We start from the raw sequence: 69916 nt of genomic DNA on the forward strand, positions 1-69916 counted from the left end.
GCTACCTTTTAAAGTCACCAATGTGTGAAGGTGCCTGGTGCAGTGGCATTAATATTGGTCTTTGTATTGAGTGTTTTGGTCAAAATAACAGAAAATTCATGCTTAAAAATTAATTAGTTCATTTCGGGTGATTGAACCTGTGCTGTTTCTGCCTGGACAATTTGACATGTTGCCCTCTTGGCGTGGTGCAACACCTTCTTTGTAAGGTGTTTTCTCTCTCTCTCCCTCGTGAACACAACAACAATTACTTTTGGTGGTTGGCCTTTTCACACCTCCCATTCACATTTTTTAGCCTGTCCATTCAGCTCTTTGGAGGAAGGGGGGTATTTTATTGTTTAACTACAGCAATTTCCCAGTGAGAGCTCTCGAGTCATTCATCTTGTATTGTACAGGTGAACTCACCCCATGAGGGAAAAAAATATGAACACTGACCCAAGCAAACTGATATTTTTCTTCCCAGCAATGACCGTGCTGGGAGGTGGGGATCTAAGTTGAGAATAAGAGAGAGCGAGACTCAGGGAGACAGAAAAAAAAAAGATGCGTGACAAAGTGCAGGGTTGCAGTATATGAAATGGACTAAGGTCACTGGGACCAAGGTAGGAAATGGAAAACCCTGGCATATGAGTGTTAGATTATCGTGATATGGTTGAGGATTCAGTGCAATCAAATCAAGAGGGTGACACTGCAAAATATTCTTTCCATTCCAAACCAGGAGAAAATACAAGCCAGTGAAACATAAAAGACAGAGAAAAATAAATAAAGAGAGCAGCACAGAAAGAGAGGCTGAAGGGTAGATTACCTCTGGGCTCACCTCAGGTGTGCCTCTTGATCATGCTGTTGGTCTGGCTTAGAGATTTTGATATGGGTAGTGACTGTTTATTGAAGCTGGCAGAGGTTGCACTCTTGGAGGTGGCAGCCTCACATGAGCCTCAGAAACATGCAGCATGGAAAACATCCAGGGAACAGAGAGGGCGTAAACTATTATCCTGGCACATATAAAGGCTGATATAAACATGCATCTCACTCGTATTTCACCTCTTTATTGGACTAAGCTTCACAGCACATCCAAGATATACAAGTGTCTACAAGAAGATAGTCTAAATTATCTGTGTGTCACTGTACCTGCTGTGGGTTACTGAGCAATTTGATGCCTAAAAACCCCAAATGTAAACAAATCCTCCGATTATAGAACTGGCAGCAAGGCATGAAAATTCTGAGTAGGATAATGGCTCAAAGAATTCTGACTCATATCTTATGAATTTTTCCGGGGACATACCTTTCATTGTCATTTTTGTAAATTTAAAGACAATAGAAAGATCCAGAGAAACTCTCTCCATATATAATGTTTTAATGAATGTGGAAATGTAACTTATTTCTCTGTTTACTTTGCTGTTAACGTCAACCTAACTTGCACCTTACTTATTCAGTATATTTCAATAGGCTCATATGCTAATTAATATTGGTGGCTACAATCAACATTTTATATTAACAATGGATCACATGTCCATATGTGAGAGGGTCGCTCTTAGTGATGAACCCACACCTAATTAACAGTTCCCCTCAGCTTTACGGAGCATAATAACATCTTTCACGCTTTCTTTGTTTTGGTTTTCTAGTCCACAGCTTTACTGTTTAGGTTAACTCTCTACACTCTCATTGTGTAATTTTTGGCCACAGCCAGCAGCAAAAGAGCTCTGATAAACCCACTGTACACTACCTGCCCAGCATCAAACAGCAGATAGACAGAGTTAGTGACTAGCTGGTGAGATAGTGGAGCATGTAGAAGCCAAAGAGCCACATAATTACCACAGGATATGGTGGAGACCAAAAGAAGAGCTAAAAAGAAAGTGAATAATGGACTGTTGGCATTTATCAGGTGGCCAGAAAATCAATTCCAAATAAATGCTCAAGTTGCTCCATATCTACTGAATGTTTAACTGTTTGCTAACTCATTCAACATAATAACTAAGTACTTTAAAGGAGCAATAACTGAGGGTTGTTTTTTTTTTTTTTTTTTGCTACTTGGGGGCCACACAACAAGATGTAAACACAATACTGACAAATTATCACTTTATAAAGTTGCTGTCTTGAACATTGTAGCAAACACTTACCTATGTACACATTAATGGAATATCAATAGCATTCATTTAGAGTCGTGTTCTGGCCACCAGGCCTCCTGGGGCAAATAATGTATCTGGTTGTTTAACTGATAGATACTCTAGCTAGTTGCTTATTTTGTCTCTGTATTATTTACTTAATGAACAAATTACTTATTTATTTGTTTGTTTGTTTGTTTTGATATTTTTCTGAAAACTGTTTACGGCCTAAGCTGGCCAAGGCTAATGTGAGTGGTGAAACTAAACTTAATCAGTGAAGATGCAGGCTGTAAAACAAAAACAATGAGCTGAGAGACTTTAAAATGCACCTCAGCGCTGAGGTTGACCGAACATGGTGGTACTAATTAAATAACGCTTAATCATTGGTTAATTAAGCATTAATAAATGGAACTATAGTTTAAAATGTTACCTTGTGTCATTTGATATCCGTGAAGTAAGAGATCGTCAGCACAGCTTTATTCTTCAGCTCTTCACTCTGTGTTATGTGAGTGTGTTGTATGTCTCACATGTCCTCTTCTCTTCATTAATAAATACAGTTACAGAATCGTGTCTCTGCTGATGGTGCTACAGTGTAATAGACAAGGTTACCCACAGAGGAGTACAGCTGAGCTTGGGGCAAGGCAAAAAATTACAGCCTTTACTTTAATGAACTGCCTTAAACAGTGAAAACTTGGCATATGAAAAACTGCTTTTAGAGACAGACTTTCATGAAAGTGTGTATAAAGTTTAAGTGACAGGAACTTCTGCAAGTTAACTTGAACATGCATTGGTCATCTGTAGACTATTTGGTGATATACATCATTGATTCTGAGCGTTCACCCTGAGATACTGCAATTACTGCAATTATCAATTGAAGGAGGAACTCCACATGTAGCTAAGTACATTTAGTCAAATACTGTTCTTAAAGCTGCAGTAATTAAAATTTTTGTATTAACAAATGACCAAATGACAATACGCCAGATGATTCTTTGTAATGTTAAAGTGTCCATTGTAGTGATAAACATGCAGAGAATTATTACCAGAATTTGCAGTTCCCCTCAGCTCTCCAGAGCATTTCACCATCTTTCAGTTTTGGTTTTATGGCGAGCAACTTTACTGTTTTGGTTCTGTCTCGCTACTCCCATAGCATCGTTTCTAGCCTCAGCAGGCAGCATATTTCAACGTAAAAACTCCGATAAGCCCAATGTACGCTATTTGCCCAAGACCAAATGGCAGACAGATAAAGTTAGTGACTAGGTGGTGAATATAATGGAACATTTAGCAGCTAAAGAGCCACATATTTCCCTCAGGAGACAAAGATCAGACCTAAAAGGAGACCGAAAATTGGACTTATATTCATCCAATAGACAAAAAACATGACTCCGAGTGATAATGTTGCTCTGTGTGAATGGATGTCTAATTAGGCAAATGTTCTCCATTTAAATTTTATAGTATAATAGTATGCCAATGTTGTGTTCGCAGCATGTTCTGCTGCTCCCAAGTGGCCAAAGAAATAAATCAATGCTAAAGTACAAGTATAATTTTGAAGTACTTTACTTGAGTATTTCCATTTTTTGCTACTTTATACTTCTAGTCCACTAAGGAAACATTGTACTATTTAAAATTAGTATACAGTATTTATATGATAGATATATCTACTAACTCTGCAGATTTTGAATCTACGTATAAATGGTAATTCCATTTACAAAATATGATGCATCGTTATAGCTTAGCAGTTTAGATTAGTGCCTCCACCAGCTACGGCATGAAAATGCTGTTTACATGTAAATTCATCATAAAAATTCATCATCATAATTGCAAAAAGTCACACTTTTACTTATGAGATTCTAAGGGAATGTTGCAGGTAATTCTTCTGTACTTTTACCTAAATAAGATTATGAATGCAGGAATTTTACTTGTAGCAGAGTATTTCCAAATTGTAATATTGCTACTTAAGTAAATGATCTGCATACTTCTTCCACCACTGCCCTTCTTCTTCCCACCCCATGTTTCCTGCCTGTATCAACACTGTCACTATCCAATAAAGGCAAAATGAGTAAAAGAATAAAATAAAAGCAGCTACAGATAATGAATAAGTCCAAAGAAAACATGGTATTGTTTGCTGATTCCCCTGAACATGGTTGCCTTGAGAAAACACAAAACCCTTTGCATGCGAAAAATGTTACTAAACTGCACCTATTCTGTGTGGAATTTTAAAAAAAACCAATTCGGTTTACCCACAGCGTTTCTAAATTGCCTTCCACACAACAGTCAGCAAACAGAAAGAAGCAGAGAGAGCAAGGTGAAGGCACAAAAGCAGCACAGTACAAAGCAAAAAGGCAGAGAGAGACAGAGCTTGATAAGTGCTCTTAAGGCAGACACCCACAATGATAGTAAATTAATCATTGTTCAGGGAAATGGGAGACCTGGTCCAATTTACAGGAGATTTATAGGTAGGAAATCAAATGTCACAGCATATCAATTAGCCAAAGTTACACCTCTGCAATCCAATGTGCAGAAACAATGACTCCTGAGAAGGTAATGTATAGGGTGGGGGGGTTCTAAAACAATTTACTATAATTTGGAATTGCATTATTCAATTAGCTATGAATCACTTTAGCTCACATGTGATTCTAATAATGGCAATTGAAAGTTTGTTTTGATTTGTGCTCTCTTATCAATGACTACGGCAGAAAGGAGAAATTTACAAATAGCACCTCTTTAGCTGAGACCAAGCAGCCATCATCTTCCAACAGCTTGTTGAAGCCACAAGCCTCAGCCCACCACTCAGCTCTCCATGGTAAAATATAAGTGTGCCTATTCCTCCTGCAAAACTCTATCATCTGGCAGGAAAAGCCTCTAAATCTTGTTATAAGCTGGGAGAGGATAGAGTGGCACACCATTTATGAACGCTGCACTGAAGCCTAGGGGATGTTATAAGAATTATTCCCTCACTTTTCAATGCCAAAAAAAACCAATCATGACAAAACTGGTTTTAATTTTCACAGGCTTTAATGTTATGTTGTCTGCAACAAGGCAGCAGATACAGAGGTAACTCTTATGTCAAGTTTGACCTTTACCTCAGGGCTGCCCGACCTCTTCTTCCCACAAAAACAAACAACGACAAATGAAATTTGATAGAGGACATAGCCTAAAGCAACTCATCATATATACACTAACTATGCTTAAAAATGGGTCGAAATTATGGGAGATGCATGTGCCTAACTATTCCAGTCCTGAATTATCTGCTTCTCAAAGTCATTGTGTCTGCTGCTTGGATGAAAAGCGTGGCAAACATGCTTAGGCTGAGCCCTCCGTCGCAGGCCTTATGAGGGTTACTTTGAATGTCTCTCTCTCTCTCCGATTTCACTATCTTATATTCTAACAATGGAAAAATGACTTCCCGGGAGAGAGCGAAGGAGGATGCTTAATTTGAGATCAATAGTCGACAGAGAAACTATATAAAGCTATACATACAAAACACAAAATACAATTATTCAACCAATATGAAGCTATTTTATGTTTCAAGTTCAAGTTCATCAGGACACTGGTATTTAGTGTTATTGATTTATGGCTTGGCAATGCTGCCCTTCAGTGGCAGCTGACTAGAATCACTTTTTCCTACACACGAGTGTAGGAATGAAACTGATCGTGCTGAGGAGACAGAGACTGTGATGCAGTGACAGTAAGGACAGAATCAGCTTAGAGAAATATAACAATAGATCGTCACCTTCTCATAGTAATCACCGTCATGCTGAAAACATTTCACAGTGATGAAATACCCTTTTCTGATATCCATAAGTCATTCCTCTCTATTATTTCCTTCCACAATACCAAGTGAAAACCAACAATTACTCAGCGTCTGTCGGCGTAGGCTCATATTATGAAACACCGTACCTCTCTGTAGGTCAAGTGCATGCAAATGTCAGGTTTCATCCAAAAGAAATAAAGACAGATGTTTTGTGGCACTTGCCCGAAAACTAATCTAAGTTGGCGATCCATCAAGCCCCTAAGTTTCAGCCCTGCTCACTGCACCAGTTTCATCATCTCAAGCTTCAAGGACGAACTGATCCGAAGGCTACCTCTGGTTCATTGCTTCAGAGATCAAAGTGTCTACATATGAAAAGACGGAAACTAAGGTTGGCTTTGAATGTTGAAAATGTAGAAACCACAGTGCCACATTCAATCTTGTTAAAGCATTGTCCTCAGCTGGCTTGTTGGCAACATAAATGTCAAACTATTCCCTGAGTCCAGCTGAGTGACACGTGTTTAGAGTTTTTGATGGTGTTGTACACAGAGCGGTGCTGGCCTCACCGTGACATTGACTCTCTTCCAGGCCTGCTACCCTACTGTTGAGCCTGACAGGGTCCAGATGCAATTAAATATAATTATATAATATGGAGTCTGCAGTGTTTCTCACAGGATTTTGTGAGACTGTGGTGGGTGGACCTCAGACCCTCTAGCAGGGTCCGGGGGCATCATACTGGACGTACATTTGAAAGTTAAATGCATCGATCTGGTGCACTTTGAGAGCAAAATTAAGAGGCTAGCTCTATGAGGAACTTTGTGCTCTTGTGACCCATTTTTTGCTCGAGTAGTAATTCAATCATAAACATATTACAAGGGCACCAACTGACTCGCAGACTCCATGCGGACTAGAAAAGTAGTATAATAACAACAAGGATGCAACTATGTGTCCTTAGCTGTCCGTGTGACTACCCGCAAGAGAGTATACTTGAGGCCTAACGTTAGGTAACTTAGCTAACGTTAGATTAACATTAACTGTTGATGATAACTTCCGTTATGCCGAGGCGACGGCGAAAACACTACGTTAGAGATTTTTTTGTTATTATGAGAAGTGTAAAAATGCTTTTGGTTTAATACGAAACTGTGGCGGGTCAAATTAGACGCTACAGTCTAGGCGATAAATGGGAAACACTGCAGTCTGTTTAAGAACATAATATGCAATACTTTTCCACTCTTTGATGATATGATGAAATCATCAACCACTTGCCCTTTTTCAACAACAACACTGGGCAATATTTACCAGGGTTTTGAATCAATTCTTCACACAGGACCACCACTCCATGTGCCACCCACACAACAAAACAAAGTGCCAAACAAAGTACACCCATGAAAAATAGCGTGTCCAAAACCTAAAACACATAAAACACATGCAGAAACAATTTAAATTACATAAGTGACCACCTCTTCCCATTCACACTCACATAACAGAGAATCAATCACTGGAGAAGGTCACGAAATGTGTTCCTGCCTCAAAAGTGGTGAATAATAATCACGCAGCGTTGTGAACAACAAACAGATATCAAGAATTCTGGGAATATTCTCCTTCTCACAGCATCCTCTCATTATCAGCATTTCAAAGGGGGCGCAGCACCTCGCTTTGTCCATTGGGTGTCGCTCAGCTACTGCACCTGGTGCAGGCACACCGCCTCAACCTCCTGCTCCGATCGTCGTGGGCTCGTAATTGTCCCGGGCCAATCACAGCGGAGGGGGGCGGGTCTCCATTGTTACTACAGATACTCGAAGAAGTTTGTACCGACCTGCCGCTGCTGCACCTATGAGTCTCCACGTTAATGAATAGCCGCGGCCCGCGCGAGACGACCGAGCCGATTATGCCGAGATAAAGAGCGTCTGACTCGCGCCCCGTCTGATAATGGCATGCGATGGTTCACCCGCGGAGGATTTCCCGGACAAAGTGATGCCCAGAGCGGCTCCCTGCACGTGCACCAAGAAGTGCCGGAGTCGGAGCAGCGGTGTCGTCTTCCTGGGATTATTCCTGCTGTCGCTGTCTCTGCACGCTGTCACCCTCGTCTGCTATTTGGATCTGCGGTCCGAGGTCAAAAGGGAAATTATCCACCAGAAGCGGGACTCCATGTTGACACTTGCCGCGAGTGACCTGGCTGACCCGGCGGCGGTGCTCGCGCCCAGCCAGCCGCGACCGGACTCCGGCGGCAGCCGCGGCGGAGAGGGTCATGAGGTAAAAAAAAAAAGATCCAAGAAAAGAAAAAATGTACAAAAAAAAAAAAAAAGAAAGAAAAGAAAATGCATTGTTGTCATTCCTCGCACGGAGGCAGTTCGTGTTCATTCACCTCCGTTCAGTCCGCCCGTTCCCGTATCACGGTGTCAGGTTTTATGTCTGTGCTCTGTTATGGCATGTTTCTGGGCAACTTAGTTTACAGTAGCCTGCCACGACGTTTTGCCATCTCCGTTTCTACACAGGCGTGTTTTGAAATAGCGCTCCCGTGTGCGAGATTCCGCCTCGCGGACACGAGAGATGCACAAAGGTAGAAAACTTTAAGTATGTCACCTGGCCAGTGCCGAACACATCCGGGGTGGGGTGGTGGTGGTGGGTGGGGGGGGTTATATCAGGGAAGTTTTGGAGGTATGGTCCAAATTTTACCTTCATAAAACAAGAATCTGCTCTTCGAAAAAAAAAAAAAACAACAACAACCCACAGTTAAAGCCATTTTAGCTGTAAGCGAGTTATTTTTTCTTTAATCAAACCACACTGAACCCAATTTGTCTCCCCCTGAGGAGACAGGGGTACATGCTCCAAACTTAGGCGGGCTGCCCAGCTGCATTGACAGAGACAGGTCAGTCTGTGTGCCTGAGCAGGTGGACGGAAAACTGAACTGGATCACCAGCAGGTGCAAAGCCCGGGGGCTGATGTAAATTCATCAGGACTTAGATGGGGGCAGTTGGTACTTGGAGCAGAGCCAGCCTCATCGCACATGTGTTTTCTTTTCTGGCAGCGGACTGATTGAATGTTCACTGTGTTGTCTGTGGCTTTGGCAACAGCCCACCCACCACCACCACCACCACCACACACTCCCTAATTTCATCAGTACAAAGGGACCAAGTGTAGGTCAGTGCTCTGCATTGCTTGCTCAATTAGCTCATATGTCACCGGTTGTGTAACCTTTTCTTCGCATAGAAAAAGATCCTATGTGCAGGGGCACTGGCCGGACGTTCAGTTGTGCGGAACTGTCAACTGACTTGCCTCAGAGGAATTGAGGCGATTTAGGATGGAGGCATTTATTTTTCTGTAGGAATGAATTTCAGGATCCAGTGCTAGTATTGGGGCTTGCTCTGTATCATTTTCCTTTCACAAGTGGGAAGCGCAGCCTATTCATTTAGTCCTCAGTGTGTCCTCTGCTAAGCTTATTTTAGATAGCCGTGGTTTCCCTGGTTAGAGCCGAGTGAGATGGGCCTGGTATTCAACCCAGATGGTGACGCTTCATGAGGTGAAAGACTGTAGCCCAGCTGTAAATATTTAACAGCGCTGTGATGCTGTCCTTGCCAGATGTCTGCATTAAACAACTCTGATTACACATCCCACAGTTTACATAGTTGGAGAAACAGGAGCATGTGGCATTTGGACGCTGCGGCCGCACTTGTTAGCTTTTCAGGCATTTCCTTTGAAGAATCCCTTTTGTAGAGCTAAAAATTGTTTATTGGATTTTTCACACAAGTCCTCTTCAAAGGCACTTCAGCAGCATCAGTGAAATTTGATGTGATGTGCAGGTATACAGACAAGTGTAACAGAACATGAAAAAGTCTTCCTCGAAAACAAAGAACAGCAAAAAGTAATCAGCTATAGGAACAAATATACAAACAATGTAGACACACATCTGACATAGAGTGCACAGGCTTTGTCATCATATAATACCACTGTGTAACCACTGTTCAGATAGACTTATTCCGCTTTGTGGTTGAGTTTCATTTTTGAAAAATACAAGTGCTGGTGTTCCTCATCATGTAAAAATAGCTTTGCACACCAAATTTAGTTCATGTCAGATAGTTTTCAACTGGGCTGGTCAGTGTCGAACATGAGTCATCCTTGGTAAACGGTTCAACCAATGGAAATCCAGACCTTTTTTTTTTTTTTTTCATAACTGTCTGAATGGAAAGGGAACTTTTGCTCAGTTGAGATCATGGTATCAAGGAGGATGAAGGTTCTTTTTAATTGGAAAAAAAATTGAAAAGGAAATGAGGATTAAGCTGTAAATTTGAAAACCTTCTCGTCAATAGCAGCAAAGGTTTTATCTTTGTACTGGGCCAAGGTGCAAATGTTTTAATGAATAGGTTTGTTATGAAAAAAAAAACAAATAGTTCTGTATTTATTCTGGAGGCAAATTTAGTTTTAGTCTGGTGATATTGAATTTCAATTTTTGGTTCAGTATTATTTTTGATCAGATTGTAATCCATGTTATCCCATTTCTGTCTTGTACTCTAGCCTCCTCCCGTCACTTGTTTTACAGTCTATCACTTAAGTGGAGCAGTTAAGGCCAGTCATTTTGCACTGAGATTTAGAATTTGTAGATACATACCTGATCTGAAGGAAAGTGATTCTGGTTAAAACCCCCAAATAAGGATCCTTGCTCTACGAGCTATAATACTGCAAGTCCCTAATCAGTTTTCAGAATCTCTCTGTGAACAGAAGAGGGACTGCCTGTAACTTGGTTTGTGGGATGAAGTGAGGGAAATGAAATAAGGCAAAACAGCAAATGCTATCAGACCAAATTTGTGATAATATAACAGAATTTGAGCCCGTCTATACCAGACAGGGTGTCTAAGGAGCTTTTATTTTATCTGTTTTCTCAGATGTTGGCCCAGAAATAGAAACAATATTGTCCTGTTATCTAAACTGGCAATTGAAAGGTTTATAGATCTTCAGAGGTTTACCTAGCAATAATACTCACTGTAACATTTAATTGAGGTCTTTGTTGGAGAAATTCACTCATTTCTGACATGCCATTAAACATTATGTACCACTTAACATCTCACACTCTTTCAGATCCTTGTAGTTGCTTCTTAATGAGAGCAGATGATGTGGTCATTTATGATCTGGGTTTGGGAAGTGAACAAACAGTCGTCCCCTCATCAGCCTCAGTTGGTATGCCCTTGAGCAAGGCAGTAAATCCCAGCTGTCCAGCAGATCTGCGCAGTTCCCAACAGTAAAAAGCCCCTCCCAAGCGTGTGTTGCTCTAAAGTGCAAGGTACGCGTGTGATGCAGGGCATGACTGAATAAGAGTGCCACTCACAGTCGGCCGACCTCAGTAAGGAAAGCATAATAAAATTCAATCCACAGAATTGTGTTAGCTCAGATAGCGTTTTATTCTTGAGCCTAATATTTTCCTTATAACCATTATATGAAATAATTTTCTCTGATGTATGCCTTCAAAGTCTCACAAAGAACAGATGCTGAAACATCTGGAGTCTAGTTAACGGCTATTAAAAAAGTCAGTTTGATGGGACACAAAGTCCTCAGCAGCGTACATGCTCTGGGGTGCCGGAGTGGGCTGTCACCCTCATCTACTTTAATTGTGACCAATGCACGAGTGGTTAAAACAGCAGTATCGTGTAGAGATAGAGCGAGCCCACATATCAGGGCTTAATCGGTATGGCCACAAGTGTCATAAAAAGCACAAGGCACAGGAGGTAGAAACTTCAGAGATATGAGGCAGCAAACTTTTCCATGCAGTATAAGACTGAACTGTCTCGACAGACAGACAAAGTAGACGCCCAGTAAAGATTAAGTCCAGAGTCGCAAACATGTACCAAAATGATAAATTCTCAAGGCATTCAGCTCGGCATCACCTTGCCAGCAAGTGTTGCAATAATCGGAATTGTGACTGGCTGCTGACAGGCAACATTTCCCTTAGGCTGAGATCCACAGCTTTTTTAGATGACAATCTATGGTTGCTGGTATTAAATTACCCAAGTTATGGTTTAAAACACATGGCCTTCCAGGGAGAAGCGTCTGATACTGGCTGATGTAGGGACACTCCTTTTTGGTGATATTCAAGAAGAAAACACGCCGTCCTTGTTTTGTCCAGGAGTGTGAATCACAGGAGTATCATGAGCCTTCAGCTCTCACACAGTATGCGTGCCATTAAAGTTAGTAATGCCTGTACAGCAGTGATGGGCACCCAGTCTGCACCCGGCACCCTCAGCCACCGGCCCCTCAGTTTCACCTCCTCAACTTTTGTACCCTCACATTCTCGGCCGCAATTTAGTGACTAAATCTTGGAACAGCAGTGAAAGTTAGAGGCGCTATTGCAGCCAGGAGTATCTGTATCTGCGGAGAAAGTGTGAGCCAGAAGCAGGACTGAAGGCATGACGGTTTAAAAATATACTAGGTGTAGCTTTTATTACCATAATCAGCTTGAAATGTTACGAATGTCAGGGAATTTCAGTAGTATAAGCGCAGAAATGGGTAGAAATACAAGCCATTGTATTAGTAAGTGCTAATAGGGCCAAAAAAGGAGTCTTGTGATAGAAAATTACACATCCCTGGGGTGACTGAATTTTAGTCATATCCTCACAGAGCAACAGGGAATCGTGTCCTCTGAGCACAACAGCACTCCCAACGCTTTGAAGATTTGAAAGCCCTCTAATTAATAGCATTTTTCCCCCTTGTGCTGAAAAAGAATGGTTTACTCAATAGTTGGCACTTGGCATACATACCAACACGTTGTCATCCCGATTTACTGTAACTCTGCGTGCCTTTGAAGGGTACGAAGGCTGTAAATGTTGTAATGAAGTGAAATAAAGCAACCACGGGCGCAAAACCATTTCTCATAGTTGTATAGCGGGATACGTTTTTGTTTTTGTTTTTTTTTTGTGTGTGTGTTTTGTTGTTTTTTTTTTTTTTTTTTTTAAATCACTCTCTTGGCTTCATCTAAACCGCCAGCCGCACCAGTTTGGTAGTAGCCTAGCAGATTGCTTGTTTGTTTTTTGTCGCTGTGCTGGAGCTTAATCGTGGGCCAGAAATTGGCTGTTGAATCATGTTTGGCTGTCAGAACAGACGAAAGTGTAATGCCATATGCCTGAACATACACCCAGAATCCTTTGAGAGGTAAAAGCCCCCTATATGCCAACAGCTGGAGAGGAGATGTGGAGACACCTGCGCACCAAATGAACAGCAAACGTCGCTGCTCGCGGGAACATCTGGAGGTCTGTGTGTCGATAAACCATTCACACACATACTCCTCCGTCAGGCTGGAATTTCTGTGCTTATAAGGTCAGACATGGTTGGCAGCTGGTCAGGGATGTAGACTTTAACTACTTTGAGCTTGCCCAGCACGGCTGGCAGGGGGTGTTTGACATCATACAGGTCATCCTTCACCCCAAGGGGGAGTTCCCACATCTGAGACGAGGTATAGAAGAAACTCGAAACATAACTTTTCTTGTCTGTCTTTCAGTGGCTCTGCCTAGAAACCACACAAAGAGGCACTGGGAGTTCACACTGCTTTCGGGAGAAGGAGATTTCTCGCTGTCGGGTTGGGGGGGGGTTAATACTATTTTTACTTGAGCATCACAGATGGAAACATGGAATATGGAATCTCGTATCCCCAACTGGGGTAAACCCACCATGAAAAAAAGAGAGGTCAAAGTGTTTGTCACCAAGCGTGTCTGTCTCTTTCCTAGCAGAAAGACTGAATGATACATTGTTATTTATTATCTTTTGATCCATGCTAAGGTGCTGCACGTGTCACTGCTTTGGACATTTCAGTTAAACAAACTCCAAGCAGATGTCCAGCAGAATACAAGCTGTCTGGTCGTCTGTCCTCAGCCATTGGGGGCCTTCATACCTCGCACTCTTACCATTATTTACGCTGACACTCCAAAGTGTGACCGAAAGCGATCTTTTGTACTGCGAGGCATGACAAAAAAAGAAGGCTTTGGGTGGTCTCGTTGTGTTTCCAGTGCCGGGTTTCTCTGTCAACAGGGTTCGTGGAATCCTCCAAAGATGTGATCAGAAAACTGTCTGTTCAGAACAGACAGAAAGCGACTTTGAAAAATCTACGTTTTTAAATCCTGAAGCCTTAGTACAAAACATTTTGTTGTCAGAGCCAGTCACGTCTTGAGCGTGCTAGAGTCAGGTCAGCATGTCCTAAAGAGTTCATGTGAATGTAGGTCAACCAGAACCAGTCACATAAGAACACAGGCATTTGGTTTGTCCCGCCACTTACTCGCCCATGGGAACACACCAACACTGTAGCATAGCTTTTCTCCTGTTTTTAGGCATGAGCTCAGACCAGCTCCATCAGATCCTTTTCTTCGACTCCGTTGTTTTGGCTTATTCAAGCTACCTCAGAAATGGGTTGGGACCAGGTGCCATGTGAATGGGTATTCCTCTCAGATTAACCACAATTCATGCCCTCCTTTTGTATAAAAAGGTGAATTTTGGAGCAGTCGTGACCAGGTGACTTTCCCAAACAGCAGAAACGCAGACAAAAGTGACTTGGGTTACAGGATGGTTTACAGCCCCAATGGGACAGACAATGACTTGGTCGCTAATGAATGTGCTGGCTAACAGTGTCTCACATCTTTTCAAATGCCCAAAGTTGTCTCGGTGCAAACATTATACCCCAAGGGTAGAAAGGCCACTCGTAATATGGGTTTTGCTCTCAAAAACTTGCATCACTCATTGCTTTTGTTTGCCTCATGGAATCAATGTAAGGGTGGTCTTTGACTGGTATTAACATTCTGAGGAGAGTCTCTGTGTTCAAAGTGAATAATCAGTCTTGAATTTTCTGATATCGGAATTTTTCCGTACTCATTAATATTTTCTTGTTTTTCACCAGGAGAGGTTACTGCACAGAAATAGCGACTCCCATGCCACAGAGGATAGCAGGGGCATAACTCAGCGAGCGAAAAGGAGTCCCGGCAAGCAGCCAGAGACAGGTACAGGCAGTGCTTTTGGGTTTATCGTCATGTAGGGTCTATTATCTTAACACCTTGACATAGATGTTTGCTGATATTTAAACGTTGTTATTTTTCAGGCTTTAACTTCAAATTCAGTACATTTAATGAAAAAAAAAAAAAACACAAACTATGCTCTGGTGCACCTGCATCAGTCTATTTTCTGGATATTTACTTGGCAACAGCCTGGTCAAGTACTGGGTACTGGTTTTTGTAACTCTTGTTTGTTTGGAAGAGATTCAGTACAGTGTAAATTACAGGCTTATGGTGAGCTTAAGGCTGTTAAATTTTGAAAACAGTTTGTTAATGGTTTCTCACTTTTCTGTGGAATAGATTTTTTTACTGCTCTGTGCTTACTTAACAAAGCAGTTCCACCACATAATGTTGCCGAGTTTATAGAGCAAGAGATTAAATGGAATGGGACTGATTATTACTTGGATAGGAAACAAGGCCAACAAGGGTTTTAGGAGGGTTTCACCAATTTGAAACAGATAGCGAAGCCCACGTTGATTTCCCCCTGTCTCAAAATATCAGGTCCACGAAATATCTTTTGTATCTGTCAACTAAGCAGATTAAGGCTTTGGAATCCAGCTGTGTTATTGGTCAGGCCTGAACTGTCAGAAAATAAGACCAAAAAAAAAATCGCTTTTGAGAATTATGCAGTCCATTTAGAGAACCAGGTGGACATCTTTCATTAATTCCTCCGAAATTGATTTATCGTAATCAATAGCTCCACAGAAAACCATATGGCCAATATATCTGAATTTGCTTTTGTAGTTTTTGTTTAGAATGTGAGCTATGCAAATAAAAAAGCAAAGCCTTTGAAGTTTCATGTCTGAGTGCAACAAGTGCAGCATGATCACAAGGCATTCCAATGTCTGTGGCGTGACACTGAATACTTGGGGGGAAGTTTAGTGATTGTGTTTAAATTAGAAGAAAAAACTCACCTTTGAGACTTTCTACATAAATCAGTAAAGTCCCGAGCCTCTAAACACTAATCATTCCCAGGTCTCTCCTCTGCTCTCAGCGCACAGACAAAGGCTTTTGTAATCTCAGCCTTAGATGTGTGTTTTTGTGTGCATGTGTCGTGTGTATGTACGTGAGTGTGTGTGTGTGTGTGTGTGTGTGTGTGTGCTCCTAACGGGCACCAGATTCCAGATAGGGCTGCTCGTTAAGAGAAATCTATGCGGATGCATCCAGTCATTTAGCCAGAGGAGAAACACTGGCCATATGTTTCAGGGAGACTCAAACTGTGAGGTTTTAAGGTTAAATGGCCTTTGTAGTTGTAATGACATGGTAAACACAAAAACAGCGAGACGGCTTTTTGAAAAGGGTTCTTCAGCTGCACACAGAGCGCACACACACAGACACACACGCAGCAGCACACTAAGTGCATTTTGTCTTTCAAGCACTGACATAGATGCCCCACCAACATCCATTCGCGCACACACACACACACACTTTCATCTGCATTCTCCATCTGGGCTTAATTCAAAGAAAAGGATTTTGGCAGGATAAAGTATCTCTCTAATGATCTTCTCCAGTTCCACTGCCTGTGAATGCTTAAGGCACTTGTTCATACAGAGGAGGTGAAACCACACTTACAAATTACTACACTACAAGATACCACAGACTGACATACCTCCACTCCAGTGTACAGCGCACAACATCTGAATCTGTTATTTTAGGCTATTTAGGATACCTACATGGAATGAGCTGGATACTCGAGATGTTATCTGAGATCATAATTCTTCAGGAGACCATTTCATGCTTAATCACACTGTTTTTGTTTCTTACAGAATCGACTGGAAAGGAAAAAAGGAAAGAGAAGAAAAAAGGTAATTCAAAATTCAGCCTAAACTGTATTCGTCACTGGTTATAATGCTACCTGCTGTCTACTTTCTGGCAGTGTTCTTGAGATGTCATCCAACACTCAATAACAGTGTTTGCTTAAAGTGAATGACAAGCTTTCGATACCTCAATATGACTCTGTCCGTCATGAAAGAATTCTGACATCATTCCTGTCTGTTGCCGTTCTTCATGTCAGAATTTACAGTCTGTACAGATGTTGTAGAGACTGTAAAGCCCTTGGAGGGAAATTTGAAATTTCAGGCCTTATAAATAAAACTGATTTGACTGTCAAAATATTAACCTGCTCAGTTTTTTTTAGTTTGCCACCCATTTTGCTTTCTGTCTTTACAGGGAAGAAAAGGTCTGTGCCGGGCCCCCCTGGTCCCCCTGGTCCCCCGGGCCCACAGGGGCCACCGGGCATCCCTGGAATCCCCGGTATTCCAGGAAGCATCGGTGTGGGGCCAGCGGGACCCCCCGGACCTCCTGGGCCACAGGGACCTCCGGGCGCTCAAGGTCCAGCAGGTATAAAACTTGGAATAGAAATAAATGACACGATAACCCACTGAGATAGCCAAGACTCGGGCCAGAGATCTTGAAAACACCGCAAATTGAGAGATTTGTTCTTGGATTACAGTATTTTCCTGCATGTAGACATATTCCCACACCGGAAGGGGGCTCAAGTTGTCCAAATCAATGAAATTGGTAGTGAGAGTTTCTGATGCAGGATGTCAAACATTGTTTAGAAAAGCAGTGATTTATCTTCAAACTATGTCAGTGTTTGTTTTGTTTTAATCTTCATCTCTTCTTTGTTCCTCAGCCGTGTTGAAGGCCAGAATTTTATCATGTTTCTTTTATTGTTGCAGGGGTTCTCGATAAGACAAACACAAAGGAATTCCAGGTGTGTCACCTGTTGAAATTTAATTTCACCCCACACAAAATCACTGATGAAACAGCCGTTCTCCGGTTTTACTGTGTATCCAGATTAGTCACCAGAGATCTTTGTTTTTCAGCCTGCAGTGGTTCATTTACAAGGGCAGGAAACAACCATCCAAGTGAGAGAAGGTGGGTCTTCTGACTATCCTCAGTTTTAGTTACACCACCATGTTTGACACAAAACAATAAACATGCTTAATCCCTGTCAATGCTCTTTGTGAAAGATCTGGAACTGCGACTGTACTAATAAACATGCCTGCTCAACCTCAAAACCGTGGATTGGCAACATTTGGTTGATTTAAAATATGTCAGCACCAGAGATTCAATGTTCCAGATATTGTTTTCTTAATTTGGGCGCTTTATGGAAAGTTAATGCGATCACCTACAGAAATCCTATAGATTTTATGGTTTAATGGGCTAAATGTTGCTACCAATATTTACTAAAAGATTATGTAAGATTATAGTAACCCTAATGTAATCCTATGGCTATGACAGGATTAGCAAACAATTATAGGCTTGTATTATAAGTCAAACCCATGTTAACTCAGGTCAGGAGCAGAAGCCTCGCATGCTAGCAGGTTCAGGTTATCTTTCGTCAGTCAGTCTAAAAGGAATGTAGGCATCATTAGCAGGTCTGTATTTTCTGGCAGTGCTGAGCTCTTGTTGGTGTTAAACCCTGCCGAAATCTGTTTATGTTGACCGTTTGCCTCTTGTTTGTCTGTTGTGACATGTTTAGATCTGTCTGAAGGCATCCTTAGGAACTGGAAGATGGTGTCCATCCACCACCGTGTGTTTAAAATGCACCCTCGCTCTGGAGAGCTAGAGGTGCTGTTGGACGGTGTCTACTTCATATATAGTCAGGTAGAAGTGAGTACGGTCCTTGACGTAACTTTGAAGTTGAGAGTCCAAAGAACTGGCAGTTGTTCTGTAGTTAAGCTTAAAAACCTGCTTGCTTTGCTTATCCATAGATGTTTTGAGTTATATTATAACACATATTTCTATTTCCCCTCTCCCTGTGGCGAAATGTTGACGCTCCATAATTCAAAGCCTTGTTGACCACTCTGATATTCCAGCTGTTTCAAGCTTTACATAAGCTCTTTAATATTGTGTTGACTTGTTTTGACGATTCCTCTCAGTCTTTTGTGAATTCTGTGTCTCCCCCTCTCCACCAGGTGTACTACCTCAACTTCACCGACATTGCCAGCTATGAGGTGATGGTGGACTCCAACCCGTTCCTCCGCTGCACCTGCAGCATCGAGACGGGCCAGCGCAAGTTCAATACCTGCTACACGGCTGGGGTGAGCCTGCTTCGCGCTGGCCAGAGGATTTCCATACGCATAGTGTATGAGGACACGCTCATCAGCATGACCAACCACACCACCTTCCTGGGAAGTGTCAGACTTGGAGAGGCTCCATCTGCTGGACAGAACTGATAACTACACAGCCAACAGGCCTCTACAGAAAAGAAAAAGTTGCTCACGATGGTCAAATCAGTCCAGAGTCATACTGTCCTCTCACCCTGCCTGATCTAGGATTTCTGAAATTGATTAGATCTGTTTTTAGAAGCAACTTCTAGCCTGAGTCTTGCCCCTGTTTAGTGGGCACTTAAATCCTCGAGGTTATTAAAGTTGAGGAAGCCCCAGGGTGACTTTTGTTCACTTTCACAGCTCTGTATTAAAAAAGAACAATATAGGCTGTTATGCTTCCCCTCACATTGATTCTGTGCAAAGAGATCAGCCTTGAGGAGTCAAATCTCCTCATCAAACAAACGTTTCTATTTATAGTCACCATTTTGTGTCAACACAGACAGCATCTCTCTTTATAACAAGGAAAGACACTGCGCTGACAGATACTTAATATTTCCTTCCTTTAGGTGCTGTTGAATGATAATCTTGTATCTCCAAAAACACCAACTATTTGAAATGTTTTATTTGCAGTTTGTATACTTGGCCTTTTTAATTAATTTATAACAGTTTTAATAACAGTTATAAGTGAGTGGTTTAGAAAGGGGTTTATGCCCCTGGGCTATAAAATGATTAAAAGATCATATAAATGTTCAAAGCGAGTATAAAGCTATCTATGCAAAGCCAGGAGAACCCATTAAAACTGGAGTTATAAGATATTCACAGGGCAACAGCACTATATATTTTGCGCACATTTGCACTACAACATCCCTGCAGAATATCAGTGATATGTTTTGTTACAGTGCTATTGTTTGGTTACCATATGAATGAATCCATGTGGAAAAATGATAGTTGTTTATACGTCTCTGTATATATTGTATATAAAATGGGATATACTTTTGTAAATGGTGTTGATGGATGGATTAAAATGTTTTTCTGTCTAAATGCACTTGTCTGTCTTTTGTGTTTGTGCAGCCGGTGGTATTGATTTAAAAGGTTAAAACTTCTATTTCATATTGGACTCTGCTGGCACAAGTACTGACAAGAGCAGATGATGTCCTTCGAGTGAGGCCTTTGTCTTTATTAAAACGCGGCTTTTACTTTGACTTCAAGTTTCAAAATATCAGTGCATTTGGTCATAACTTTCATACAATCTAAATGAATTCCATCTTGAGAGGCAGAGAGAAGATAGTTCCTCATTTAGGAACTAATTTTGAAACTGAACAGTTAGGTTTCCGGGGTTAACTGATGTGTGACCTCACCCATTTGAGTAACTTGAGGACATCCAGTCTGCAAGTCTCGGTATGCTTTACAATGCTTTATTATCACTAACGGCATTTATGTTTTGTCTTAGTCTTTTCCTGGTGCATAGAGCCAGAGTTTTAGAAAATGATTTTCGAAAACTCCAAGGGGATTTAATTCAACAACTAAATCAGCCACGATCTGAGGGAGTCAATGGGAAAATGGCCAAGATGTCTAAAACAAGGGAGGTATGTCACTGATTATATAGGATGGAGTCATCTTGGACATTGTACTACTGAGATTTATGCCTTTAGTGAGTATTTAGATTGCGCTGCAATAAGAAACTGTCTCTTAATGCTTTGTTTTCTCCTAGGACATTAAGCCAAGTACTTTCCAAAAAACTCAGAGTTCTCTGAAGATGTCTTCTAGGAGAGTAAAACGGGAACAGGGCAGTTGCAGAGGTGGGTTGGAGCTGAAAACTGCAAATGTGTCCATTTGTCACAGTCTAATCTGGTAGTGAGACCATAAACAGTGTATGCTAAATTAATGAAATTAAAGTATTATGTATATTCCCCCCTCTTGCCAGCTCCACCATCATTCCTGCAGTTAACTGCTAATACTAACACACAGCCAGATATAAAAGGTAAAACTAAACTGATGTCTTTGGCTTTATCATCGCACCGTCTGCCATTATTTTGAATAAGTGTATTTTGCCTTTTCCCATAGGAAATATAACAGTGATCCCTTGGACTGTTTCTGCGCAGCAAGGAAATGCGATTTCACAAAAGGAAAACAGAATTGTTGTCCAAGAAGATGGTTATTACTTGGTGTTTGGACAAGTATTGTGTCACTGTATCTCAAGCATAACTAAGTTGATATTACATCTGATTTGTTCCAGCTTTTCAGGAAATGTTCTGCTTAATTCACAGGTTTTGTTCAAAAGCCCAAGCACAGTTATGGGTCATATTATTCGAAGTTGGGGCTCCACTAATGCAGATGCGAGGTCAACAGAGCTCTTGCGCTGCCTGCAAGAGATGCCTGATGCAACACCTGCCAACACATGCTACACTGCAGGTCAGTGAGGCTCAACTGCCGCTCTGCATTATGGTTTCTTAAAGAAATAGTTTAACATTTTGAGATATATGCTATTTTGCTTTCTTTCTGAAAGGTAGATGAGGAGTTTGACACCCCTCTCATGGCTGCAGAGTAAATATGAAGCTAAAGCCATCAGTGGGTTAGCATAGCATAGCACAAAGCCTGGAGACAGGAAGCTAGCCTGGCTCTGTCCAAAGCTAACAAAATCCACATACCAGCACCTCTTAGATGTCTAATTTGTTTATTATGTACAAAAATATAAGTCCAAAAGCAACACATGGTTGTAATAGACTATTTCTTGGCCTGGAGCAGTGACTTCCCGGAGTCTAGGGCCAAAACTAAGAAATAGGCAGGCACACCCCCCCCATAAAAAACCAGTGTCGTTTTTACACTTTTGTTTTTATACGGATTACACAATTGAGAGATAACATGTCAAATAGTGAGCTCTATTTATTAAAATTTATGGAGCCAGGGTAGCTGTTTTCCCCCAGTTAACAGGTTTTATGCTAAATTAAGATAACCGGCTGCTGGCTACACCCTCAGAATTACCAGAAAGACAAAAGAGTGGAATCATGCTTCTCATCTCACTCTTGGCAAGAAGAGCAAATAAACATTATTCCCAAAACGTAAAAAAAACCATTCCTCTAATCTAAGCAGTGTTGCCTGGCCTTGTTTACTAGCTTCAAATAGCATGGCAAATTGAAGGAAAGACATGAATGAAAGAGTAGAGAAATATTATAAATGCAGATACTTCCACATAAGGCACAAGGGGTCACTGAATGTTTATATAAGTACAAAAATCAAGTTAATAATATGCTATGACCTTCACAGTCACCATATCTCATCCGATTGAACACCTACGGGAGATTCTGGATTGACGTGCGGCATCACGCTCCACCACTTTTCTCAAAACACCGAATGGGTGCATGTCTTTTTGAAAGAACGTGGTTGTTCATCATTCAGTAGAGTTCCATAGACTTGTAGAGTCTATGCCAAGAAGCACTGAAGTACTGAAAACTCCTTACTAAGACACTGTATGTCAGTTTTCTCTTTTATACTACCTATCTTGTATCTCCCTTGATATCATGTGTTTTTTAACAGTATGTATCTGTTACAGGTATTGTGCAGCTGCATCAGGATGATGAGCTAGAACTGGTGATCCCAGACAGGCCCCAAGCCGTCATCTCAATGGACACAGACTCAACCTTTTTTGGTGTCATAAAGCTAAACTGAAGAGACAGAATGAAGACGATAACTGTGCAGCTCATTGTTGCAGGAACTGGGAAGCTGACACTGAGCTGTGTGAGGGGATGCTGATAAAGGAATGAGGGACAGCAGCAGGAAGACTGTTGGAACCTGTTACTAATCTCAGGAAAACACATCATTAGCTTCTTAAATGAACTGCCCATCTCATCTGTCAGTTTGTTTTAAGACAGTTACTTTTAAAAAATTTTAGCATCAAAGTGTGTCTTTCAGGTAGTCCACCTGGGCCTGTCCCTTTGCATTGTTTATGTGTGCTACCACCTCCTTTCATCAGTCTATTTTTACACGTCTCTTTATACCTTGCTGGGCTGCTTCCCTTCATCTCCACCTACACGCAGCCTGTTTATTTGTTCCCCTGGTTTATTTTTGAATGGTTTCCGTTTTCCTAAGATTATGTCAGGAACAAAGAAAGGTATAAATTTATATTGCTCAGGAGGTGTTTTCCTGGTTGACACGCAACTCCTCAGTACTGTAAATGCTTTAATATATCATGATGAAATCAAAGTTGTAATAAACGGGATAGTATGTCTCAATGCAAACACATTCATACTTGGTATTTCAGTTTCTAACTAATTTTAATGTGTTTATCTATGTAATAGAATTCATTTAACACAGAAATACGACCAACTTTGTCTAAAAGACAAAGTTTTTATCCAAGTTAGAAGGTCGTTTTCTAAAGCTTTATAGTAAGTGATGTACAAGTGGTCAAGTCTTTATTGTCTAAATATAGTATCCACAGTGTCCATCTGGTGTCCACAGCTGTTTTCTCTCTCCCCCCCTTTTTTTTTTTTATTAAGCATGGCTATAAGAGGGTGTGTGTGAGTGTGTATATGAGCTCTGACAACAGTAGTGATACTGTACAGTTTAACAGCAGCAGAAGCAGCAGCAGAGGGAGAATGGTCAGACATATGTTCTATAATCTCCTACTACTCTGGTCACTCAGCCATGACATTTATATAACTGGACTGACATATGATGATCCAAAGGTATGCTCAAGATGAGTAATTTAAATGTAGAATTTGTAAAATCATTGCAATTTATTCAATTTTTGTCCATAAAGTTGCACTTTTACTGGTTTTGAGAGCTGAGAAACTGCTAAGGATGTTTGACTTTGGTTTCCATGGTTCACCCTCTGATTATGATTAACTGTCTTTTCATTTAAAGGAGCAGTCCTGGAACAACCAGAACCTCTATTCTGTGCCTCTGGATTTGGATGTAAGACTTCGAAGACTAGACCTGTCCAATAACTTCATCAGACAGTTGCACACACTTGTTTTACCATACTTGGAACAGCTGGACCTGAGCTCTAACCAGCTGGAACTCATCTCCGATAGGGCTTTTGAAAACCTGGACCAACTTGAAGAGTTGAATTTGTCCAGAAATGCTCTGAACAACAACCTTGGCAGTAACAGCAAAGCTCTACAATCCATCAGTAGACTGAAGAGTTTGGATATATCAATGAATGGTCTGAGTGATGATGCAGTGGAGCTGTACCTTCGAAACAAATTTTCTCTCAATGAACTGAAGATGACTGGTAATGCTTTAACAAGACTTTCACACAGCTTGTTCAAGGAGAGTAAAGGTTTGAGGGCCATTACCATTGATGACAATCTTGTGTCAGTGATAGAACAGGGGACATTTGAACCATTGAGCCAATTAGAGAGGCTAAACTTGGCCAAAAATAACCTTGCACGTATCTGTGATTTTAAATTACACCAAGTTAAATATCTAAATCTTAGTCAGAATTCAGTGGAGTTTTTTATCACGCATGAGGATGACCAGTTGTATCAGCTTGAAATTCTTGATTTGAGTTTCAACAAACTCCTTTATTTCCCAATTGTTCCAAAGATGAACCATTTGAGGTATCTTCATTTACAGAATAACATGGTTGGTACCTTAAATTCAGAGGCTACAATGGTATCAGAGGCCAATTCTCTTTATAATGCACTTATAAATGAGAACATAGTCAGAAAAAATAACCTACACTCAAACTGGAGGCATTTGCCGCTGATTTATATTGACCTGAGCTATAACCACTTCAGGTCTTTCCCGCTGGAGACTTTAAGCCTTCTTTCATCTTTAGAAACCTTGAATTTCAGTTACAACTGTCTGCAGAACATTATCTGGAATATTAGAAATTACAGTGATTCAGGATACCGTCGGCAGCTTTTCTTTCCCTCCTTAAAGCACCTCGACCTGCAAAGCAATGGACTCGTATATATTTCCCCGCTCTTTCTCAATGCACTCACACAAATAGATACACTAAATCTACAAGACAACTCTGTACAGCCTTGTGCTCTTGTGGACCATTTGAGAGGCTCTCAGTCAACACAGCAAATAAACCTCAACACATCCTGTGTTGCCTTTGGGCAGTTAAGGACTCTGAAACACCTCAGCCTTAAAGAAAACAATATAAAAATGCTTCATCCAAACACATTTCAGGAAACCTCTTTGGTTTCCCTCAATCTCGCAGGAAATTCACACATGGCAATGCATGTGAGTGCACTAGAAGGTGTGCAGAAAACTCTTCAGTCCTTGATTATCAGTGAAATCAACATGACCGGCTCTGATCTGTCTTTACCCTGTATGCCAGCATTAACTCAGCTGAACATGTCAAACAACCATCTTGATATTATACCCAGCAGTTTAAGCTGCTCTCCTCTGAGAGAAATCGACATAAGAAATAATTTTTTTGTGACTTTAAACCATTCTTTGATTCATTCTTTATCTGCACATCTTAATCTCATGTATATTAGTGGAAACTATTTCAACTGCTGTGACAGTAAATGGCTGACAGTCCTAAATGAGTTGAAAATAAAACTGCCTGATATCAGTGACGCTGAATGCTTTACAGGTGATAGTAACATCATGATGACAGAGTATCTGAAAAGCTCTTCAATGTATTGTTTATTTCACAGAAAAGCACAGGAAGTTCGTTTTGGACAAATGTTCATTGTTGTGTTATTTCTATTTGTGACATTAACAGTGTTCATCATATTTACCAGGAAACTATGTCACACAAAAAGATCATTTGCAGTGTGATATCTGAAATCTGTTATCAATGCTGTATTTTGCACATTGCTCAACATATTGTTTACATCAAGTCAGCGAACCGAATACAGTCAGTGAGAAACTGCAGTGTAAACAGACAGTAACTGGAGCGTAATTCCTGTGAGTATTACTTTGCATTAAGCATTTACAGAAGTGCGGCTTAATGGCTGCTTAGGCTGTAAAAACTAACAGACTTTCAGTTGAGTAAATGCAGTTACGAATTCAAAATCAGACACATGCATCTACTCTCACTCTATTTAAGCTTTCTCCTTTGACTCCACTTCCCATTACTAGTCTGTCAAACATGTATCGTGCCGTGTGACCTGCGGAGCTAAGATGTTGTGATGGAAATTGGCTTTATCGACCCCTAGGCCATATTTGGTTACAGTGCGTGCCAAATTACTAATCATGCGGAGAACTTCTTGCCTGTCCTTCATTGTGAAATGTTTGTTTACAACTAAAAGTTTAACCTTGGCACAAAGTTTTTATGATGTCCATGAAGCCTTGCACAACATTCTCAGAATCAAGACTAACCTCAAAAATTCAATACAACGCCAATAAGAAACCTTGTAAAAGTTTCCGTATAAACATATGTATATATTTTCAAATAAATAAAGCTTATTTGACAGCCTGTGTATACAAGATCCATTTCAAATATATATAACACTATCTGCAACTGTCTGTGTTTTGTGATTTATAATTTATGTGGCTCTGACCCTGGGAGTAAATGTGGCAAATATGCTGTTCATAACAAACATGCTGAACCTAATAAACAGAAAGTGTTGCCGATCTTCATTTCTGTACCTGCAAAAAAAAAATCACTGAGGTTCTGGGGGGAAGAACTTTGGGTTCTTTGAACTTCTATTTTTAGTTGAGCCACTTGAATCCCACCAAGTCATGAAGTATTGAATGGAAGGCTACTATCATTGAGTGTGAGGTGCATTCTCATACAATAAATCTGGTCCACTACTCAACCCCTCTATGTAACACATAATTATTAGCATGAGGTTAAACTAACAGTGCATGAACACACTTTGAATGGTATCCCACACTGCTGATCCACAAATAATGGGGTGAGGTGACTGCTGGAAAAAAAAAAAAAATAGTGTAGGCCTAATTACATGTTGCAGTATAAAAATACATCTGAATCGGAAAGGTATGAAACATTCTGAAGATTTTATAACAGTCTGAGCAAGTAGCTTTGGGAGCACCAGGGAGAAACGACTTTTGCAGGATATCCTGTTGAGCAATCCTCCTTTAAACTGATTCAAGTGCCATTTTGCAATTCTTATGCCCTCTACCTCTTTGTCCACTGGCTAGAGCCATGCATGTGATTCCAGCATTAGTATCAAAACAGGCAGGGTGCCTATCAATCTAGCTCTTGAGCAATATAACTGTAGGAAATGTCTTTGTGGCCCCACCTACAAGATTTAGGTACTAGATCAAGTAGCAGCTTGACAAGTTCAAACAAAGAGCACCCGAAGAAAAGAACACTGTGTGTATAGTATTCCACGTAAAGCCATAGGAATGCAAGTAGCAAATTGTATTCATTCTTCTACCTGGCGGTTAGTGGTAGCTGGCATTTGGATATTAGCAGCAGCCTGTTTGTTAGCACATTGAAAACTGTCATACTCTCCCTCTAGGGTACCTTTATTTCCAGTAAACCTCATAAAGAATGATCAACCTTGCCCAATTAAACCTGATGCGATGAAAATCTCTCTCTAAAAAGATAATCTTATCTTACATTAGTGATATCTGGTTCCTCAAACGTAGCACATATCATACATCTTGTCTGATCCAGAATTAAATCATTTGTTTTATCTGTTCTACTGTAAACTCATTCCTTGATAAAGTAACTATCTCAGCAACCAGCTGTTTGTTCTGCTCTAATTTTCTGTGTTTGCTCTATGATCTATTTAGAAATATGCTGAACTGGAATTTCATTAACATATGCATTTTGCACTTTCTCCCAGCAAACTCTTGCTATAAATATCAGCTCACTCAAGAGAATATATGGTTCAATGGTCCATAATACAGAAATCCTCCTAACCGTATTGTTACAGTCAGCTGACAGTGTGTATTTTTCTTCGAATTTTCCTCTTTCTCTTCAGCAGAAACAAGATATTCCTACCTTAGAAGAGATATGTAATTTATTCGACACACTTGCAGTCACATAGGGCCTGATTTTACTATAGGACGCTATGTTGTGGGGGGGATTGTGCTTTGTAACAAGAAATGTTCATACAGAGTCTCTGCCGTAGGGGCCCGGTAGGCCCAGTCAGTAATCCATCCATGGCTACTGAGGTCTCTGGCTGGTTCTCAGAAAGCATTTACTGTAGGAAACAGTCTTGATTTGCTGTGTGAATTGTCAGATAACTAAGACAAGATGGTCTACATTACATCCCAGGAGCGCTGAAATATACCTATCCAGAGGTTATAGGTCCTTAAATATGAATTTCCTTCATATTTTCTCTTCAGCACAAGAGCTCATGACCTACACTGTGCACTCAGGTTTATCCTTCTGGCAGTCCAGCAGCCCACTGCATCAGGAGCAGGCCACCCAATAAAAGCCCCATCAAGGTGCCTTTAGTGGTGGGAGACAGCCAGCAAGCCGGCTTTACTAAACAGTCTTTTTAAACGTCGGCTACGGCGACAGATAAGTTGAAGAAAGAGCAAGGACACCGACTAATATCACACCACACCTGGCTTACAAATTAGGTAAGCACTTCGGTAGAAGACAAACAGGAGTTTTCAACATGGCGTCCATGGGCCTCTCCTTGTCGACCGGCCGGTGGCGGCGGCGGCTGAAGAAAGAGCAGGAAACTTTTCAGTGACAACGGCGGCTAGACCAAGAAAACCAGCGAGGTCAAGAAGGCGAAGAAAAATTTAAATAATTACTGCACTGCGGTAACTTCCCCCAATCCCAGAAACACTAAACTGTGGACAAACAGTGTCGTCAAAACCTGTCACGGGTAACAACTTAACATCTAGCTCACATTAGCCAGCAGACGCCCGGGCTCCAGCAGCAGCAGCAGCAGCAGCCCGGCGGACAGAGATCACCCCCCCACCCCCTTTCGACCATGACTTCTCCTCAGCGGCACCTCGTCCACCGCCAGCCGCACTCCTCTTTCATCGCACAGAAAGTGCAGTTAATCTACAAACTGTTTTTGCTGGAAAACGCCAGGAATACACTTGAACAAGAACTTAACGGCTTCACCAACAAGGTAATGTTAACACCGGTTTAACGCTCAAACGTTTTTACATTTAAGGGTACCATTATCAGTAGATTAGCTAGCTAGCAGGCTCACAGGCGACATGGTCAGATCTGATGCCCCAAGCATTTATACTAATAAACTCGGCAAACACAATTTACTTGTATATTTGAATAAACTGAAAAAAACTTTTGAGTTAAATTCGTTTCACTTTCCCCTCAGGCTTATGAAGACGTCCAAGTTTTCATTGATTCATCTTTTCCCACCACTGTGTTCAGTGATCTTGCAAAGGCTTTGGATGCGAAATGTCGAGCTCTTGACCAGCTCACAGCTTTAATAAAGGACCTCATAGTTGGTAGGTACAGAATGAATCATAATTTTAGCTGCTAATCTGAAATTGCAGTTATCCGTGTTCAATACAAATGCCTTGTCTGCTACTGGCATTGCACAGGTGTGATGTAGGAAAAGATTTCCAGTGCATCTTCATGTCACCAAAAACTCTCTCTTGCTGCTACTGTCATATTTACAGAACCACAAGTTTGTGTCCAGCCTGCTGTCAAAAATGGACTGAGAACAAACCAATTTCAGCCACTCGGAGAAAAATGGATCCTGATGACAGATGTTCTCAAGTTTGGGCCCATGTTGCGGAACATGCTCATGGCAAGCTCCATAGCAAAAGCAGTCCAGGTGGTTGGAGCCACGCTGACCCGTCAGCAGTTGAAGCATTTGCTCATCTCCCAGCCTGCAGTGGTCCAGGAGGATGACATGATGTGCAGCACCTCCTCCAGCTACAACAGCGCTGTTCAGACCACAAGCTCATCCTGTCTTTTTAAGGCTGAAGAAAAAGAACAAGTTGTTATTTTTGAGGAGAAAAGCCAACCAGATGCTGTGATTCTTCCACCTGCCACTATCCAGAGCACCAAGATTAATGCTGAGACACCACCATTAATACAAACTCTACTCCCAGAAATCAGTAATCCTAAACCCAAGGAAATAACACCTCTAATTAGCTGGGGACGGGAGGATGATGTCCAGGTGCAACACCAAAAACAAACATCCTCTCAGCTGCTGCACTTCCTCAGAGCCAACGCTAAAAAAATGGGTGAACTGGAGGTCAGTGTCATGGAGTGGAGTAAAAGAACGAACACTTCAGGTTCACCGCAGTCAACCTCATCTACCACCAAAACACAAAGCTACCAGTTCAGACATGTTGTGGAAGATCGTCTGATCGAAGCGCTAGACCCGAAAACGTTGTGTGCAGACGTCAAAAATCAAGCACCAGTCTTCAGAGTCAAACAACTGGAATCAAGTGGCTCTCTGACCTACACTTGTGTGATTGCAACAAAGACTGAATTGTGGGACATCGGAGACGTCTTCACAGAGGTGCAACAAGCACACAATGATGGCAGCCCAGTGAAAAATAAAGACTGCCAAAATATAACTGCTCAAGTGGAGAACTCTTGTGTAAACGTCCAGTGGAAAACCCAAACTCTCCAGTGTACAGAACCTGAAAGAGAGAACAATTCTGCTGACGCAAAAAAGCCAGCGATCAACAGTATTACCATTCCCGAGTACCAGATCCGGAGGTTTGAAGAAACTGAAGTTGTGGTGTCTCACATTGTCAGCCCAGGCAACTTCTACATCCAGCACATAGACTCCATTACGAAGCTGCAGGCCCTTGTCACAGAGTAAATCATTCAACATGGATTCTAATCTCATGTCTGCTATTCTCAGTTTTTCTCAACCCTCACTGATTCCCTGATCACATTTACAGGACTGACAGAGCCACTTATCCCTTTTTGTTAGCTTTCTTTGTAGTTTTTTTTTTTTTTTTTTTTTTCCTTTTTAATAATCCACATGTTTCTGGTTGCCATTATCTTTCTCTCACTTGCAGCAGTTTGAAAGCCAGTGGTTCATATGCCGAGCAGAACTGCATTCCAGACATTGGAACCCAAGTAATGGGTTGGTTCCCAGACCGAGAACAATGGTGCAGGGCTCAGGTGACGACGATATGTGGAGTAAGTGGAGGTGGGTTCAGTTTTGTGTGTTGGAATGGTTTTGCAAATGCATGCCTCTAGATGGTAGCAGCGTTACTTTGCTTGCCTGTAACCAATTGGGGTATTTCATACTGTTTTTAGCTTAACCTGCCATGCTCTGTCTTTTGCATGTAAGATAAACATTCCCCCGATGGTGCAGGGAGTGAGACATCAATCAAAGTGCAGGTCAAGAGGCTGGACCACGGTGGCACTGCCTGCCTGTCGCTGTTGAACATCAAGGAGATGTCCCCAGAAATGGCTGCCCTTCCACTTCAGGCTGTGCAGGTCTCACTGGCAAATGTAAGCGGCATCCTGTCGATGTTCTATCACTGTTAGCTTGATAATTTTCCACATTTATGTAAACTAGCACATAAACCTCTCATTGAACACATTAAGATTTTCCTCGACAGGCGTGAAGATTATCCCTCCCAGGATTTGCATACATGGAAATGGTTAATATACTGCGGTCTGCTGTGAGAGTGTAGATTCAATTATTGGCATTTGTCCAAATGATTAGTCACAGCGTTATCTATTGCTCAGTGATTAAGGAAATGAATTATCTTAGTTCAAGGTATTTTGTGTCCGCTTCCTCCCCCAGGTGACGCCTGTGAATGGGAGAGACTGGTCTGAGGAAGCAGTGGGCTGGTTCAAAGCGATGGTGCACAACAGGACACTTTATGCCAGACTTTACCCACAGGGGCCCAAAGTTACAGTCGAGCTGTTCTTGGAAAAGGGAAAGCTCGGAGCTATGAGGTACTTCATTATGAATCAGTCAATTAACTGTGACTTGTAAATTAAGAATTAACAGAATTGAAAATGGCAACCAAAAAAGAAAAAATACTAAATACGGTCAATCATAGTACAAATTATTATGTATTCTGTTGAATCAAGAATAAGTCCAGTGACTACTTGACCCTTATAATGTGTGTGTATATACAATTTTGAAGCCACTAGCAACACAAAATGTTAACTGTACAATCGTACTGTAATGTTCATTTTAGGAGGGGTGCATCACTGTCTGTGAGACTGGCCCAAAATGGACATGCAAAACACAACAAACTTAAGAATGTTGGTCTCATGAAAAGAAGTAAGTAGAGTTACAGTGTGGACATTGTTTACCTGCATCTGCAGTAGGTGGCAGCAAAGCCTGCGTGTGACCATAGCTGCACTTGAAGTTTTTCATTTAATCGCGTGTTCTACTTTTTAGGCACTGTTCAACTTAAAATGAGAAGACAGGACTCTGACTGGGAGAAATACCTCATCTCGTGCTATACCCAAAGAAAGAAGTAACTTTGAAAGCAGGGAATGCTGGTTGTAGTTTTGTTGAGATAACTTTCCCTTACAACCAGCTAGTGTTTTGGTTAAATTAAAATACAGATGGCAGTCAACGGACAAAATCTTAAACACGGAGACCAGTAATGATTCTTAAATGAGAGTTTTTAAATTTACCATAACCTCGATTGACCATGTGTGTACAAGTCAAAATACAGAGGACTTTTAGTAAATTTTGACAAACTACTATGACTGGCACTTTGTAGTACATAGATACATCAAGGGTATTTAAATAAAAAATATTATTTAAATACAAATGAAAAAGGCATTGACTGGATTATTACAGATTAAGTAGCATGTATCAGCTTTCTTGAGTATTTTTATGTCTTGTACCGCAGTTCATACAGTAACAACTACAAAGCTATGTCTAGTGAATGTGAATGTAAAGCTGATGTGCTCTAACATTATTTGAACTCAAGAAATTTCTGTTTTGGTCTTTTCTGTATTTAAAATCCTGCTTTAGACTCTAGAAAATTGTGACTGTTGTCTTTTAAAGCAGTGATAGGAAAGTGTGAATATTTTTTTATAACCTTTTTTTTATATGTACGGGGGCATGGATACCAAGTTGTGGTGCATGGTGTTTTATTTTGACCTTTCCTTCCCCATTTTAGACATAGTTTTGTACCCTTTTCCCTGAACATAAAACCAGGGTCCTCAGGTCCTGATTTTATTCCAGTCACTAGATAGTGCCAGTTCAGTCAGATTGCCTGACCTCTTGTTTTATTTTTTTATAGATCTTTTAATATTAATAATCATTATTAGAGCCACCCTGCCTTTGGTTGATATTGAGTTCTTGTACAATGGCAAAACTATTATTTTGTGTGTGTCAATATTTATTATATTATATTATATTATATTATATATATAATATAAACAAATATGCTGCTGTAATAAAGACGTATTATCTCCAATTGTATGCCCCATGTCTTTCTATATTGTAGAGTAGTGTATCTTGGAGAGGAAATACATGAGGTTTAGTTCATTCAAAGAATTACCAGGCCACGCAAACCCTCCCACTATTTCTGTCATAAGTGACGCCAAAATGCTCATGGCTCTGTGAACTTGTGTAGGTCATCTGATAATACATGACAAATGACCACATTGTTTTTTCACATGCATTCAATTTTATTGTTACTGTAAATAATTGTTTCTACTGTTAAAGGGAGGAATTTGACCAGAACAAATAGTGAAATCTCAGTATCTTTATACTGAGATTTCACTATTTGTTCTGGTCAAATTAGTATTTCAAATGAGTGAATTACGTCTGTTTATATGGGTCTGAGGGTGTATAGTGAGTTTGCATCCGTCATTGTTCACATGCAGATTTAGTAACCTATTGTAGTAGCTCATTCATAAGCAGGTTTGTATTTTCTAGCAGATGGGAGAGACCATTGTAGATAACCTCTAACCCAAATGGATGGATATTCATTGTCCTGTGTCCCACTTTGCATATGATAAAATATGTAGTATTCATTGGTCAAAAGCAGTGTAGGCTAGTAAAGTAGGAAAAACAGAACAACATCAGACATAAAACTGTTTTTTTTTTTTTTTTTTTTTTTATTCTTTAAATTTACCCAGTTCAAGGTAATTCAATTTTATGTTCATATTCACAATATACTGTATTTTAGAGTTTATTAAGGCATAATGCTTGATGAAATTATTTTTGCATGCCTAGGTTACAGTATTGTCATAAATTTGCAAAAAATTACACAAAAAACAGCTTGAACAAATAAGATGTCTGAAAACAAAATTGAAAGGGTCTGAATTAAATCTAGTATATAAATGATTGTTTCATTAAGGCTGGCTTTCATTTTCCACTCCACTAGTCTTTCCAACAGTTGAACAGCTCATATTGCGAATGAATCCGCAAACCTGTGAGTGACTCTGTGCTCTCAATGACAGGGGCTCAGGTCAAAAGCTTCCTTCACTTCCCTGCCCTGGCCAAGCACAATAAATAATGTGGCAGGCTGAGGCCTTTTGTGTCCACACAGATTCCTTCTTTTGCCCAGAGTGGGCGGAAATCGAGGCGTTTGATCTGAATTCTAAAGAGTCTTGTTGCAGCCCAATAAAGGCTGCCATTGTATGTAAATAGTTTATATAAGAGCATATGACTGCTACGGTGCAGGGCAGTGGCTAGTGGCGGAGGAATGATTAGCATTTTCCAAACGCATGGTGTTCTCGGTCCAGCCTTTTGGCTTGCTAAAAAATACAATATTTTCATTCATTTCCACCTATCTTGTACACATTTTTGTGTACCACCACAGCTGAAGGTAAAATACATGTTCTATCATTCTCATTCTGTTTTCTACTAACATTCAGTGTGCAGTGAGGTCAGATTTTATGTGAGTGACGTCTGACATGCCCCAAGGCCTCGACTTGACAAATACTTGGCATGATTTTGTTTAAATTATCATTACCCTTTAGAGTAGTAGGATTTGGATAAATCAGCTTTTAATGAGTGTGATTAATTTTAAGTTTTTATCAGGAAATCTGGTCGAGTCTGGCGCCTTTCTTACTAACAATGAGATCTCTCATGTCTTAAAAAAATTCTCATAATGAGATGGATGTCTTTCTGATTCCTTGGAGAAATTTGCTGGCAGTCTGTCTGTCTGCAACTGGGCTGTAGGTCAGTTTGGGAGTACAGTATTAATACAGGGTGAGCAGATCACGTGCCTCGGCGAATGTTTTGCAATTGGCTTTGACTTGTTGCATCCTGTGACGGTGCACGGTGGTAGGCCATCGCCCCTGCTTTTATACGGCCAACGGGCTACTTGGCAATTCTTGTCTGTTGCTCCTTACTCTGCCAAATCCAGCTTGATGCTCAGGCCACACCTCAAGATGGTTATCTTTGGACCTGGCGCTGCTTACGCTGCTTACGCCGCTTGCACCGCCGGCTGAGCCTGGTAAACCTCTAAAAAACAAATGTTACAATAGTTAGACTTTTACTAAATTACAAAGTTTTTTGTGGACAACGACAATGTTTATAGCTAAGTTATTTAACTTAATAAGCCATTTGTACAAATGTGACTTTATGCAAATATGAAGGGCTAAAAGGTTAGTGTTCTTTAACCAAGTGGATTATTTTACTTCTGAGGGGCATTTGGAGGATTTAAAAAAAAAAAAAATTCACTTACTGTATTATGTTATAATTAATAATTAATCATTATAATTATTAATAAATAAAAGTTGCCCATGAGCTATTAAGATAGCTTTGCCTACATCCACTTAACCTTAACTGAATATTTATATATATATTTTTTTTGCAGACCTGGAGTCGAAAATGAACTGGGGGACCTTTTATGCCGTGATCAGCGGCGTAAACAGACACTCTACCGGCATCGGACGCATTTGGCTCTCGGTCATCTTCATCTTCCGTATCCTGGTCCTGGTTGTTGCTGCTGAGAGTGTTTGGGGAGATGAGAAGTCTGGCTTCACCTGCAACACCCAACAGCCCGGCTGCAACAGTGTGTGTTATGACCAGTTCTTCCCCATCTCGCACATCCGCCTGTGGGCGCTCCAGCTCATCCTGGTCTCCACCCCCGCCCTGCTGGTGGCCATGCACGTGGCCCACCGACGCCACATCGACAAGAAGATCCTGAGGAGGACGGGCCGTGGCAGCCCCAAGGAGCTGGAACACATCAAGAACCAGAAGTTTCAGATCACCGGAGCTCTGTGGTGGACATACATGATCAGTATCATCTTCAGAATAATCTTCGAGGCGGCTTTTCTCTACATCTTCTACTTGATCTATCCTGACTTTAAGATGGTGCGTTTAGTGAAGTGTGACTCGTACCCTTGCCCCAACACGGTGGACTGTTTTGTCTCCAGGCCGACAGAGAAGACCATATTCACTGTGTTCATGCTGGCAGTGTCTGGGGTGTGTGTGCTGCTCAATCTGGCCGAGGTGGTGTACCTCATAGGCAGGGCCTGCAAACGGTGCTTTCGAGGCTCTGAAGATGAGTCCAAAGTAGCTTGGATAAGTCAAAGATTGTCTTCGTATAGGCAAAATGAAATCAATCAGCTGATAGCAGACCATCCTCTCAAGTCTAAGTTCACTGTGACCAAAAAGAGCCCAGTTGAGAAGGGTGAGAGGTGTTCCGCTTTCTGAGACTCCATTTACCGTTTCCTTTTCCCTTTTAAACTAATCAACAATAATCACACTGGCCAAGGTCCAATGGAGCATCTTGACTGGCATTAATGTCACATATACTGTATATTTGATCAATGTCAGCATCCACATTTAGACCATTTATTTATGTTATGTATCATTCAATTGCTTATTGATTCATCTGTTTTTTTTGTTTTTGTTTTTTTTACTGACACAAGTGTTAGTTGCTGTTAGAACTTATCTAAACTATTTGGAGCCAGTAGTGAAGGTTAAAGGACAACACCAATGTTTTTGCATGTTTTAGCTCATTTACTACAACACAAACATAATTGTCGTTATTGACGACCATTAGCCAAAGCTTACCTTCATTTGTCAGATTTTTGTCTGTATTTTCTGCCTTCGAAGCAGCTTTCATTCATTTCATTATTCAAACCAGGACTATGAGGATCATGCAACCATTAATTTTGGTCAAGGTTGCGTTGTTGTTGTGCGACAGTTCACTTTAAAGTGTGGATTTCATTAAATCCTACAGGTGTGGCAGGTTTGTGTTCTGATCAAAAGCCCATCCTATTTTAAGGATGTTGTATTAAGTCATGCCATACTAAAATTAAAGGAAAGGCTGACAGCCTGAAGACCCCAGAAAATTCCAAAATGTAAAAAACTGTTAAAAGATAAACTTTGGAAAGTGCTTAGTAGTAAGTAAATGTGACTTCTAGTAAATCAGACAAAATGTGCTAAAAAAAATAAAAGACCGGTTCGGGTTTGAAAAGAGGCAGAGATTACTGTAGAGATAAAAATGCTGGATAAGAGAGTCAACTTTTTCATTTAGATAAAAAATAATGCTACTATGTATCATATTTAATCCAGTCTGAATCAAAGCTAGAGCAAAGTAATGGAGAAAAAGGTATTAATGTGATTGAAATGAATTGTAGGAACAGTACCGATTCTTTAAACCAGTGGCAGAATGCTTGGATTATAGTGAACTCAGTTGTCATTGATTATGCTAAACTTTGGGCTGACAGCTATAACTCTTACATAATTTGGCATTCTGCAATGGAAATATCATAATAGTTGGTGCTAGAAAACCAAAGAGAGTCTTAAATATTGTCCAGTTATGGACAACTGTCATTGGATATTATATTGCCAATGTAACATGGAGAGAAAATAGATTTTAAATGAAATTTTCCCTCAAACATTTGTACATCCTGACTTTTTAACACTTGATATCTTTTACCCCAGTTGCATACTTAGAATGATCTACATCCAAAAAGTAAGGTAAAGTCAGGCCCTCACTTTGACATGTCACTAAATCTTCATCCTGCATTTTTTTTTTTTTTTTTTTTTTTTTTTTTTTAAAGGTACTGTTGAAGATTTCCAATGATGTCCAACTGATGAAATGGAAAAAAAATACAATTATTCATTCATTCTTACTCCTTCACTTGTCTGCTGGGTCACTTTTGGAATATTCCAAATCCCAATACTGTACATATGTCTTTAGATTTGTATAACTTTGTATGCAGTTGTAAATACTGCCTACTTCATTGCAGCCTCTGTCTTGAGTTATTTTCCAGTTGGCTCTTATAAATGTTTAAGGTTGACATACTTTTTTTTTTTTTAACAGAGACCCATCACTCTCTGACAATTTGCACCTGCTTTCCTTAATATTACCCTGCATAGTATATTATTCAGTATCTCTCTGGTCCTGAAAATGTAATGTCCCCTACGCTGGTATGTTATGAAGTTAACCTGTTTTTATACGCATTGTAATGCATACAGAAACCCTTATGTTGATATGCCTACATGTACATATATTTAGTTTACATCCAGGTAAACAATCCATATAAAATATTCAATGGGTTGAAACTATTTATGGTGTGTACATTATGTAATATAAAGAAATAAAGTGCCTGATAATTTGCCAAATGCAATTCATCTAACTGATTTTTTTTTTTTTTCCCCCCAGTGGGTTTCTTTCAAATGGGTTGTACCAAAGTGATAAAATAATGAACTCTGTCAAAGGAAAGTACTTGTAGCAATTAGCAGTGTTTTCCATTTCATTACCCGCATATTTTATTTATATTTTAAGTTTTTCACTGACTTCCCTCCTTCCTGCCACTGTGATTTGAAACTTGAGGATGCGAATGACTACTCATCTCCAACCCCCCCCCCCCAAAATGATAGGAGAGACCCTTGTGCTATATTTAGACCCCAGGAGCACTTGTGGCCAGACAGACCTAACAGACAACACCATTGGCCAGCTGCCCTGTCACTCACTCTAACAAGCGAGTAGAAGGGCTTTAATAGTTTATATTAGAGAGTTTGCCCTGTGCCAAATTTAACCAGGGGGGGGGTGTGTATGAGGGAGGGCAGACAATACATGGTTGAGAGTGCATCCACCGGGTTACGTGTGTGTGTGTGTGTGTTGTGGTCAGTGGAAGACCCCGGGGCCTGGATTCTGATTCCTGCCTGAGCTGTATTTGAAGACGGAAGACTGAGTCAGTGGCTTTGCTGGTGTGAACAGAGGTTGTGGCTAGCAGGAGTCCGCTTTTCCTGTCCATTCAAGGGCATTGCTGGGGGCCTTAAGATCAGCTTTGCACTGAGGCCTGTCAGCAAAGCAGGGCGGCCTCATGGACCCTCTACGACGTGTAATGCTTCACCACAGGGGATGTGCAAGCTGACAAGGTGCGTTTAACTAGTAAATTTGACTTTCTGTGTGATTCTTTGGGAACTTTAACCTTCTTTGTCGGTTGAAGTAATTGTTTCAGGAGTTAAAGTGAGACGTAAACTTTAGAAAACTAAAGGTCTATGTTGTGGCAAAAAGTTGTAGTTTGTTTACACATGTCATGTGTAGGAATATGATATTAGAAGTTGCTTGTTTTCACACTTGAGAAAATCACTTCCTTATTTTTTTTCTAATAACATATTATCCTTTGTCGAAGCGGGTTACATAATCAGAGAGGTTTAATACTGAAAGCATACCTTTGTAAAAATTACAATCAACTCTACAGTTGTTAAAAGACTAGAGTTTTTAGTGGCGGCTCCCTAAACATCAATTCACCTGCCACATTTCAGCAGTTATCAGAATTGATTCTCCCTCACAGTAGCATTACCCCGAATTTGCTGTAGTGCCACTGTACAGTACGTCCATGAGGAGCAGAATATATTTATAACATAACGTGTTACAGGAGCTGACACTAACGATATTACTCAACTGTTTCCAATTCACACTTCCACCACATCTGCCTGGTGTTTGATTTCACTTCGTGTGGATCGTGTTGCCATGGCTTGGGTCATGAAGGCCAGGAACTGCAGAATCATGACTGGAACCGGCCTTCCCCCCTGTCCACACTTGCCAAATATATACCCTACTAAAGTAAATATAATCCTGTCTGCGTGGACGTGGAAAAGGCCACTACCTGCTCGGCAGCAGAGTCCGCCAGTTGTACACTCGCTTAGTAACTTGGCTCCCCGGAGACTCATTTGGTCTGAGCTCTGTTGAACTTGGTGAGACATTGTAGAGAGGAAGAAACTTTGTTAGTTAGACTGAAGCTTACTTTAATTTCTAGATCAGATTTATTTTGGTCACAGAATATTTTTACTTTATAGACAAATCAAAATTCAAATGAAGTGGCTGTTTTCTTTTAATTGAACTCTTTCTCTATGCTTCTATAGTCCCAGGTCTGAGCCCACGCAGCCATGGGGGACTGGAACCTGCTGGCAAAACTTCTAGAAAAAGCCCAGGAGCACTCCACTGTGGTGGGGAAGGTGTGGCTCACCGTCCTGTTCATCTTCCGCATCCTTATCCTGAGTGCTGCGACAGAGAAGGTATGGGGCGACGAGCAGTCGGGCTTCACCTGCGACACCAAACAGCCCGGTTGCGAGAACGTATGCTATGACGTCACTTTCCCCATCTCCCACGTCCGCTTTTGGGTGCTGCAGATCATCTTCGTGTCCACGCCTACGTTGATCTACCTGGGGCACATCCTCCATCTGGTGCGGATGGAGGACAAGCAGAAAGAGAAGGAGAAAGAGAGGGAGACGGAGCATGCACATCATTCAGACAGGCAGGCCCTCGTCGTGGATGCTCACCACAAAAAGGCTCTAGTGACTGACGAGAAGGGCAGGGTGCGCCTGCAGGGGGAGCTCTTGCGCACATATGTGTTCAATGTGGTCTTTAAAACCCTGTTTGAGGTGGGCTTCATTGTGGCTCAGTATTTCTTGTACGGCTTTGAGCTGAAGCCCATGTACAAATGTGACAGACCGCCCTGCCCCAATGTGGTAAACTGCTACATATCCCGTCCCACAGAGAAAACCATATTCATCATCTTCATGCTGGGAGTGGCCAGCGTGTCTCTGTTCCTCAACCTCATAGAGATCTACCACCTGGGCTTCACCAAGTGCCGCCAGGGCATCACCTTCAGGAGAGGTAATCAGTCCCCTAAGAGTATCTCCAAGGAGCCCAGCACAGCCGCTGTGCCCTTTGTGCCCAGTTACGATGACTACTTCCACGGGCACCACCAGGTCCAGCCTGCCTACCCTCCCGTACCCAGCTACGAACTCTCCCCTCTGTCTGAGGGGACAGACTCGTCCTTCCACCCCTACCACAGCAAGGCGGCTTACAAACAGAATAAGGACAACTTGGCGGTGGAAAGGAGCAGCAGCAAGCCAGAGGAATGTGACCTGAAAGGAAAGAAGGGGGCAGGATCAGCTCCTGGGTCACCTACGCAGGCCAGGCCTGGCCGCAGTGCCAAACACAGCAACAACAAGACTAGAATAGACGATCTGAAGATATGAGGAGGTTTATGTTGCTCTGAGGGGCTCTTAAATTGCTATGAGGGGATCATATGTTGTTTGGATGCATTCATACATGTTGAACTGACTCCCCTCCTTAAGATGGCGTAGGTTTGACTCATTCCAGCTTTGAGGGGAGTGATATTTATAGGGCACATGAAGAAGCTGCAGCTGTACTGTGATGTGTAAAGACTGTGGCTCTACAAGAACATTTCTAATGAAGTTAGACCTAATTTTTCTGTCCCATAATCCCGTACTTTGTATTTTTTCCTTTTGAGAAACCTGATTGGATTTCACATTAGATACCAGCATAAAGGGTTTACGGTACACAATTTGTGGCAACACCAGATTCTCAGTAAATGTTGATATGTATTAAATGTGTTGGTGTTTTGTGGATTGAGTTGATTTGTGTACAGTATGCATCTTTCCACTATTCACTATTATCACTGAGACTCTAACAAAATTAACAAAAAATCAACCTGCTCAGGTTTTACATTGAGCTCACCTTTTTTTTTATTTTTAATGTGTGATGAATGTGAATGAACCCCGCCCAACCCTTGGGAACAGAATCCAGGGCAGAAACTTGTTTAGCGCTGACCTGACCTCATTTAAGGAAATCAGATGGGGCAAATAGTTAAATTTAACTTCCTTAGCTGTTTTGAGGTCACCATCTAGCATAGCCGACTTGCTTAGACTTGAAGTGAAAAGTTGTGCAATACCTAACAATACTTTGGACACTGGAGTCGCTGTGACTAATTCCAGGACGCGCCTCAAAAGAAATTGCACTGGTCTAAGGAGTTCCCACATTCGTACTGACTCTTTTTATTGCGACAGCCAGCAAGCACATAATTATAAGCACATTGTTTTGTTTGTCCTTGTTTATATCTGCGTTTGTGTCGTTAGTTTTCTGCAAAGCACTTGGGGACAATCATATTTGTAAAACTGCCTGAAATAAACCTGTCTTAAATTTGCCAAGTTAGCAAAGTATTTGTAAACTCCAGTCTTTAACAGGAGTCAGGGGAACCATTTCACTGGAACGCGCCACAACAGTTACTTTGTGTTCCTGATATAAATGAATCAAGATCAACTCATAAGTAGAAATGACAATACTAGTAGTACAGAATTTAATATTTATGCACAGTAGCGCTAACATATCGTGAAGCTCTGCAGCCACATTTTCAGAATAAAAATTCAAATTTACATAACACTGAGGCTCTGAAATTGAAATCTGGCGAGTTTAGTTTGAGTCATCAGACCTGTTAAAAACTGACACGCTTGAGAGGGAATAAACATGTCATGTGTTGAATCTTTACTGTCTGATTATCCGACAAATGCACGTCATACTCCTCTGTGCCAGGAAAGCACAGCAAACAGGCACCCCTGGGATGGAAACCTTTAAATTAATGAGACAGCATGTTGACGACAAGGAAGCTATCTCATACCTTTGGACTGGTATGTTTGTGATTTCCTTACAATGTTATAGAAGAACATATTTGATTTTTTTCTTTTTTTTTTACCTAAATGTATTTCTAAAAAAGTTCGGTTTGTTTCAGCTATAGTTTGTTGATGTGTTGAGATATGATTGAGTATAATCTGGACATACTATGTTTAATTTTAGTGTGTTGTAGTGCCAAAATATGTCAGTGGAGAAAATAAATAATAGCTTATACAGAGAAAACAGCTAGGAGTGTTATTTTTTACGTATGTCTGAAAAAAACCTGTCACATTTTAACAAATGGAAATAAAACACGAGGGTTACTCAAAGTTAATTTAAGACATACATCATCTTAAAGTACAATGAAGTGATCATCTTTTGAGAAAAGGATTATATGTGTTTTTGAAATGTTGACAGGATGAATAGATATGAGATATGGGTATAGATGGATAACCACCACTTGAAATGAAATCCCCTCGGTCTAAGTCCAAGGTTTCAAATTGTGGTTACATCACAGTCGGGCCATTATAGATGATATACAGTATAGCACATTTTTAGAAATATATTGCATATTCCAATAAAACTAGCATACCATACAGAGAAATGTATTTAAAGGTTTCTAAAGGTTCAAAACACGATAAAAGTCTATGATTTGTTAACATTAGATGACATAGAGCAGTTTGAGTGTTTTCTATAAAACATTATGATTTAAAAAAACACTAAGACTTTGATCAAGGGTGGCTTTTATATTTTGTAGATCACCTATGGCATTCCTGGCTACACACATATGGTGATATCACTGAAGTTTATCCAAGGAACTGTAAAAATTATTTGGATGGGGAAAGGAGCTGAACATTACGTCTCTCTTTTTGAAAAAGCAAAGCCCTCCCTAGCATTATTAATATTTTCCCTGGATCATCATCTTGACTAAGAAAAATCACTCTCCCCACGATATCCCAAGGTGATTTAACACTTTTAAACTGGTTTAAATTCATTTCATCATGTATAACTTAAAGTGAATAAAGAATTTAAGATGGTGTACACTTATTTAACCCTTAATATTGTATGTTAAAGAAATAAGTGGAAATAGCAATTTCCAAAATTATGGCAAACATAACAAAATGATGCATCTTTTTTAGTATATTTTGTACCAAGAGCTGTCTACCCACTTTATATGAAATAGTGCTGCTTTTGTTAAAGGTGCTATATGTTTAAGTTTATGTATAAGTTTTCTCTGCAATGGAACGTGGTTTCTTGAGAGGGTGGTGGTGAATGTCGCTTGCCAAGAGGTTATAATACACCCCTCTGTGTGGCGATACTTCCTCAAAGCAGCCTGGATGCAACAGTGACTCGCTATCGGAAAGGGACGAGACGGGCCTACCGGGCCTGGGCTAGCTGGTTAGCTTGCTAACTCCAGTAGAATAAAAGACGGGAATAGAAATAGATCAAAACAAGTTAACGTTGATGTTGCTTTCCACCACTGGAGAAAGCTCTTGGCGAGTAAATGAATGAAGTGCAATGTTTCTTCTGGACTGGTGAGCGAACAGCTGTTAATGCTAACGTTGGCTTTGTAGCGATAGCAAAACTTACATATAGCACCTTGAAGATGCAGAATAAAGTGAAGGTGGGAGCTGCGGCGCTATTTCTTGAAAATGCCCACCACGTCCATGTTCGTCGTTTCAAACATTTATTGAAAACTTTATTTTTTAAAAAACAAAACAAAAATGAAACAAGTTAACAAACCACTTTAAGCATACTACAAGCAACTAAACACGACAAGCACGGTACGCACAGGCAAAGACTAGCATGCTCTCCAGGCTCCATAGCTCCAGCTAAATTTACTGGGAAGCACAGGAAATTTGTTATACATTTTAACCAATCAGAAAGCAGGGCTGACTGCAGTCAACTATTTGTTCTAATTAAGCAGCTCAGCAGTTAAACTACAGAGCTACTTAGTGTTAGGAAATTAAAAACGGCACAACAGAAATTATTTATTTACAAATTTTTCTCTTTTGTAGAAATGGCTTTAACAAATAGTGACAAATTACATCCTCCGGAGAGATAACTTTCAATTACTAAATTACCACTCCACACTCCACAGTACTAAAAAATGTAGGCTAACCTCACGTCAGCAAAAAGAAAAAAAAAAAACATTACACTCCTCCTTTTCTGAGCCCCCCTAATAATTTTCGTACAGTCCCTAAAAGCTGGGGAACCTGAAATTGCTACAAGGGTGTCATGGGTGTAGTGGTAACTTATTTAGCTTACCTCATAAGAGATAATGGATAAATAAGTGATACCCCAGTGCTCTTTTTTTTTTTTTAATTTCTGGCTGAAGCCAGTAATTATCTTCTCAAAAGCACCCAAGCAGAGTTTCATGGGAATAACAGCACAGGCTAAGACAATAAAGTGCTGTCCTGGTTTTGTTTAATAATGGATTTATTTTGTGTGTCCAGATGAGTTATTCTATCACTGTATCCTGTTTCCAGTTGCGTGATGCTTCATGTTATTTTCCTATCAGCTGTAGCACAGTACTCTACTGCCCTCTCCCTTTACTTTTACTTAAACACTGGCATGTTGCTTGTCTGAGGGTTGCATCTGCCGGGCATGCCACCTGCTGGTCAAAGCAAATCCAAGTCACAGAGACGCCTCATATTTTGCAATACCCTTTCTATTTGAATCGCTATCTTACTGGCTAAAAACATAAAATAGTGAACAGATATTCTGACATATTCCTAATTTACTAATCTGCCAATGAATGTGGCTTTCATTTTAGGATAGGCATGACACAAAGAATAAAATCGTCAAGGAGTGTTGTAGTAGTGTTTATTTAATCCCCGACTCAAGTAAGCGTTCAGCACTCTCCGGTCTCTTTTCCATCGCACTGACATGATGGATCCAACCTGCTAATGCGTGATAAATGACAAATAGCCAGAAGCAAAGCCTGCCCTTCGACCAACTTTGTGATGCTGCAAGGGCAAGCTTATGAAATATCAGCCAAAAGGGAAACGGGCCTCCTGATGTTTGCTGACTGAATCAGTCTGATTGCTTGCAGACCTGTCACCTCGTCACAAGCCTTGTTAAACTGAACGCAGACTGCACAGCTCCAACAACAAACTCTGCAGAATGCAGTGTTTAAAACCGAAGACTCACACAGCGCTGAGGGAATTGAACCGAAGTCAGCTGCTGACATGGTTTCTGAGGCAGAAACTGTTATTGTGGCTTGGCATCTGTCAGTTCTTGTCTAGGCCTCCATATTGTGTTGTCTGTGGGAAAAAGCTGACCGTTTGCCGCCACCAAGTGACAGCGGAGATGCTCTGTCGAAGACAGTGAGGTATCAAGGACTGTCATCTCCGCAGACTTGAGAGAGGGCTTGTATTGCCATGGCGACTTGATTGATTCTTTTCACTATAATCTCTCTCAGGTTGGGGCAATCAATTCAAAAAGTGAAAGAAATTTTTTTTTTTTGCACACAATAAAAAACATTTGTCACGCCAAAATGCCTTTATGTGCATTCTGCTTTGAGACACAAACAAAGTGATCGATTTTCCTAATTTTCTCTATAGAATTTTTGTTATTGCATGTCAGGCTTGTTAATGATGTGACAGTTGAATTTGCTTCTGGGATAAACACTATAACAAGTTAATCTATCTATGACAAAGAGAGCCACACAAAGAGTGCTTCCCCTTGCATGCACCTACACTTTGTTGTGAGTAAAAGCTCTGACTTCGACTGAGCCTAAATAAGCCTAAACTCACATTCTTCAGAAAAAGGTCTGTAGGTACACATAGGCACTGATCTCTGTGCACACCCTTTGGTTGTGTATAGCTTACACAACAGATGGTAAGGGGAGTCAGGGCCTCTGGTGTAATACAACTTGTTTATCACGCGCTCAGACCTCATAAAAAAAATAAAGTTCATCCTCGATTTTAATCATAGGATCTTCTCAAAGATAAAAACTTTTATTATTCCACTGGTATATTTTATGATGGAAGCTGAATAGAATCTTTGTAAGCCATTTTACCACATATAAAATAGTATGTTATAGTCAAAAACAATAGTGGATAGGAAACCATGATGTGTACTTGATTTGTCAACAGATTTTTTTTTTTTTTAAGCGAGTGATTTTGTCAGTGTCAAATGAATATCATTATATATTATACATATATATTTTGACCTGTTCAAAGTCTCAGGAAAATGTATATTTGCATTTTGTTTTAATGAAATTACAAAAATAGCAGGAGGCTTTTGAAAATATGAGAAACAACTAAAAAGTTACAATTTTTCAAGTTTATTTGAGCATCACAATATTCTCATCTGAATTACACTTCAATGACATCTAGATCCTCAAGCTCACCGAACATCTTCAGTACAAAACATTCCTTTAAATACAGTCTGATCTTAATAATAATAATAATAATAATAATAATTTCCTAATTCAAAGTTCCAAAATATCATTTCACTACAGTACACAAACACATTAAAACAGGAAGAAAATCACTCCTGCCCTCTACAAGGACAAACAGATGAATCAGAATATTTTAAGGAAAAGACATCATGAAGAGTTTGTTCCAAAATACAGATTGAAGTTTAAGCACATGGTGGGTTTATATTGAAATGTATGCAGATAAGAACTTAAATTTGAGGACAGAATGACCAATTCAGTAGCACAAATTCTCACAGAATGGGGGAGTATTTTGGAATCAAATCCCTCAAACATACACATTACAAGTACGTATGTGTGTGTGTGCGCACATGCATGCATCATTGAAAGCCCAAGATGTTTTCCTACATGACAAACTCTTTACTGTGAAGGGAGGGACTTACAGCACTTAGCCAAATGGCATTTTATAAGAAGACCTCTTAAAAATATGAGCTGTCCTCTGTCAAGAAACAAAAAATTTTCAGAGAACACAAAAAAGCGGGCCTGCTGAGACTGGTGGAAAAAACAAAACAAAAAAAAACAAAAAAACACACCCAACAGCACCCACACCCCCATGCCAGGGAATATACAGTAGATTCATCCTTTAACCGCAGGTTAAAGCCTAAAATCAAACCACATCCCCTAACTGTCTGGCTGGTAGATGTTGCCATGTTTAGTCCCTGAGCCCATGGGCGGGGGGTGGGGCGGGCTGTGAATCCATATCCGTGTCTGTCCATCTCCTCCGGTCTTAGAAGCTCATAAGGGCATGTCTTAATCGTGTTTGCCCTTCCCTTTAGGTGTGCCTTCGTTCCAGGCCACATAAACAAACAAAGCCAAAACCACATGCACAGCGAGCACAGCAACAATGGCTGCATAGAAGTAGCTGTCAGAGCTTGACATCTTCATCGAACCTGGGAAAAGGAGGTGGAGAAGAGTTAAAAGGGATGACTAGCAGCTGCATTACAGCGAAGGAGTGTCTACATCATTCTTCACACTTAAATCAGGATGCCAACAACTTTCAATGACTTAGATTTGAACCTTGTTTTACAAATTTTGTCCTTATCACCTAAATATAAACAAATTCCTCGTGAGAAAAAGTTGAATGATAGAGCTGCAAATGACTAGGGCTGCAACAATTACTTTCACTACTGATCAGTCTTTTGATTATTGTTTCAATTAGCTGATTAGTTGTTCAGTTGTTCAAAATGTCCAAAAATGTCCAAAAAGAGCAACAACAAAAAAAGCGTATCATAATTTCCCAATTGAAATCTCTCATTGTTGTCCAACCAACAGTCCTATACCCATAGATATTCCATTTACTATCACATATGACCATGAAAAGCATAAAATCTTCACATTTAAGAAGCTCAAACCAGCGAATGTTCAAAGAAAACAAAACAAAAAAAAAAGGTAAACCAATATTCACTTATCAAAGTAGTTGCTGATTAATTTTTTGTCAATCGACTAATCAATTAATCAACTAATAGTTGCAGATCTACTGTTGGCTCATCAGAGGATACAGTTCTCTGTATAAATGTCTTGATTCCTGAATGCTCTGACGACAGTTGGCATCAACAATGAAAGCAAGAATACTACAAACCATCTCTTTGCCACACAGTCACCATTGGAGCCTGACCTATAAATTGGCCTGTATTATCTGCATCATTAGCTTTTTACAAATGTATTGCATTGGCACATACACTCATGGATCACTTTATTAGGAACACCATACCAAGACTGGGTAGGGCCTCCCTTTGCTCTCCTAACAGCCTCGATTCTTCGTGGCGTGGACTCCACAAGATGTTGGAAACATTCTTTTGAGATTCGGCCCCATGTTGACTGATCACGACTGACTGATCACATCATTTCTGCAGATTTGTCAGCTGCACGTTCATGCCGCCAATCTCCTGTTATGCCTCATCCCAAAGGTGTTCAATTGAATTCAGATCTGGTGACTGGGGAAGCCACTGAAGTACACTGAACTCACTGCCATTCTAGAGACTGCTTTGTGTTTAAATCCCAGGAGATCCAGCCTGTATGGCATCAACAGTCGTGCCACAGTCAAACCATAAGAGGGCAAACCAATACAACGAGAGACGTAACTACTTGGGTTCATATTTTCGAGATGTGCCCTCAGGTTGCTGGTGCTGGAATGGCGGGCTGACTGTAGTTTACGTAGCTTGCCTGCAACTTTCCACAATTTTGCCGTCTACTGACCAAAATTCGAAGTATTACCAAACTGGGCTCTTTAGATTTCTCAAGAGTTCAAATCAGTCTCTCTGCGGCCGAGTTGGGTTGTGAACTCTCTGCCATCCTTACCACATAGTTGTTGTTGTTGTTGACAATTTGCCCAGGCCCACATGAGAACTCGCGAGGCAGACAGCTGCATTTTTTTCCACAATCAGATATTAATTTTCACAATCGAATGTCTGTTTTATTTTACAATTCGATTATAAAATTGAATTTAGACTATTCGCTGACAGCCCTATTATGAGGACCTTCTGCTTTTCTTTGTTTTTTTAAAATCACTGTAAACTGAATATCTTTGGGTTTTGGACTGTTGCTCAGACAAAAAAAAGACATATTAAAATGTCAACAAGGACTCTGGGACAATGTGATGGGCCTTTTTTTCATAGCTTTTTAGCATTTTATGGCCCAAATGATTAATAGGGATGGGAACTGTTTGCGACTGTTTTATTATTTCTGAGTCCGAACACAGGCTGTAGCCTGAGAGCCAGCTGTGACAAACCATTTGTCATCATCTAAAGTGGATGGAATGAGAGAATATTTGTACAGCATTCGTTTTCATTTAGGGTTTTCTTTGTTGAAGAGAAAAAATCATATGTATTTATTCATTATTTGCCTCTCTCGCATAAAAGGGAATAAGGGAACACAGACACACACACACACACTTAGAAAATTGTCTGCAGATTAATCATTAGTTGCAGGCAGAGTCGGATTTTGTTACGATGCAATATGAATGTCAGTATTGAGTTAAAAAAAAAAAAAAAAAAAAATCCAGTATCGGTCAGGCTCTGGTTGCAATGCGAAAACCTACAAGTAGGTGAGGAACGCAGTTTGCGGGCAGCGTCCTCCTTTCATCCGAACCAAGAGTGAAACGAAAACACTATCAAAGGGCTGGCACTGCCCTGCAAACACACACAGGGTAGTGTTACAAACCTCACCCTCAAAGATGTACGCCTTCGTTGCGAAGTACAGTCCGATAGGCAGCGTGACCATCATGATAGTGAAGAACAGCAGTGTCTTGAGGGCTGAAACCAGGGAGTTTTCATTTCTGCAGAGGAGTACGAGTTCATGAGTCAGGCCAAATGAAACAAGACAGCGACCTCACTGTTGAGGAGCGACTACTGACGCGGGGATATCCCTTGGCGATCGTTACTGTTGTTTTACGGGACTACGCCACATTAAATAAAAGTCTTTTTGTAAACTTTGGCACAAGTTCAGGATCAAGCAGGGGGGCGGGTGTTGTTGCGGCCGCAGACAGAAAGGGCTGCTGAACTACGCTAAGATGAAGCTAGCTGCTCATTTAAAGCAAAGGATGGTTCTCTTACCCTCTAAAGTAAGGCGGCGGTCCGGGTGCGGCGTCCGAAGAGGCTCTGACGGATCCGTCCATTGCTGGGCTGACGGGAGGCTGGATAGGGATACAGACGAGAAACGGAAACAGTTTGTGTCAGCGTTTAGCCCCGTGCGCGTCGTGTTGTCACCGTTGAAATCCCCTCTTCCGCACGGAGTCACGGGACCGTCACATGACGGGGTCCGGCGCCGGTTATTTTCTCGCGAGGCCAGGATCCACGGCCGTACGCTGCTTCCTCTCTGCCTCAGGAGTTGGAGAGTACGGGACGAACGAACGATCGACGACGCTCGAGTAACGTGTGCCGCCTCTGCTTTTTTTTTTAAGGCCTGCCTGTAACTCGCACTATTAAAACCAGAGGTGGGACAAGTGTTCGGATCCTGCATCCAACCCAAGTGAAAGTACAGAAGTGAAACACAAAATGTGCAAAGTGTCAAGAGTACAAATGTACACACTATGCACCAGAATCCTGCTTTTTATGTTGTATTATTGTGTGCACAAATGTATCAGAAGTAGGCTATTTTACTGTTGCAGTGGGGTAGTTTGTACTGCTTTATATACTGCTGAATAGTTCCAGGTTATAACTGCACCACGTCAAGCTCGTATTTGTTTTGTACCTTAAACCTTAATCTGCAAAGTATCTAGAATGGCGTTGCAAGAAAGTACAATGTTTGAGTAACGGGATAATAAAATTGTATTTCAGTACAGAGCTCATGTAAATGTGCTTAGTTACTTTTTCCACTGTTTATAGCATCTGTTAGATTTTTATGAATTGCGTTATAATCTGGAGAGGGACATTTTTTTTTAACTACAATCATAGATGTTCAAGCAAGTATTTCATTACTCAACAGGCACAAAATTATTATTAAGGCTAATTATTAATTATTTTTAAGGCTTCTGTCTCCAATTTGACTTGAATTAAATTAAAGTTGTTTCCCTTTCACATCTTTTTCTTTTCATTTTTTGTGAATTCACCATTTTTCACCATGTCAGTTTCTTTGTTATGTTGTTTTGCATAAATAAAGTGTCATATATTTTGTTCACATTAATTGTAAGGGTTTGAATTGAACACATCATCATTCAGGTAAACATGTATAAAACACTAATTTATTTTTATAATATTTTGCCAATAATATCAGGTTGTTTTATACAGAAATTAAATTATTCCTATCCATAACAATTCCGAGTTTACCTCTTTTCAATAAATACACACACACACACCCATATATATATATGGGTGTGTGTGTGTGTTTGAGGAAATAGGTGGACAGTTGAAAGCTAATCATCAAATTCCTCACATACACAGTTTTTCATTCAGTATCTTGAAGGGTACATCTTTACTTATTTAATTTGTGAGGCTAGACTTTATGGCAGCGGTCAAAGCCTGGCTGACTATCGCCAGACTATGTCCAAAAGAAATAACTGGCAATATTGGATATACAGAGGGGTCCAAAAGTCTGAAACCACTTTTCTATTCACTTGAATGGGAGTGTGGTCTGAGTTTATAGGCTCTGGGTTTATTTGAGCAAAGTACTGGACTGATTATCAAGCAATCTTTCATCAGGCAGTTTTTCCCCCGAGGACTGCCCATAATTCATGCCTTTATAATATCTATTCCTGGAATGAAAACTGTTTTACTATGAGGAAAAATAATTTTTTTTTCCTCCCAGAATAAATACAGTCACATCAATACAGGCATTAGTTAAATCTACATACTGTTATCAAACAAATCAGACAAACTAAATAAATAAAATTAAGTAATGTAAATGAGGTGAACGCAAACTTTAATGAGATTTAAAGGCCCTGCATACCCACATTGGGGTTTTTTACTTATTCTGACTTATTAGACCTCCACTCTAATGAAAGTTTGGTGGAGCTACGTTGGGAGAAGGCTTTTTTCACAGCAGACATTTTGACACATCACAGCAGGAAAAGCACAAGTGTAAACTCTAAAATGTGCTCAGTAGAGTGCAGACCTCTGGCCAGGCCAGTGTCCAAGAACATACACCAGACTTCAGAGGAAAAAATCCAAATTCATAGTAACTGATCCTGATCTGCCCCAAAATTCAATGGGTTCTCCCCTGGCCCATGCCCCATCCCTCCACCAAGTTCGGCACAAATCCGTTTCATACTTTTTGCATAATCCTGCTGACAAACAAACCAACAAGCCAACAGACACGGGTGAGCCCATATCATTATAACATGAATGATGGCTGAATTCCATTTAGCGGCTTCAGTTTAAGGGGCCATGAGTTAATAAAACAAGTCTGTTTTCAGCGTTTTGATAACGCAGCAGCCAGCAAGGTTTTAAATTGGTTGTTAAGATTGAAAAGTATTAGAATTTTCTCAGCCAATAAATAAAACACGTAATCCTTCGTTTAATCTGAAAAATTTCGTTTCACTAAATTTGGAGGTACGTTTTTTCACTGGACCACAACAGTGCTTTTATGGAATTGTATGGTTATACAGTGTCTCACTCAGGATAATAAAGTGTCCTCTTTACCAACTGGATTTCATTCTCCATTCTAAATATTATTCCTCAGGAGCACTTTTACACACATTTCTGAACACACTGCATCTTTTATGGATTGATTCTATAAAAGCGCTCTGTTGGAATGGAAAAACCACACAATTTTGTTGGTCTGGACAATCAAGCCTTGTTTTATGGTAGATAGTAAACATGTCAATTCCCATAATCGGCCCTAAAAGTAGAAGTAAACCTGCAAATTCATAATTCAAATATCATGCATGGCATTCTTAAATTAAACTGCATCTTTGGTGGACATGACATAACCCCAGTGTCCTCAGTGTGTGTGTTCCCCTACATTCCTGAATAATGTAACACTGTGGAGTATTTCTTGTTTAATTGCAGATGTAACAGAGAGCCATGTAGTCCATTTCGTGTCGAGTACATACATTTAGTGTCAGTGCACATGCTGTGTTTCTGGTTGAGGTCTCCCTGGCCGAGTGTCAAGGAGTGGTACTTTCTGCTCCAGTTGGCTTTGTTCTCACCGGTCCTGCTCTCAGCAGGTTCCCAAAAACACATTTAATTTGAAACGAAACTCAGAAGGGTTCAGCCAGAGCCACGAAGAACAATCCAGCGGCGTGTGTTCAAAATAATCATTTTGCTCGCCGTGGAAGACGCCACCCACTCTGTAGATGCAGAGGGTTTTCGTTAGGTGTTGGGGAAGCATGGGCACCTCGCATACAGTACTACAGTACTAGTAACTGTGTTTAAAATGAACTGTTGACTTAAATCCAGCAAATTATACTGTATGTTATGTTTTAAAAAAATCTCGCTATCCCATTAGTAACTCCCCTTTTTTCTAATTGTACAGCAAAATACTGTATCTCAAGTCAATCATAAGAGCTACAAATAATTACAAAATAAACAATGACCTCTTTATATAAACAGGTCATCAGCAATTAGTCCACATAAAAATGACATCCTCCCAATGCACTGGAATTTTATTTTCTCTGGAAGCAGATGCAAAACTAAAAATTAATTAGGTGGTTTATTGCAGTGAGCTTTGGGAATAGGCCATAAACCACAGAAGACGCGGTTGGTGCAGTCACTGGCCACAGACGTTCACCCCGTTATGGTGGGATTATGAATTTTAATAAAACAACTGGTTCAAAAATAGAAGATTGACAAGGGCCATGTTCTCAGTGGAATAGCAGTGTGTAGATCTGGTCAAGGGGTCTTCAATTGCCAGTTCAGTATCAGGTTGTCCTTCCTAATGGATCTCAACCTCTGACCTTCTGGAAGTATTTCCCATGGCTCTCTCTGTCTGAACTCCCCTAGCTATGGCTTTTGCATTCCACGTGTCACCAGTGCTCTGTGTCAAACACGAGACGCCCTGCATGCCGCACCTGTTGTTTTGACCAAGCAACACAGGGTCCTTCAGAAAATATTCATAGTGTCGTAACGAGGGATTATCATTGTAAATGAAGTTTCCATTTGAAACGATACACTTTAAAAATAGTTCCATGTTATTCTTAGCTTGGTCATTCACTGCATTTACAACTGCTGCCAATGGTGAGAGGAATTCTATCAGTATTCATTCAAGGCAGCAAGTTTATTGGGCTGGTAGTTTCGTCTTGGTACCATGAACAGGTGGAAAGTGACCAAGTACTGTACATAAGTACAATTTTAAGGTATTTTTCCTTGAGTATTTCCATCTTATGCTTCTTTATACATTTCAGAGGCAAATAGTATTACTGTTTACACCACTGAATTTATTTAACAACTAGAATTACTAGTTACTTTTCAGATTAAGGTTTTACATTTATTTTTCTTTCACAAGCACACAGGTATGTTAAGCTTATAAAATACACTGCACTGTTAAAAGAAAAGGTGTTAATTATTGAGCTTTAGAGGTGCTGGTAGGCAAACAGAACCAGGTTTGCTGTTTTCCTCTGTTTACAGTCTTTATGCTAAGCTAAGTTAGCCGATAGCTTTACATTTAGCATAATTAGAGTGGAATCAATCTTTGCATCTAACTCTCTGCAAGAAAGCACATAAGTGTATTTCCCAATATTTCAAACCTTTCCTGTAAATGATAAACTAGTGGTTTAGCCTTTTTGGCTTGTGGCCCTTCGCAAAGAAACAGTGTCTACTCGGAGGCTGTTGGAGAAAAAGCTGCCCAGATCAGGGCCAGAGTATTTCTGGACCTCTCTTCCAACACTTAACTTCTGTGAAGGTGATGAGTTACTGGAGTCTCAAAAAGTTCAAAAAGGCCCGCTGGAGATGATCAGAGTTCAATGCATCAGAGTTAATTCTTTCACAAGAGATAAACCCGAGTTAGCTCCGGAAACCAACTGAAGAACGCATAGCTAGACATCTTCTTTTATACCCCAAATTCGTTCCTCCGGGCTGGTGGGCTCTCCACCTACTTTTCTAAAAAATGCACTTCACCTCATAAGGAAATAATGGTGTCATACTTCCCATGCTTGGTCACATCCTCCATATCTACCTGGAAATAATGGTGTCAGTCTCTTTGGAAAATCCCTAACTCTCCCGGCCTGCCTGGGTAAGTCCACCATTATTTCCAAGGTGTCTTAGGCCATATTTTTTTTAAAAACTTTAATATTTCCAAACTGTGTATTATAGCAATCATTTTCTTAATTCAGATTAATAACAATACTTCTATTACTCACTGCAAACCAAATGATTGAGTCCGATTATCATCAAAATCAATGTTAAAAGTTAAAATCAATGTTCAGTACATTCTGGTTTATACTGTAACAGACAGAGTACATTCTTAATATACCTTGGCGCACAGAGTTTCTTGAGATTTTACTACTACAAGGCTCCTTGTCACAGATACCTCAGATGTCAATGAGTGGTTAGCACTTCCACCTAAGAGTCATTTCTCCCTTAAACTTCTCCAGTGGTTACATTTGAATAAATGTTTCAGGCCCAAAGAGCTGAAATGAAAGCCAAGATTTTAGGGGGAAAAAAGGAATTCAAATATGTGCAGCATTTTTTCTCTATTTTTTGTTAATCATCTCATGACTCTTCAGATTTATCTTGTGACCCTCTGGAGGGGGCTAGATGCATAGAGACACTGGACTCCTGCACTGTGAATAAAGTAGTTAAAACTAGCTCCACACGGACCAGCTTCATAAGCCTCTTACTGTATACATATTTGCATCAGTATTATCAATCTAATAAAGGTATAAATTATCAGTCCTTGTGTTAGGGGCCATTTTTCTGCAAAAGAAGTACTTTTACTTTTGGTACTTTAACTATATTTAACTGATAATACTTCTGCTTAAGCGAGATTGTGAATGCAGGACTTTTACTTGCAATGGACTGTTTTTGTTGTATTGATACTTTCACTTACTGTAAATGAAAGTAATTCAGAGTAATTCTTCCAACACTGGTACCATGGCACACTACAAGTTATTGTCAACAAACAAGGAGCATGGGAACATTTTATCAAGTAGACATAATTAAGCACTTACAAATTCATCCATAAACCCCTCTGCTGTATATGATTCAGTCTGGAATAAAGTCAAGAAATTTGCTGCAAATAATCACCATCAACCCCCTATTCCTGCTCTAATTCGCTTCCGTGGACCCACGACACCTTAAACCTCCCGGTAGTATTGTGACCCAGAGTCCGTTGGGACATGTAGGAACACATCATATGCATGAGAACACAGGCAGTGCTAAACCCAATGCACAAATCCATTAGAAGACTTGCTATTTTGCCAGCAGGCCCACAGTGAGACTCCACTGCTGTAAAGTGCAATGATGTGCAAGAGCTGTAGAAATTCCTCTGTGCAAAGAGGGCAGTTACGTCTGGTGTCATCCAGCGGGCGAAAAACCATAATGTCATGCTAGCATTAGGCCATGAAATGCCTCATTGCTCATCCATTTTGTGTTAATCACATTTGTGGCCGTGTTCTGCTGTCGTGGAAATAGTCTTTATCTCCCACAAATGAGAATTTGTTTCTTCAAGGCCTTTCCTGCTTGCATAACACTGAGGAGAAGAAAATGAGCAAGTAAAAACACGGCTATGGAGGGAGTAGAATATCATGTCCTCAGACGGCTTCCAGTTTACACCATGCTCCCCTTCTGCGTGGTCCAGTTTTGGCAATAAATACTCACTGACATCAAGTGAATGCTGCACAGAGCTCTGCACATCTCTTAGATATATGTACAAAAGATGGGACTAGATATACCCGCCTTGTATTTGATATTTGACGATAAAACAATATCATTTATGATATTAAATTCTGATATATCCCTATATGACAATACACAGGCATTTACGATGAGCCCTGGCTGTAGAAAGGTTACCTGAGACACAAATTAGCAGCCAAAGCAAAAGCACAATGAAGCTGATGAGAATGTAACTCGCAGCGAGACAGAACCACACATGTATGTGAAACGGGAAAATAAAGTCACAAGTTATGATGCACCTTATGGCGTAGGGCAGCATGGATAGATCATGTCATCCTTGAACATAACCATGAGAAAAATGTCTCTATGAGCTATTGCCCTTCATATTAAATCCCAGGTAAACTGACAGACAGTGTGGGTGGATAGCCCAGTCAGTTCAGCTCTTCATCCTGGACCCTGGATTGTACTTTCGATTTATCTGCTGAGTGTTATGAGCTGTGCCAAAGTCTTTTTTATCATTATGTTTAGTGTAAAAAAAAAAAAAAAATCTGCCTCGAAAACTCACCAATTAACACTAATTACCCAAACTGAAGTGTCAAAATGACAAGTCGTGTTTTTACGAGGGGTTATGTGTTGGACTGTTTCTTGGTACTATGACAATTTCTTGTTTTTTGTACGGATAAAACAAACCGGATACGACATCCTAATAAATAAACTTCAGAGATGCTGGTGGCTTCTCTGCCGGTGTGTTTTGTTTTGTTTTTTTTTACCTTTGGACAGAACCAGGCCAACTGTTTCGCCTTGTTACCAGTTTCAAAGCTAAGCTAAGTGAACTGTCTCCTGACAGTCGATTCATACTTCACAGACAGATATGGCAGCGGTGTCAAGCCTCTCATCTTACGCTCGGCAAGAAAGCAAAAAAGCATATTTCCCAAACTGTGAAGCTGTTTCTTAGCTGCCTTAGAAGAGAACAGGATAAATAAATACAAGTACAGAGAGAGTGGGAGGTGAGAGGAGGGAGAAAAAGAAGGATGGGCCTGCCTTAGTCTGTGACTCTTTGGTGTGGTAGAGCCGACACTGTCATCTTCCCTCAAGCCCCTTTAGCCCCTCATCTGTGGTCGACCTTGCACTGGCATGTGGGCTGTTTCTTTCCACCACATCAAAGACTACGACTTGTAAGACTGCAAGCAGTTTTGTCGTATTTTGCAGCTCTGCAACTTGATGGCACCTGACTCAGGAAAGACGTCATCATCATGGATTCAGATTCCCATTCCTGCAGCTCTAATCACCCACTGAGGTTTTAACTTAGCCAGACATCAGGCAGCCTATCCAAGCTTAGTTGCGGTGAGGCACAGCAGAATACAAAAATCAGGAAAACGGATATGAAAGTTACTGTGGAATATTTATAAATCCTTTGAATTAGACATTGGGAACGTGAAACGTCGTTAATATTCCAGCAACAGTGCATCATATCAAGTGTGTGTCACATTGACTTCTTGGAGCCTCCCTGTGATGTTAACCGCTCATGGTGTGTTTGCTCGGTGGAAGTTATGCTGGGAGGCTGTCAGAGCCAATCTCGGCTTGGGTGACATGCACTCGGGCACACTTGTGCTATCACAAAATTACATCTCTGGCTCCTGATGCGTATCATGTCCCCCAGGCATCTAATAAAACAGGAAAGCCAGCTTTGTTTATCATCTGTTATTCTCCTTTTCGTAATTTCTCAAATTCCTTAATCAGTCAGGGTCTGATAGGGGACACCTGGGGCTTTCAAGTTTTTAGCCTGAGAAATTTCTACACTACATGTGGTATTTGAAACTGTTAAAAGACAGTTTTGTTGTTTAAGAAACAAAACTTCAAGAGAGAATTCACTCCTCTGTTAGCCTGTTATCTACTGAATCTGAAATTCAGATATGTAAGAGAGATTTAAATTTTTCAAACAACAAGGCCTGCCTTTTCTCACTGACATGCAAAGCCAGTTTATGAAATTGCAGCTTTGCTCTGGTTTCAAGTTTTTCAAATGGAAACCAGAGCAAAACCTTCCACAATCTTCCCATTGTGTTTTGTCAGGGCAACACTGCTCAGAAGGCAAGCCTGAGGGTGAAACATAACGGTGAATTAATACAGCCTACACTCCCAGTAAGAAGGAGCCCGCGATATTCTTATACACTGAGAATCAAACATGGGATCCAAAGTTCATCTGAGCTTAGACAGTAGCTAAGATGAGTTTCTGAATTGGTGCCCGTCCCAGTTTTAATATTCTCAATCACGAAAATCCAAATAAGAGCTTTAAATCCTTGATAACTGAACCGAGAACTGAGTAGTTTATATGCACGATATGTAATTTTCTGCTTCTAGGGGTCTCTCAACCAAAACAATAACAAAAGACAGAGTTCGGTGATGTCGTGAAGTAGCGAGTTGTTACTTTCACCACATTTGCTGTCATTGCAGTCAGCTTCTCCGGGTTAGGATTCCTTCAGAGTTAATCGTTCAGAAGGTGTTTACCGGGAGACGAAATAATCCGCAGAGGTCTCCTCCTCTCCAAAACAAACGGTTGAAAAGTGTATTGTAAAAATGGGGCTTAAAACTGGATAAAGAGTCAATTTTGACTGCTTCTGGCAGACACGCACAACGCAGACGAATGCGCAAAGGAGATATGATGCCATTGACAGACGACCAAATGAAATGGACCGTTACCTTGAATAAAATCATGCATTTCTCTAGGTTTGAAAATTGCTGGAAACATTTGGGATCATTTAAATACACAACTCAGCAGAATATATAACATAGGTCTAGTCATTTTTAGACTTTTTAATGTGGAAATGTTACATATTATACCTTTAAATCTACACTTAGATTTATGATTTCATGGAAGGGAAACAACAAACCTTTAGGCTTTCCCATCATTAATGTTACACATGAAATCACAAAGACACAGTGGCAATAGAAAATACATCAATTTTATTTTTTTTCTACTATGTTGTTGACGTACTCATGGTCAAACTGTGCAAATATGCAGTGCATGTGATGTACACATGCTGGGATGCGACTTTAAAAGGGAGTCTCCCATCCAAAAAATAGGCAATATTATATGTGCTGCCTGATCTGTTTGAAATATTTTAGTGAGAGAAGTCTCCCAGCTGACTCCTCTCCATGGTCCAAATGTTTTTTGGTGAATACTAACTAGTTATTTGGACTTGCTTTTAAGTTGGGCTGTCTTTAAATAGAATGCAGGGAAGCTGTCACAGAGGAGCACAATGATACAAGTGATGGTTTTCCTCTCATCATGAGGGAACAGTAAAGTATGACATGGCTGAAAGGAAAATGGTGGCAGCAGTGTTCTCTCCAAACATGGTTATCTCTTCACACGATGCGCATCTTGTGAAAAGGCACTTGGTGAATCATGGCACACATCCAAAATGAGGCTCTAGAGAAACGTCATCTTAAGCTTCCCAGTGAAACAGCTGTTTAAACATTTAACTCTGCCACGTTATTGTTTGTTACAGCCGGTGAGGGCTTACTCTTCAGTCCCTCTGTGGCACACCTAGAAGTCTCCATGAGGAGCAAACGTGGGAAGCAAAGAGCAAGGAGGATCGTCTTGTACTCTTTGCGGAAGTTTTGGTTTAGAAGTCCATATATAATGGCGTTGAGGCAGCTGTTGAAATACGCCATAAAATAGCTTGTGACAAAGAGCCACTCAGGTATGTTGGGCGCAATTTTTGCAGGATTTATAGCTACGGCTAGGCCTATGAGGTTTAGTGGAGCCCAACATACTGCAAACAACACAAACACCATAAACATAGTCAGGAAGTTCCTCACGTCACTCGGTTTCAGTTTGGTCCTTTGCTCTGGTTTAACCCGATGTTTCACTTGAATTACCAGAACCCATATCCTCAAGTAGCAGTAAGACACCACCAGCAGCGGGATCAGAAAGTGAATAATCACCACAGAGATGGTGTAATACGAGCTGACCGTCTGGGCGAAGGTGCAGGAGTAGATGCGGGGATCGTACTGCAGCGAGCCAACGAAGAAGTTGGGCACAGTGGCGAGGGCAGTGAGCAGCCAGGTGAGGCCCAGGTAGCAGCAGGTGTTTCTCAGGCTGTACAGACGGTCATAGTGGAGGCTGTGGCAGATGTAGCAGTAGCGGTTGATGGCGATTGCCGTGATGTTGAAGATGGAGCCGATGACGCTGAGGCCCATGATGAAGCCGCTGGCCTGGCAGTGCAGGTCACCCATGGTCCAGTCATTGTGGAAGATGGCTGTCAGGACCAGAGGGTAGGGGTATAATGCCACCACCAGGTCTGCTACGGACAAACTCACCACAAAGATGTTGCCTGGAGAAACAGAAGAGGTTTAGGAGCCTGCAGACAAAACGTGACCCAGACTGGTGTATAATTAAAGCATACAGCATTCCTTTTTCACTCTCCGCTCCAGGTTAAATTCCTTAAAATAAACTATCTCACTGGAGCTATGACTGTGACTTTCATCATAAAAGCGGAGCTCCACTGTGCCCTCTGCCCTTTCATTGGGCTCATTTTGATGAGGCATTTACCGTGTACTCTCCACCGCACTAATATGGATCCAGGCGAATGTTTTATAGCCACAGCTCTCTGTATCTGCTTTTAAAACCAACAACATCTTTAGCCATACTATTGGTGTGGCTCTATGGATGACAATGATGGTCTGTTGATCTGTCATCCCGCCACTTTGGTCCAGACTGAAATATCTCATGAAATATTGGATGGATTACCATGAAATTTGGTACAGTTATCCATGGTGCACAGAGGATGACTCCCACTGATTTTGGCATACATCTGACTTGTCCTTTAGTGCCACCATGAGTTTCAAATACGTGCTTTTGAGTGAAATATTTTGAAAAGTATTGGATGGATTCCCATGATATGTGTTGTGCCGAACTGCAGCCTCAAGAGCAGCAGGGCAGCTGTAATACTGTATACTGCTGATTACTTAATGTCCCCGTTACATACACTAACATATTCAGTCAGCTAAACAACAGAATTTTAAGAACAGCCAGTCCATCTCAATAAAATGCTCAAATCTAGCAGTTTTTGTTTTAAAGCTTCTTTGCCTCTGGCAACAGTCAGTTGAACAAAGAATTTAAGTACATTAAAACCAGGGCACGGGTAATTTTAGTGTCTGGTTACATCCAAACAAGTTCCTGTCCTCCTGAGGTCGAAGCTGATTGTAGTGTGACACTGGATCTCCTCAGAAGACATGAATCATTGAAAATGACGTCTGATATTGTTACAGTGCAGCTGTTCTGGGTGGGGGGAATAAAACAATAAATTGAATTCTAATGCTGTGTGAGATAAGAAGATAGATACACTCGAGCCATAATGCAATTGAATTGGTGTTTCGCAAAAGAAGCATTAGCTTCAAGTTTTGAATAGTTGTTTTGCAATAAAGGGTCTATTGTGAGTGGGCGATCTACACATTTTAGGAGTAAGGGTTTGTGATGAAAAAGAGATTTGGCCCAGAGTTTGCTGCCATTAAAGTTTACCCAGCTTTCAAGCGATAAAACACAATAGTGAGTAGTATCAAGCTGATTAAAGCTACATAATAAAAATCTTAAAATGTGATCACCCACTGCTTGTCTTTACCAGCTTATAGCCAGTTTCTCTTGCGCCATTGCTTCACTGGTGCGAATATAGATATAAACATGTGTTTTTGGTAAATAATCTGTAAAGGATTATTTATAATGTGTTTCATTTTGACAACATTTTGTGTCAGACGCTGGGGTGATTCCAGGGTGAATAAAACACAAACTACCTTCTGAAGTTGAACTGTGAAGGTGTAACGCTCTCGCTCAGTTAGACAACAGCTGAAACAACAGTGTTGATTGGCAGATATGATGGGAGTTGATTTAAAACACATGTTGGCCATCAATCACTCAAGCGTTCAAAGCCTTGCTATATAATCCCTGCACCCCAGGGACAACACGGCTACAGTATGTTGTTTGGCAACCAGTCTAATTTTAATCTACTTGTCTAACTTGATTCATTCAATATGGCAAAGAAAATAACAAAGAGCATGCAACATTGTGAAACAATACAAAAATGATGTGTCATTTTATTCCTACCTTTCCTAACTCAGGGATTTTCAGATTTTTCATTTTAGAAGATGTTGGTTTGGCATCTTCCCACAGACCTGCCACGTGTATTTACAAAGACTCAATTTTCAAGTTACTAAAAACAGCACGAACCATCTATCAAGGCTGCTGATATAAAAAAAAAAAATTTAAAAAAAGCATTTGTTCGTCATCCTCAAGTCAGCTCGGTGAGCAAACCTGTCTGATCGTATTTGTGACGCTCACAGTACTCACTGTGCACATTTCTCATTGTGCAGAGGTTTGATTCCTCGCTGACATCATGCGGCTCAGTGTTATCATGTGCGCCGGCCGGAGAGGGCATGCTCCAGACTCACAGCTTTCTCTGGCTGAACCCTCTCTCCCCTTTATCATCATGAGGATGAGGTAAGTGCTAAAACACTGCTGAGGGGGTTGCTGTGAAGCAGCCAGATGACAGTCTTTGTTTTGTTGGCATTCATTATTAAAACACTGAACAAACCATTACTTCTCACTGTTCAATTATCCAACTTGGCCGGCCCGATGCCCATCACACCCAGACTCCCTGCACCCAGAAAGCGTACATTGTTTTAGTGAAAAACAGCTGACCGGCAGAGATACTCTCACGCCTGGATACCAGAATAGATTTGTGCCCGCTGACATCGTCGGGAGCTATTATTATCGAGTGTGAGTTGAATAGTGTGTAACCTGGAGGCCGACTGGTTACAGGCCATCGGAGACAGCTGACATGCAGCCTCTAACTTCTGTGACACCAAAGCTGACAACCAAGTGAAATGTTGCATCGAATCAACGGATTCTTGCTTTAATGTGTCCTCTTGAGAGTTGTATTACCACCCAGTGAAATCTTCCAGTGTGTCCCCTTTTTCTTTGTCTGTCACATACAACTTTTTTTTGGGCAGGTGAAACGTAAAACAGAACCCATACAGCAGAGAAATATTGAGCTCTGTGAAACAATATATTTGACATCAAAAACATCCAGCACACAACGTCCTCCCTTCCACAGTATAAACCTGCATACGTACCAAAATAGGCTCTGGATACAGCATAGGCATATTTATGGCACATTGCTTCATTCCAGCTGAATAGTTTTGAATAGTAAAAAGAATAATGTTGGTATTAAAAGGGGAGTCATGGCGGAGCAAGAATAGGTACATAATGAAAATGCAAGTGCAAGAGATAAACAAACCAAAAGACAAAACAAAAGCCTGCCGGCCGAGATGATTTAAGAACCTGACAACTTGCATTGCTGCGTGCACATGTGAATCTCAAGGGCTTATATTCCTCTGTCAAACCCACCATCTGTATCCCCACCACTCACACTGGAAACGTGATATACTACGCTTTGATTCACCCTGCTATATTTATACACCTTTGAAGAAAAGATGAATTCATAAAAATGCGTTGGAGGGCTGGCATCGCTTGAATCCGGCTGAGTGTCAGCAGCGTGAGGCTTATTACTACAAGTGCATATTCCAAATTCGATTGCGTTCAACTTAGTCAGTCATGTTTTCATAAATACGCGAGAATAACCTTTCGGCAAGGGCATTCGCCCTGATGAAGTAGTTGTTACTACTTCGTGAACTTGTCTTCTAGGGGCCAGAGAATTTTTTTCTGAGAAGATTAACATTAATCTGACACAGGCTGCCTTTTAGTGATGTAGGCTGCCATGAGCCTGGCCAAAAACATCATACTCGTCATCATCATCAAAGCCCATCTACCAATCAAACCCCCAATGTCTGAGAAAATAAGACTCACTGGCCCTGACCGTCGGAAAACAAGGGGCGTCTGGTGCGACAGCGTTTTACTCCGAAGGCACAAGCCCAGAAAACTACGGAGAAGGATGTTGAATTGTGCAAATTTTAACAAAACAACTTCTTACAGTAGAGACAAAGATTGGATGTAATATAATCATGAAATCACATTTACCTTATCCAGGTTTGGTTATAGTCTGATAATCCTAATTTGATAATGTCCGACCTCCACACTTAACACATGAGAAAACTAAATTTCACCCACTATTTCGTTGTCAGGAAAGGAAGACATGTTTAATGTCGTGTGCTAAGTGATATCCCCCGTGGATCTGTGCTGTCAACTTAAATTGGCTTCTGGTTTGACTCACTAAGTCCACTGACTCAATTAACCCCCCTCTGGACACTCCAGTTTCTAGGTTTTTATTCATGACTGAAGAGTGACTGGATGCGATGCTTGATTTAACGAAATTTTACCCCCTATCCTCAACCTCACATACCCCATGACCCACAGCTCCTGACATGGAGGTGCAAGCTGCAAACACTCACACACACACACACACAGGCTCATTATTTCGTTCTTTCCTCCATCTGTTCCCCTTCATCCTTTTCTTTCTCTGCCCCCGCCCCCTCTTTTCTTTCTCTCAAGTGCATTTTGCGAGTGTATTTTTAGTTTGGTTAACCCCAGTGGAAAAGTCTAGTGTTAACACCCCATTGGCAGTCCTACAGTGCCATGCTCTACCCTTTGAAGATTCACTGGATAGATCCCGATAACATTTGCACACTTGAGAGAACCTGCAAACCTGTGAAAACGAAACATATGGTTCCTCAATTCTCCCCAAAATATCTGAAGATAATCGGGCACAAATTTACTGTCACTCAGAAGTGCCAGCATCTTTCAAACGTGTACACCTGCATGTGTTTTTAAAAAACTTTTTTTTTTTTTTTTTTTTTTGCTGCTGTCTGTGAGGAGGTATATGTCAGATATATATATGTCAGAGTGTAGTCTTTACCTTCAGTGAGTCATAAATCATACCTTGTGCAGGCCCTGAGGATGTTTTTGTATTATACTAACCTACCACCCCTTCACCAAATTCCCATCTATCATAGAAAACTGATTTTTATGGCAGACTGATTTTCCACAGCTGTCCAGGTTTCTTAAGCTGTGTCCACGCTTTTCCTTTAGGAAACTTTCATACAAAGTGAGCCCACCCTATTATTAGCTTGCTAAGAACAAATGAGATTGCTGATAGCTTAAGAGAGAGACAATTTCAGTCACCTAAAGACTCACTTGAAAAATTAAAAATGATAGCATGAGGTTGAACGGGAGGCCCCAAGCTCCCAGTGGGGTTTCACGTTTCTACTGATTGACAGACCACAACACTGGGGAGGACTCCCGTGTGACTGGATTTGCCCGTCAGTCCAATTAGAGTAGGAGAACAGTGACGTGAGGTCTGCAATCAGTGCTGTGTCTGTAGCCAACCAGCGTGAGGAAGACCTTTGAACAGGCCATTTACCACTAGCCTCTTGTTTGAGACCAGTCGACTATGTCATTTTTGAAAACCAGATAATCAAATCCTTCTCCGGGCTCCCAAACTTCTTGCCAAACTGCTTTTGGTCGGTGTACACGGGAGCACAGTGGATGCGTTATGTAATGTATTTGAAATTGTAATTAAAAGGTCATTATTCCAAGCACTCGCTGACCTAATCCGAGTGCCTAATTCTGCGTGTTCTCATTAACATCATGTTGTGATCATCGAGTTTAGTCAATTGCCTCATCAGAGGGCTTTCCTGACTTTACTTTTAACCATGGAGCTGCTGGCTATAATGGTTTGCATTTGCATTTGTTTAGGTACTGCATGAAAATTATTAGGGTGGAAAGGGGAGCTGAACATTATTTGTTTTTCTTTTTTAAAAAGATATTTAAAAAAAAAAAAACTCTTTGGACCCCCTGCTGGACTTATATAAAAGAGAAACTACCACCCTGTAATATCTAAAAATAATATGGCAACCTTAAATTGTTGCAACTCACTCAAACATTAATAAATAAAAAGAGGCATTTTAAGCTATAAAGTTATGTAACTTTGCACTGCAGTGTGTTTACTTGATCGTGTTACTTTTGATAAAACAGTTGAAAGGCCGTGTAACAGAAGCACAAGTAGATAAGAGCTGCACATTTACTGGATCAACTCATTTAGTATTTGTAGTTTGCTACCATTTTCTAAAAGTCGCCAGCAAAAGCCACTGGTCGTACAAATGGTCAACAAATGAGGCTGTAGCAGCAAAACACAAAGCAAGGGTTCAGTTTACTGCCTCAGATTTGAACTTTTCATTTGTGAGAGGAATATTGTGATATTTCACTTCAATATATTAATGGAATCATTTCCACATTAGACACTAATGCGCATATTTAAACATTTTAAATATGACACGCTGTTTGGAAGGATACGTTCCATCACTAATGACTAAAAATATCCAAGTGCGTTCTGTGTTTCTCAAAAGTCAATGTAGCGGGTAGAAGAGTTGGCTTCTTCACATTAGCAACTGTTCTCCTCCTGCATTTTGTTATGCACATAAGAGCTTTCTTTCTGATACAGCTATTTTGATTTAACTGTTTGTGTCAACTGTATTTCATTGAAAGGATGCAATTAAATATAAATCTGGTGTTAGAAAAAAAAGCATTATAAAACCCTCTGTTCTCAGCCTCCTTCTCTAATAATTTTTGTACACTCCCTTAGTTCATGAAAACAGACTTTAAGAAACAATTTGTGCACTTCTTTACAAAATAATGCAAGGTGATGGGAATTACAAAAACTGACCATTTGAAACAGCTAAAGTCCAGAAAGGAAAAGGGACAACTGAATGACGATGGCATATTTGCCAAGAAAGAAAAATGGTATTAAAGGTATCATAATAAATATCCTCTCCGCCTTTACACTGCTGTCAGGATACATCAGATGTAACGCAAGGAAAAACGATGTCGTGTCTGACATCAGACCTTGACAAAAAAGGACACAGAAGCCACGCAGGGATGGAGAAACCAAGGATAAAGCCAGGTGGAGGGAAGAGGGTGTCATTATTTATGAGGAGATATGAAGGCAGACAGGCAACGCGGAAGAAACTCCATCACACTGAGACCGAAGGCTCCCTTCAGATAAGAGCCTATTTGCCAAACAGAGGTCACACACTACACCTTATATTACATCATTTTAGTCATGAATGAGGAAGGGGAAGCAGGGCATCCCACCCAGGCTTTTGTAGGCTTCTGAAACAGATATTTCTGCCTTCTGGTGTTTGGCCAGATGTAAAAGGATAAAGAGACAGTTACTGTTATAATTATTCTGAAATCAAAACAAATTCTTTCACAATAATTTCGATCAAATGAAATAACAACGAAGATAATAACTTTGTCAGCTGTGTTTTGTGTGTCTGCTTGTTCCCTAACATAGGCATAGCTTGACCATTGAAGCTGTTTTTATTTTTTAAATCATCATTTGGTAACATCTCTATGGATCTATTTCAAAATCGAGACGCTGTCTTTTCTGTCATCTCTCACCTGCATTCCTGAGCTTTTTGTTCCTGTACACGGACAGGATGACGAGGACGTTGCCCAGGATGTCCACCACGATGGTGAAGATCAGCACGCTGGCCAGCGCAGTGGACACTCCACCGGAAGAAGCGCTTAGTCCACGGTCGCTCTCGTTCCGGGACAAACAGGTCGACCCGTTCGCATCCTTCGCCTCCAGATCCATCTGCCCTCGGGGTGCACCGGCTATACTGGGAGTACTCCAGTGTTCACGTAAAAAAAAAAAAAAAGAGAAAGAAAAGAAAGAAAAGAAAAAAGAAATTATATTCACGGAGGAAAAATTCAAACGGACTTTACTGGAGGGAGTCTTGGAACTTCTTCGGGGACGAAACCCAACTCGACCCTCCGCCTGTGGAGCCGTAGCAGCAGGACGCGAGCCGTGACATAATGATCCGAGTAGTAAAACCCTTCAGGCGCGCCGGGGAACTGAAGAAGTTGATATCTGGGGTGATGGAGGGGCCAGGAGCCCGCGTTTCGCCTCCGTGTGGTCCTCTCGAGTCACCGCGCGCCGCTCCATGCTGCCAGGAGAGCTCGCCCAGCGGGAGCGGGAGCGCTCTCCTGTGCGTAATGGAAATGCCAAGGATGCGAGGCTCATGCACGGGGCGACGGAGAGGAGGACGTTAATAGAAGACTGCAGCCCGCTAGTGTCCAATTCTGTCCGCAGGCAGGTAGACGGAAGCGCTCGTTTGAAAAAAAATAATAATTATAATAAAAAAACAATCAGTCAGAGTTCCGATTTTGAGCTGTTTCAAAAACCTTAAATAGTCTGCAATCTGGACCCGCTCCTCTGCCCCGCTCTCTTTAAATAACAACCCTGAGACCCGACCCAATGTGGAGCCCTGGGGAGTCCTGGCAAGGAGAAGGTGGCTATCTCATTTTAATCTGAAGCTTTACCACAACAGCAGCCATTAATAACTCGCTTTAGTTTTTCTCGCTGAAGTGAACTGAAGAGCTTCTCATACGCGTCGAAATGGCGCCGTCGTGTGTCCGGGAGAGTGAAAAACATACACAAGAACCAGTGGTGAATATTTTACAACTGGAAAGAACAAGAACAAGAAAAAAAAATACTATAAATAGTGCATCACTGTCAAGCAGCACTTCTGAGGTCATAAACCACAGCCTTCCAAACACTGCATGAAAACACCTTGAAGAAGTTAAACTAAGCACTTCCAGCATTTCTAAAAACATTTCTTTAAAACCGAGCCAGCTGGAGTGAGTGATCCTCTCACTTACTGACATGGGTG

At 40.8% G+C, this 69916-nt stretch overlaps 8 protein-coding genes across 11 annotated transcripts; 6 read left to right on the forward strand and 2 right to left on the reverse strand.

Annotated features, from left to right (window-relative positions):
* Positions 1–7521: 7521 nt before the first annotated feature.
* On the forward strand, positions 7522–19934 carry eda (ectodysplasin A). 2 transcript variants are annotated; one of them, XM_040119123.1, is made up of 8 exons: positions 7522–8097; positions 14714–14813; positions 16631–16669; positions 17034–17204; positions 17546–17580; positions 17693–17744; positions 18352–18482; positions 18788–19934. In XM_040119123.1, exons 1-8 carry the CDS (start codon positions 7774–7776, stop codon positions 19046–19048), a joined length of 1113 nt encoding a protein of 370 aa, XP_039975057.1. In that variant the 5' UTR covers positions 7522–7773; the 3' UTR covers positions 19049–19934. The 2 variants fall into 2 exon arrangements, with proteins under 2 accessions (XP_039975057.1, XP_039975058.1); XM_040119124.1 differs by having other exon boundaries at positions 18352–18476.
* Positions 19935–20284: 350 nt separating this feature from the next.
* On the forward strand, positions 20285–23402 carry LOC120784926 (tumor necrosis factor ligand superfamily member 13B-like). Its single transcript, XM_040119075.1, has 5 exons — positions 20285–20508; positions 20634–20721; positions 20847–20903; positions 20987–21334; positions 22473–23402. Exons 1-5 carry the CDS (start codon positions 20323–20325, stop codon positions 22586–22588), a joined length of 795 nt encoding a protein of 264 aa, XP_039975009.1. The 5' UTR covers positions 20285–20322; the 3' UTR covers positions 22589–23402.
* On the forward strand, positions 23399–26460 carry LOC120784925 (transforming growth factor beta activator LRRC33-like). The gene is made up of 2 exons (XM_040119074.1): positions 23399–23604; positions 23783–26460. The coding sequence occupies exons 1-2, from the start codon at positions 23449–23451 to the stop codon at positions 25658–25660; spliced, it is 2034 nt and encodes a 677-aa protein (XP_039975008.1). The 5' UTR covers positions 23399–23448; the 3' UTR covers positions 25661–26460.
* A 1709-nt stretch (positions 26461–28169) lies between these two features.
* Positions 28170–33069, forward strand: LOC120784916. 2 transcript variants are annotated; one of them, XM_040119058.1, is made up of 8 exons: positions 28170–28893; positions 29104–29236; positions 29411–30569; positions 30779–30909; positions 31054–31217; positions 31516–31670; positions 31919–32004; positions 32125–33069. In XM_040119058.1, the coding sequence occupies exons 1-8, from the start codon at positions 28750–28752 to the stop codon at positions 32205–32207; spliced, it is 2055 nt and encodes a 684-aa protein (XP_039974992.1). In that variant the 5' UTR covers positions 28170–28749; the 3' UTR covers positions 32208–33069. The 2 variants fall into 2 exon arrangements, with proteins under 2 accessions (XP_039974992.1, XP_039974990.1); XM_040119056.1 differs by having other exon boundaries at positions 28172–28893; positions 30776–30909.
* A 2452-nt stretch (positions 33070–35521) lies between these two features.
* On the forward strand, positions 35522–37667 carry LOC120785306 (gap junction beta-1 protein-like). Its single transcript, XM_040119918.1, has one exon. The coding sequence runs from the start codon at positions 35530–35532 to the stop codon at positions 36355–36357; it is 828 nt and encodes a 275-aa protein (XP_039975852.1). The 5' UTR covers positions 35522–35529; the 3' UTR covers positions 36358–37667.
* Positions 37668–38739: 1072 nt separating this feature from the next.
* Positions 38740–42895, forward strand: LOC120785820 (gap junction alpha-3 protein-like). Its single transcript, XM_040120786.1, has 2 exons — positions 38740–39039; positions 40030–42895. Exon 2 carries the CDS (start codon positions 40054–40056, stop codon positions 41149–41151), a length of 1098 nt encoding a protein of 365 aa, XP_039976720.1. The 5' UTR covers positions 38740–39039; positions 40030–40053; the 3' UTR covers positions 41152–42895.
* A 3963-nt stretch (positions 42896–46858) lies between these two features.
* vma21 (vacuolar ATPase assembly factor VMA21) lies at positions 46859–50999 on the reverse strand. 2 transcript variants are annotated; one of them, XM_040119045.1, is made up of 3 exons: positions 50579–50782; positions 50192–50301; positions 46859–47917 (listed from the first exon to the last, which is right to left on the reverse strand). In XM_040119045.1, the coding sequence occupies exons 1-3, from the start codon at positions 50638–50640 to the stop codon at positions 47778–47780; spliced, it is 312 nt and encodes a 103-aa protein (XP_039974979.1). In that variant the 5' UTR covers positions 50641–50782; the 3' UTR covers positions 46859–47777. The 2 variants fall into 2 exon arrangements, with proteins under 2 accessions (XP_039974979.1, XP_039974978.1); XM_040119044.1 differs by lacking the exon at positions 50192–50301 and having other exon boundaries at positions 50579–50999.
* Positions 51000–60110: 9111 nt separating this feature from the next.
* Positions 60111–68838, reverse strand: mtnr1c (melatonin receptor 1C). The gene is made up of 2 exons (XM_040119917.1): positions 68643–68838; positions 60111–61566 (listed from the first exon to the last, which is right to left on the reverse strand). Exons 1-2 carry the CDS (start codon positions 68836–68838, stop codon positions 60701–60703), a joined length of 1062 nt encoding a protein of 353 aa, XP_039975851.1. The 3' UTR covers positions 60111–60700.
* Positions 68839–69916: the final 1078 nt, after the last annotated feature.

This window comes from Xiphias gladius, chromosome 23, assembly GCF_016859285.1.
Source record: "Xiphias gladius isolate SHS-SW01 ecotype Sanya breed wild chromosome 23, ASM1685928v1, whole genome shotgun sequence".
Taxonomy (NCBI): Eukaryota; Metazoa; Chordata; class Actinopteri; order Istiophoriformes; family Xiphiidae; genus Xiphias; species Xiphias gladius.

Bases quoted from the DNA above. Each gene is read 5' to 3' on its own strand.
- eda (XM_040119123.1), top strand. From the start codon at position 7,774: ATGGCATGCGATGGTTCACCCGCGGAGGATTTCCCGGACAAAGTGATG. The intron at 14,814-16,630 runs GTACAGGCAGTG...TGTTTCTTACAG, and splicing joins CGGCAAGCAGCCAGAGACAG to AATCGACTGGAAAGGAAAAA. The intron at 16,670-17,033 runs GTAATTCAAAAT...CTGTCTTTACAG, and splicing joins AAGGAAAGAGAAGAAAAAAG to GGAAGAAAAGGTCTGTGCCG.
- LOC120784926 (XM_040119075.1), top strand. From the start codon at position 20,323: ATGCTTTACAATGCTTTATTATCACTAACGGCATTTATGTTTTGTCTT. The intron at 20,509-20,633 runs GTATGTCACTGA...GTTTTCTCCTAG, and splicing joins AGATGTCTAAAACAAGGGAG to GACATTAAGCCAAGTACTTT. The intron at 20,722-20,846 runs GTGGGTTGGAGC...CCCTCTTGCCAG, and splicing joins GGAACAGGGCAGTTGCAGAG to CTCCACCATCATTCCTGCAG.
- LOC120784925 (XM_040119074.1), top strand. From the start codon at position 23,449: ATGAGCTCTGACAACAGTAGTGATACTGTACAGTTTAACAGCAGCAGA. The intron at 23,605-23,782 runs GTATGCTCAAGA...TTTCATTTAAAG, and splicing joins TGACATATGATGATCCAAAG to GAGCAGTCCTGGAACAACCA.
- LOC120784916 (XM_040119056.1), top strand. From the start codon at position 28,750: ATGACTTCTCCTCAGCGGCACCTCGTCCACCGCCAGCCGCACTCCTCT. The intron at 29,237-29,410 runs GTAGGTACAGAA...TCATATTTACAG, and splicing joins AATAAAGGACCTCATAGTTG to AACCACAAGTTTGTGTCCAG. The intron at 31,671-31,918 runs GTACTTCATTAT...TGTTCATTTTAG, and splicing joins GGAAAGCTCGGAGCTATGAG to GAGGGGTGCATCACTGTCTG.
- LOC120785306 (XM_040119918.1), top strand. From the start codon at position 35,530: ATGAACTGGGGGACCTTTTATGCCGTGATCAGCGGCGTAAACAGACAC.
- LOC120785820 (XM_040120786.1), top strand. From the start codon at position 40,054: ATGGGGGACTGGAACCTGCTGGCAAAACTTCTAGAAAAAGCCCAGGAG.
- vma21 (XM_040119044.1), bottom strand. From the start codon at position 50,984: ATGCAGGATCCGAACACTTGTCCCACCTCTGGTTTTAATAGTGCGAGT. The intron at 47,918-50,578 runs GTAAGAGAACCA...TCCTTTTCCCAG, and splicing joins CCGCCGCCTTACTTTAGAGG to GTTCGATGAAGATGTCAAGC.
- mtnr1c (XM_040119917.1), bottom strand. From the start codon at position 68,838: ATGGATCTGGAGGCGAAGGATGCGAACGGGTCGACCTGTTTGTCCCGG. The intron at 61,567-68,642 runs GTGAGAGATGAC...CTGTTTCTCCAG, and splicing joins CAAAAAGCTCAGGAATGCAG to GCAACATCTTTGTGGTGAGT.